The sequence below is a fragment of the Bidens hawaiensis genome, unplaced genomic scaffold, assembly GCF_021521415.1.
Source record: "Bidens hawaiensis isolate Kalapana, Puna unplaced genomic scaffold, B.hawaiensis_p1.1 tig00007072_1, whole genome shotgun sequence".
Lineage (NCBI taxonomy): Eukaryota > Viridiplantae > Streptophyta > Magnoliopsida > Asterales > Asteraceae > Bidens > Bidens hawaiensis.
Genome location: NW_027491487.1, coordinates 1,068,994 through 1,141,082, shown reverse-complemented (window position 1 = coordinate 1,141,082; position 72,089 = coordinate 1,068,994). Strand labels below are relative to the sequence as shown.

The following is a 72,089-nucleotide window of genomic DNA, read 5'->3' as shown; positions in this document are numbered from 1 at the left end:
GTAAGTTTTAAGGGGTATATATTGTAAATATAAAATGAGAATTATAATTTACAGGTTAGTTATTTTGTGTAAAGTCAAAAATGCCCTCAATAGATTTAAAAATTATGCATTAGTAGTTATATAAGTTGCAATATAAATTGGACCTCTTAAAAATTAAGAGGTTATATTATAGATTATACACGTTATTTTCTTTGAATAGTTCGGGTTTTTCTTTCAACTGGCCCAAAGCTCACGAGGCCCACAATCAAGTCCACACTTTCTTTAGGCTTGGATCGATTTTATGAAATTGATTTTACATTTATCACTATTTAGTTTCTAATTTGTTTCTTTGAATGTTAGGAAAGGCTTCATCAGTTCATGTCCATGATAATTTGTTCTCTTGTTGGTTTCTATTTGCTATGCTACTACATGAATATATTATGCATACCAATCTGACTTTAAATCGATTGATCTATTTACAGTTGTACTTGTGTAGTTTCTTTTTAATTGATCATTTAAGATACAGAATATGCAATTTCTACTTACAATTATTTTCCATTTAATTTGGTTCATTTTGATATGTGCCCTTGTAAAAGCGGTGAAGACCAGAACCATATGATCATATTTTAAAATGCATATCGCGTCACAAACATACTATGTCGAGCTTGGCTAAATAATTCTTTATATAAATTTTATTTAAAAAGCCCCCATCGCGTCACAAACGTACTACGTCGAGTTTGGCAAAACTATTATTTATATGACTTTTATTTAATATATTAAATATTTATTACACAAATTCTTATGAATAAACTTATAAAAAGTGACTAAATAATCTATATTGTTATATTATAAATGACAATTAAAAATTGTATAAAAGTAACTATATATATATTATATATAAATAAAACAAGCAACTTTTTCATACAAATAAGTCGAGTGTTACACCTCGACCAAAGGCGGCGGAACATGCCAGGATGCAACAGATTGCCCATGAACACAAAGCACTATTAAAGTGACGATATTTAAACAACTCATTAATTTCATTCAATCGCCAAAAGTAATACTTTTTGTTCATACAAAATAACACCAAATATAAGAATTTAATTGTTCATTCTTCCAGTAACCTAAACAGTCTCAAAATAAGATAGCATCTTCAAACTCCAATTAACCAATAATCAAACCTGTAACAATGCATAAAATAATATTTGTAAACACGTATGTTGGTGAACAATTTCATAGTTTTGAGTGTGTATATATATATATATGAGGCAAAATCCACAAATCGTATATGAAACTATAAATAAGAGCAAGTATTGCGGTAAATAAATCATAATTAAATGATGATCCTTTCTAATCGGTAACAACCGACATACTCGGATAATGAGGCCATATTCTACTTGTACAAGGCTGAAGTAGGTAGGGGTGCGTATGATCATACTTATTGAGGCTCAACAACAACATAAAAATAAACACTCGTGCACGTAAAGCATATGAGACATATAACACACAATAGAGCAAGTATTATAGTATCATACAACATAAAGTTTGTGGTTTGAGGATCGAGTATTACAAATCATTCTTTTTTTTGAATAAGTTATGTTACCCCTAAAGTATAAATATGAAAACGGGGAATGAAATGTACTCACATGAAATAAGTACTTGAAGAATTAGTTTGCGATAAAATGGAAATGTAAGTTCAACGAGCAAGACCTAGATTAAAAAGGGTCTTGACTTAGTAGATGGACTTAAAAGCTTTAAAGTAAAATAACATGACAAGTAAGATAAATAATTAAAGTTTGAGGGTTTAAGTGTAAATACATAAAAATTAAAGTAATGGTTTTATAAAAGTAAGTTTACTCGAAATCGGGTCTCGGTATTCTATTCATTAGTTTTACTTAACCTTTGTTAAGTATATATTTGGGTATAATTTATGCTATTGCAAGACCCTTTGTTAGATAGATACTAAGACGAGATTTTACGAGTGTTTGGATTTGTCGGTTCGAGTCTTGATAATTGGTAAAGCCCGAAGTCGAGATTCCAAAGTGATAAATGTTATGAGATAACTCAATGAACTCAAAAGAAACTTAACCAAGTGTATAGTTCTATTAGGAAGAACCTTAGCGTCAGTTAAGCGAGTATTTGGCTTTGTCGGTCCAAACTTGTTATAAGATCAAGTTGGATCCGACATACCAAGTATTTTGAGAAAACAATTTAAAATTAGTTTATAATATAGTTTTAAGTAAAATATGAGATTCGGTGGCCCAAAACACACTAGTGTGTCTTAAGCAAGTGAACTCGGTTTAGTTCGGTCTTGGTTCGGTCCTTGACTCGGAATAAGACCGAGGATGGTTACCACATACCCAATACCATATAACTTTATTAAAATAACTTAGAAATGATAATACTCAAGTCTTACATACAACATGTTAAAAATAAAGTATTTAAACAAGAGATCGGTTTTGGTTCGGTCCTTGACTCGGAATGAAACCGAGGATGGTTGCCACATACCCAATACCATAGAACTCATTAAAACGATTTGGAAACTAAAGTAATTAGAAACTAAACAACATTAGTAAGATTGCATAAATTAGAGCATAAATTAAAGTGTTTAATCAAGAACTATAATAGTCCTCCATGAAGCCTTGCCTAGCAATACACCTAAACCGACATAGCCAGAGAAGGGAAAGCCAAGGAAACAAGGGGAGTATGTTTTAACAAGCTTTAATTAACAAGAATTAGTTACAAACAAAGATTAGAAGTAGTTTGACTTTAAGAAGTCAAACTATCAAGAGTTTGAAGAAAAAATACTTAGATCTAGATTGCGGAGAGTTTGAGGTGAATGAGCAAACCAAAATAGGATGCATTGGTCTTGTTTATATAGGGAAAGGGTGAAGGTTTAGCCATATGTTGCTTTTAAGAGTTACATGCTTTTGTTATTTGACAGTTTTAGTCCCTTAAGTTCACCTAAACCGACATAGACAGAGAAGGGAAAGCCAAGGAAACAAGGGGAGTATGTTTTAACAAGCTATAATAACAAGATTTAATTAACAAGAATTAGTTACAAACAAAGATTAGAAGTAGTTTGACCTTAAGAAGTCAAACTATCAAGAGTTTGAAGAAAGAATACCTAGATCTAGATTGCGGAGAGTTTGAGGTGAATGAGCAAACCAAAATAGGATGCATTGGTCTTGTTTATATAGGGAAAGGGTGAAGGTTTAGCCATATGTTGCTTTTAAGAGTTACATGCTTTTGTTATTTGACAGTTTTAGTCCCTTAAGTTCACCTAAACCGACATAGCCAGAGAAGGGAAAGCCAAGGAAACAAGGGGAGTATGTTTTAACAAGCTATAATAACAAGAATTAGTTACAAACAAAGATTAGAAGTAGTTTGACCTTAAGAAGTCAAACTATCAAGAGTTTGAAGAAAGAATACTTAGATCTAGATTGCGGAGAGTTTGAGGTGAATGAGCAAACCAAAATAGAATGCATTGGTCTTGTTTATATAGGGAAAGGGTGAAGGTTTAGCCATGATGTTGCTTTTAAGAGTTACATGCTTTTGTTATTTGACAGTTTTAGTCCCTTAAGTTTGTTTTAACTCGTTTTTAGCAAAAAAAAAAGGGTGTTTTAACTTACCGAAAGAGATGATTTCTTGATCCGACAATTGTGTAACATAAACAAACATAAAACCTGATATTTTATTAATAACAAAAGATCCGAAAGACCAAAATGGGTCGGGTTTCCGATACAAAAACAAATACAAGTTAAACCGAAAATGGCGAATGTCACATCGAGCTTGAACGTTTAACATCGAGCATAATACAAAAACCAATTGATTCGGGCTCTCTTAAGCTACGAAACTTGATATCGAGTTATTCTTGAATTTAACAGTCGGGCTCAAGTTCTTAGGGTGCACAATGTCGTCTCACTCTCACCACCAAACCAATGGAGGGGAGATGTTCCCCGCTGGTTTCCAAGTTGTGTCACCATCCAAGTTGATTCTTTGGTGATCTTCGCGGTTCCCCAACTTACCACACCATGACTTCTTTGGCAAACCTTCCAAGTGATCCATCTTCTCCTCTCAGATACATAGGCCGGTGTTCACCACCAAATTCTATGTCACATCACTTTTCCCATCATGTTCTCACACCCCGAACCCCCACCCTTAACTTAAACTAGTTGAATTCGAGTTTGAAGAAGCTCATTCATTTAAACATTCCTGGTCAAGCTCATACACTAAATATACGAAATCATAACAATCACTTAAAATCTAATCAAGTAGTATATTTATGTTATTCTTTACAAAAAGAAGGTTGTCGTGGAGGCCAAACAATGTCCATTATGCAAAGATCAGTTGAAAGCGACTGAACATGTTTATCATCTTGTTATATAGCTTCGGTAATATGACACTTCGTTAACGGGGGGTTCAGAATCCCCTTGGTGTATGTGTTTGAGGCGAGTGATATCCTAATTTCTCATCGCATTGTTGAAGTTCATACCAAGAAACAAAAGGCAAGCCAGACAGTAATACTTACGACATGTGTCACACCCCGACTAAAGGCGGCGATGGTCGTTCTATCACGAGGCAGCGGGAGTGGGACGAGAGCTCGGCTGCGAGTATCTCCCTTTCAGTGACTGGGACAGGAGACAATTTTCTGAGTTTGCCTTGTTGGCATGCTCAGTGGTCATAGCGCCTTTGATTGAAATTCCATTTGCACCCGTCTCCTTCGGGGATCCATTAAAGGGATTGGAGTGGAATGGAAATTCCACCTATCCGCACCCTATCTCGCTGAAATTTAGATATGTCAGCCCGGAAACACATTTTCAAATACGCCTGTCAGCGCAGCTCTTTTTGGAACGGTACGAGCAGACCACTTAAGCAGATACCTAGACTCGGAACATGCGGGGCGTAACGTATTGATTGGATAGCAGCTCAAAAGACACTAATTAAAGCGATAATAAATATTTAATTTCATTAACATTTAACAAGTACCAAATTCAATAATCATAAAAAATACATCATAATTTTGTTATCATAATAAATATCCTAAGGTAAAACTAATATCTTCAATCTTAAACAATTCACTACTTGTACCTGTAGCATGTATAAAAATAGAGTTTGTCAACACGAATTCTGGTCAGAATACATAAGTATATATATATATATATATATATATATATATATATATATATTTGTTTATGAACCTAACCGGAAATTCTACAATTTGTTGTAAAATTTCAAGATCTTTATAAAACTCGTTTCCTAGCCTCATCCTTTCGTCTCTTGGAAATGATTCCATAAACCATTTTATAAAAGGTTTCCACTTTTCATGTTTATATTCACGAGATATAAACCTACATAGTCTAATTATTAGAGACCAAATGCAAAGAATCTCTAACATACGAGATGATTTCACCATTCATCCATATAAGAAAATAAAATCCATAAGACTTTATTATATAATAATACATGATTCTATAGAAAGGATAAAAATTTTAAAAGAAAAAGAGAAAATAATCCCTTCGGCATAATTTTATGTTTTCAGGAATGATTCCTCGAGGAAGAGGAAGAGACTCTCCTAATAGAGGACGATGCAGAAGTATTAGTAGTAGGCTCGGATATAGTCCTAGCTCAAATGGGTACAAGAAGGCTTATAGCTTCAGATATTGCTTCTAGCTCAAGTGTCGTTCATAATAACACAAATGATACTGAAATTCAGATTGATCCAAATGACCCATTATAATTTTATTTTTCATGTTCTTTCTCTGGTAGCATCTATTTGATGTATGACCCTTCTTCTTACATATATAACATGTTGGGGTCCATTCTTATTTTCTTTTTTACTTCCTTCTATAACGTTTTTCCCTTCTTTTAGCAAAGTATTTTTCTCTAGAAGCCTGTTTATAACTTTTATAAGTACTTTGTTCTTTATTCTCTTTTTTACATTCCATTCCAAATTGCTCACAGAATTGACCTAGTTGTCTTTTTTCCGTTATATATATATATATATATAAGATGGATCTTACGAGAAGTGATATTACAGCGAGAAGTGAATGTGTAACTCTATTAATCCCTAATTTCACTTCATTTCTTATGATGTTACCTACATGTATGTAGGTTGGTTGTATTTATGTCTTAGCTACACACGTTCAAACCTACCTACACACATATACAAAAATACGTACCTACACACTTACATACGCACCTACACAATAAAGAAAGGGAGTGAAATTAGGAATTAATGGAGTTACATCTTCACTTCTCGCACTTCTTGCTGTAAAAAAACTTCTGAAATGATCCAATACCTATATTGTAACATCTGCCCCGATCCGACCCGACCCAGGTACCCGTTTCTCTGACCCGATCTCTTTCTTTTATGATTTAATATTTATTTATACTTATATTTTACTTTTAATAATAATATATAATTTCCTTCCCGCCTCTTTCTCTCTCTTTCTTTCCGCCGTCCCGTCCCTCTCCTTCTCTCTTTCCGCCTTCTTTTCCCTCTTGTCGCCGTCCCGCCCTTACGCCTTGTTTCCCTCTTTTTCTTCTAACTCTTTGCTTGTCCTTTGTTCCTTCCCGCCTAAGGTTGTCTGCGCAGCTCCACGCGCCAGACCCCTTACAAGGAATCCTGCGTGAAGACCACCTGTTTCAGCGATACGCGAGACGAACTCTTCTCGCAGCGCGCTAAGAACGGTAGTTCTTCCCGCGACGCGCTAAGGATTTGTAGTTCTTCTCGCAGCGCGCTAAGAATCGTAGTTCATCCCTCGACGCGCGAAGAATTATAGTTCTTCCCGCGGCGCGCTAGGAATTTTAGTTCCTCCCGCGGCGCGCTAAGAAATGTGATTCTTCCCGCGGCGCGCTTAGAAATGTAGTTCTTTCCGCGACGCGTTAAGGTTAGTTCTGTCTGCCTTCGCGCTCGCGCTCTCTTGACCTTTTGTGTCAGCCTTCTCGCGCTAAACCCTTTGAGTTTTCTTCTGTTTAAATCTAGCCGTTTGCTTTTGTGTTGTCTTATCTTTTGTGCTGTTGACCTAATCTGCTTATGTCTGAAAAGTTACTTTCGGCGCAGCATGCGCACCAACCCCATTGGTTGACAGAAAAAGTGACTGACATTATCTTTGGAGATCTGCTTTTTCCATGCCTGACCAGTACCTTTATCTGAACCGCCCATGCCTTTTTACTGTTCCCTGACAGCTTTATCTTGCCTCTGCAGCTGCCATATCTTTCCATATCTTTTGCTTTTGGATTCTTATGCTTTTTGATATCTTTTGCTTGATCCTGTTAAAGATCTTTTCCCCTTTTCTAGGGATTATGTCTCCTAGGGTTTTCCTATAAATAATAATGTTATTTTCTTAACACTACACACACAAAACACTTAATCTCTCCTGTTCTCCTTGCTCTCTCTGCCGCCTTCCTCTCTGCCTCCGTCTTCCTCCCTGTTCTGTCCTGCTCTTCCGGTAATATATATATATTATATATAATAATTTACTTATTAATTATGCTAACTTATAATCAAGACTTAGAACCAATCGTTAAAACAATAATCTTTAATTATAGGTTAACTTGTGCTTGTTTAAAGTTGGTTCTTGCTTTATCTTACACCGCATCGTTTATCAAGTGAGTAATCTCGTACCTAATCCCTTTTTGCTTTTAATGTTTTGGGATGTTCATGTGTTCATACAAACTTAGAGTCTTAAACTTGTTTATGAACTTTAGTCGCGCAGTATCTCATGTGTTGAGGACGTAGACTTGGCTGTTTATTTGTATGTGTGGATCATTAACCGTCTTGTCGGTCTATTCCGCAGTTCTCATGGTACCATTAGATGAACACGGGAGAACTATCGTTTATGATTTTCTCTTTTGTTTACACATGCACAGTTTATCTTGTTTGTGAGCTCAATTGTGAGCACTGGCAGTCTTATGAATCTTAGAGTTGGTCCCGATCAGATTACACCCTTGTTGAAAACCAGACATACACATGTTGCGCGCAGATTTATTGTTATCTATGTATTAACTATTAAACTTGATTTCTCACCATCACGCAAGTGATTGACGTTTATTTTAACACATGTTCAGGTTTGCTGTAGCTGTTCTGAAGCTTGTGGACACGTAGGACGTTTTTACTTTTGGACCTAGATTAAAATGTATCAAGACAAGTTTTTACTGTTCGAATATTATGATTTATAATATATTGATTTATGATGATTTATGTTATCTTATGTCTACTTTGCGCGTGCGCGAATGAATGTATTTATTAAATATTGACACCCAATAGTGTCACGAGTAATGAAACAATATGTGGCGCCCCGATGTATAATCCGCCTTTGGTCGGGGTGTTACAGATTGGTATCAGAGCTCGTTGACTTAGGATAGGTGGTTAGACGTAACGGCCTAGAATACCTAAGAGTCCCCTCTCGCGCATGAGAGAAATCTCATGTTTGCGCGCTTATTGTTAATTACTCGTTATTTATGAATATGCTCGCGCTTGCGCAGTATATGATTTTATGTTTTATTTCGCGATATTTCGATTTTTGTTGAATTTCGATTTTTATTGATTTTTCTTACATATTCGTTTGTTGGGTTTGAAAATCCGAAAAGTCATGGTGATACATGAATAGTTGATTTTCAATTTCCATTTACGATTATGTTCTGAGGTTGGAAACTTGAAAAGTCATGGTGATACATGAATTGTCAACCTCCAATACTCATTTTCTTGGGTATTTTATATTGAAGATTGAAAAGTCATGGTGATACATGAATCGTCAATCTCCAATACTCGTTTGCTCGTATATTTTAAATTGGGAATTCGGAAAGTCATGGTGATACATGAATTGTCGATTCTTGATTCGAATTCGTTACCTTTATTAAGTCTGCATTTAGGGTCATTTATTTTACTTTAACTTTTGACAGTAACTGACTCCGTGAAACCAAGCTTTTCGAGGTTATACTTTGTGCTAAAACCAAGATATTAACTAAAATTAAAAATTTTATAGAATGCCTCCGCTATCTCGCCGATTTCAGAGAAGAGAAGCCTCGCGCATGCATAGACAGCAACGTTCCCAGGAAATGGCCGCCGCAATAGCCCAAGCTTTGAGCCAAAACAATACCAACACCTCTGGTTACAACATTAAGTCCTTTAACGCGGGTAACCCTCCAAAGTTCACAGGTCTTGAAGGAGCCACCGTGATGCTCCAGTGGCTTGAGAAAATAGAAAACACTTTCCTCCACACCCAATGCCCCTCAGACAGACGAACCCTGTATGCTTCCAGTGTCCTGGAATCTAGAGCGCTTACATGGTGGAATGGAGTAGCTCATGCGCGTGGCGCAGAAGCTGCTTCCAGCATGCTCTGGGAGGAATTCAAGGAAATTCTTACGCGAGAATTCTGCCCTCCCAACGAAGTTAAGCGTCTGGAGGAGGAATTTTGGAATCTTAAGCAGTACAGTGGTGAAGCGCGCGAGTACGCGACGCGCTTCCACGAGCTAAGCTTACTGGTCCCTCACCTTGTTACCCCTTCACGCCGAGCAATCGAGAAATTCCTTGGGGGTCTCCCCATGGAAATTCAAGATTCTGTATGGGCCAGAAACCCAGTTACCCTCTCTGACGCCATCGAGTTGGCCGCTGTGCTCAGCGACAACCATGTCAGAGCAGGAACCCTGTTCCTGCGGGGAACTGAGAAGACCAAACTCACCAAAACTGTCCATGAACCAACAGAAACCAAACCTGAACCCTCGAACCGTAACAACCTCAAGCGCAGGCGCAAGGCCTATGCGCTTACCAACCCGCCCATTGCCCAGCAACCCATTTATCAACCTCCAGTTTACGCGCCTAACCCTCTGTCAGCTTACCCAACACCTCCTGTAGTCCACAACTATGCCCTAACCAATCCCGCACTCCCTGCCCCGCCAACTAAGAAACCTTACACAGGAAACCACCCCTTTTGCCCAACCTGTAGACTCCACCACCCACCTCAAGTCCCATGTCGACTTTGTACCCGATGTGGCCGCGCTGGTCACCTTGCAGAAAACTGTAGAGTCCTTCCCGCCAATCCAATTGCGCCAACACCACCAGTCTACCCGCAGAACCCACAACCAACCTACCAAAACCCACGACCCAGATCGTGCTATAACTGCGGTGATCCCAGTCATTTCCGGAACGCGTGCCCGAGACTACAAGTGCAAATCACACAAGCGAATCCGGTGAACCAGATTTCAAACCAAGTGACGCGTGGACGAGCTTTTAATATAACCGCGCACCAAGCGCAAGCGAATAATGACGTAGTTAATGGTACATTTTTACTTAACGGAAATTATGCTTCTATACTTTTTGATACTGGCGCCGATCGAAGTTTTATCTCTCGCGCCTTCGAGCAGAAGCTTGCGCGACCGCGCAACGATTTAAAAGAGAATTTTTCAGTTGAATTGGCTAATGGTGAAACTGTTTTAATTAACTCTGTGATTAAAGATTGCACGCTTAACCTTAACGAAAACGATTTTCTGATCGACCTCATCCCTATGCCTCTTGGAAGCTTTGATGTTATCATTGGTATGGACTGGCTTACGCATAATCGCGCCGAAGTTATTTGCGCCAAGAAGATGATTCGCATACCTCGAGAAAATGGTGATCTTCATATCTACGGCGAGAAACCCTCCCGCGGTCTTAAACTTATGTCTTGCGCCGAAGCCAGAAGGCTCATGAGGAAAAGGTGTATTGCATTCTTAGCCCATGTGGTTAAATCCGATGAAGGAAAGAAGAAGCTTCGCGATATCCCTGTTGTGCGTGATTTTCCTGAAGTTTTTCCTGATGATCTTCCTGGTATCCCTCCCGCTCGTGAAGTCGAGTTCCGTATTGATCTTGTCCCTGGTGCTTCCCCCGTAGCTAAATCTCCTTATCATCTTGCACCCGCTGAGATGCAAGAATTGGCCAGCCAACTTCAAGAGTTGACTGCTAAAGGATTCATCCGCCCTAGCTCTTCGCCCTGGGGTGCTCCGGTGTTGTTCGTTAAAAAGAAAGATGGATCGTTTCGCATGTGTATTGATTACCGCGAGTTGAACAAACTCACCATTAAAAACCGGTATCCCTTACCGCGTATTGACGACCTCTTTGATCAACTCCAAGGTGCCTCTTGTTTTTCCAAGATTGATCTCCGCTCTGGCTATCACCAGTTGCGCATCCGCGATGAAGATGTTCCGAAGACTGCTTTTCGAACTCGCTATGGCCATTTTGAATTCTTGGTCATGTCCTTCGGTTTAACCAACGCACCCGCCGTTTTCATGGATCTAATGAATCGGGTGTGTAGGCCTTTCTTGGATAAATTCGTGATTGTGTTTATCGATGATGTTCTGGTGTATTCTAAGACCAAGGCCGAGCATGAGCAACATCTTCGGTTGGTGTTGCAAAAGCTTCGAACCAAGCAGCTCTATGCTAAGCTTTCCAAGTGTGAATTTTGGTCGGATGAAGTACAGTTTCTTGGTCATGTTGTAAACAAGATGGGTATTCATGTCGACCCATCCAAGATTGAAGCAATCAAGAACTGGATCACGCCATCCTCTCCTACCGAGATCCGTTCCTTTCTGGGCTTAGCTGGTTATTACCGGCGCTTCATTTCGAACTTCTCGAAGATCGCTTTGCCTTTAACAGCTCTAACGCACAAAGGTAAACAGTATATTTGGGGCTCGAAGCAAGAAGAAGCCTTTCTAACGCTCAAGCGTTTGTTGTGTGAAGCTCCTGTTCCTGCGCTACCTGAGGGTAATGATGATTTTGTCGTGTACTGCGATGCCTCCAACCAAGGTCTCGGTTGTGTTCTTATGCAACGAGGCAAGGTTATCGCTTACGCATCAAGGCAACTCAAGGTTCATGAAAAGAATTATACAACTCACGACCTCGAACTTGGTGCAGTTGTTTTTGCCTTGAAGATCTGGAGACACTACCTTTATGGTACTAAGTGTATCCTTTACACTGACCATAAAAGCCTTCAGCATATCTTTGATCAGAAGGAACTCAACATGAGGCAACGCCGATGGAACGAACTCATCAGCGATTACGATTGTGAGATCCGGTATCATCCTGGTAAGGCTAATGTGGTAGCCGATGCGCTCAGCCGAAAACCCTGCCAGCTTAACTGTATCTTGCCGCGCACGCATCTTCACTTTGCGTCGATCCAAAGCAACCTTGAATCGCGTATTCGTGACGCGCAGCGCGCATCCATCAGTAATGGTAACCTTCGCGCCGAGTTAGCGTGTGGCGCGGAAACGCACTTTGTCCCTAATCTGAGTGGAATTCTCTGCTATCTCAACCGCATCTGGATTCCCTTTGATGAGAATCTTCGCGCTTATATCCTGAGTGAAGCGCATAAATCTCGATATTCTATTCATCCTGGCGCTGATAAGATGTACAAGGATTTGCGCATTACTTATTGGTGGCCCGGTATGAAAAAGGATATTGCTGTGTTCGTAGCTAAATGCCTGACTTGTTCTAAGGTAAAAGCTGAACACCAACGCCCATCTGGTTTGCTCGAACAACCAGAAATTCCTACGTGGAAATGGGAATGTGTAGCGATGGACTTTATTACCAAGTTACCTTTGACAGCAAGCAAACATGATAGCATTTGGGTAATAGTGGATCGTTTGACTAAGTCTGCTCACTTTCTGCCCATTCGTGAAAACTACCGTGTTGAGCAACTCGCGCAGCTTTATGTCAAGGAAATTGTCTGCCGCCATGGTACTCCTTTGAGCATCATATCCGATCGCGATGGCCGTTTTATATCTCGCTTTTGGAAATCTCTCCAATCTGCGCTAGGAACTCGCTTGGACATGAGTACGGCATATCATCCTCAGACTGACGGACAGTCTGAGCGAACTATTCAAACTCTTGAGGATATGCTCCGATCTTGTGTTCTTGATTTTGGAGGTAATTGGGATTCGCACCTGCCTTTGATCGAGTTCTCTTATAATAACAGCTATCATTCCAGTATTGGTATGGCCCCATTTGAAGCACTTTACGGTCGTAAGTGCCGCTCCCCGATCTGTTGGAGCGAAGTGGGTGAAACTCAAATCACAGGACCCGAACTTGTTCAAGAGACAACCGATAAAATCGCCAAGATCCGTGATCATCTGCTGACTGCCAGAAGCCGACAGAAGAGTTACGCAGATCGTAGGCGGAAGCCTCTCGAATTTCAAGTTGGTGATCTTGTTCTCCTCAAGGTGTCGCCCTGGAAGGGTGTTGTCCGCTTTGGGAAGAAAGGTAAGCTTGCTCCTCGTTATGTTGGACCATTTAAGATTCTCGCGCGTGTGGGAAAAGTTGCCTACAGACTTGACCTGCCGCCCGCGCTCAGTAATGTGCATCCAACGTTCCATGTATCCAATCTCAAGAAGTGTTTAGCTGACGAGAACCTTCACATTCCACTTGATGAAGTTCAAGTTGATGAAACTATGCATTTCGTTGAGAAGCCTGTTGAGATTATGGATCGCGAGGTTAAGCAAACCAAGCGCAGTCGTATCCCTATTGTTAAAGTTCGCTGGGAGTCCAAGCGCGGAGCCGAGTTTACATGGGAAAGGGAAGATCAAATGAAGATCAAGTACCCGCACCCGTTCTCTGCGCAACCTACTTCGAGATAAATTTCGGGACGAAATTTCTTAAAGTAGGGGAGACTGTAACATCTGCCCCGATCCGACCCGACCCAGGTACCCGTTTCTCTGACCCGATCTCTTTCTTTTATGATTTAATATTTATTTATACTTATATTTTACTTTTAATAATAATATATAATTTCCTTCCCGCCTCTTTCTCTCTCTTTCTTTCCGCCGTCCCGTCCCTCTCCTTCTCTCTTTCCGCCTTCTTTTCCCTCTTGTCGCCGTCCCGCCCTTACGCCTTGTTTCCCTCTTTTTCTTCTAACTCTTTGCTTGTCCTTTGTTCCTTCCCGCCTAAGGTTGTCTGCGCAGCTCCACGCGCCAGACCCCTTACAAGGAATCCTGCGTGAAGACCACCTGTTTCAGCGATACGCGAGACGAACTCTTCTCGCAGCGCGCTAAGAACGGTAGTTCTTCCCGCGACGCGCTAAGGATTTGTAGTTCTTCTCGCAGCGCGCTAAGAATCGTAGTTCATCCCTCGACGCGCGAAGAATTATAGTTCTTCCCGCGGCGCGCTAGGAATTTTAGTTCCTCCCCGCGGCGCGCTAAGAAATGTGATTCTTCCCGCGGCGCGCTTAGAAATGTAGTTCTTTCCGCGACGCGTTAAGGTTAGTTATGTCTGCCTTCGTGCTCGCGCTCTCTTGACCTTTTGTGTCAGCCTTCTCGCGCTAAACCCTTTGAGTTTTCTTCTGTTTAAATCTAGCCGTTTGCTTTTGTGTTGTCTTATCTTTTGTGCTGTTGACCTAATCTGCTTATGTCTGAAAAGTTACTTTCGGCGCAGCATGCGCACCAACCCCATTGGTTGACAGAAAAAGTGACTGACATTATCTTTGGAGATCTGCTTTTTCCATGCCTGACCAGTACCTTTATCTGAACCGCCCATGCCTTTTTACTGTTCCCTGACAGCTTTATCTTGCCTCTGCAGCTGCCATATCTTTCCATATCTTTTGCTTTTGGATTCTTATGCTTTTTGATATCTTTTGCTTGATCCTGTTAAAGATCTTTTCCCCTTTTCTAGGGATTATGTCTCCTAGGGTTTTCCTATAAATAATAATGTTATTTTCTTAACACTACACACACAAAACACTTAATCTCTCCTGTTCTCCTTGCTCTCTCTGCCGCCTTCCTCTCTGCCTCCGTCTTCCTCCCTGTTCTGTCCTGCTCTTCCGGTAATATATATATATTATATATAATGATTTACTTATTAATTATGCTAACTTATAATCAAGACTTAGAACCAATCGTTAAAACAATAATCTTTAATTATAGGTTAACTTGTGCTTGTTTAAAGTTGGTTCTTGCTTTATCTTACACCGCATCGTTTATCAAGTGAGTAATCTCGTACCTAATCCCTTTTTGCTTTTAATGTTTTGGGATGTTCATGTGTTCATACAAACTTAGAGTCTTAAACTTGTTTATGAACTTTAGTCGCGCAGTATCTCATGTGTTGAGGACGTAGACTTGGCTGTTTATTTGTATGTGTGGATCATTAACCGTCTTGTCGGTCTATTCCGCAGTTCTCATGGTACCATTAGATGAACACGGGAGAACTATCGTTTATGATTTTCTCTTTTGTTTACACATGCACAGTTTATCTTGTTTGTGAGCTCAATTGTGAGCACTGGCAGTCTTATGAATCTTAGAGTTGGTCCCGATCATATTACACCCTTGTTGAAAACCAGACATACACATGTTGCGCGCAGATTTATTGTTATCTATGTATTAACTATTAAACTTGATTTCTCACCATCACGCAAGTGATTGACGTTTATTTTAACACATGTTCAGGTTTGCTGTAGCTGTTCTGAAGCTTGTGGACACGTAGGACGTTTTTACTTTTGGACCTAGATTAAAATGTATCAAGACAAGTTTTTACTGTTCGAATATTATGATTTATAATATATTGATTTATGATGATTTATGTTATCTTATGTCTACTTTGCGCGTGCGCGAATGAATGTATTTATTAAATATTGACACCCAATAGTGTCACGAGTAATGAAACAATATGTGGCGCCCCGATGTATAATCCGCCTTTGGTCGGGGTGTTACATATATAGGTAAATCAAAATTAATATGTAAATGATGAGCATTACAAATCTTATGAAAATGTAAACAACTAAATAGATGTGGACCTGTTCCTATTGATACAAAATCAATGTACCTGGGTAAATGTATGATCATACTAGATGAGAATAGATGAGGATGAGATATCAACCACCAAACATAAAATAAACATTTAAGCACATAAAACATTATCATAGAGCATGCAGTAATCACACATAAACGTATATTAAATTGTGTTTTGAATAGATGTGATACTAAAACATGAGTAATGGTGATTACGGTATACATGCTACCCCCAAAATATAAGATATGGAAAAAGGGGGTATGTAAACTCACATTGAATGGGTTGATAGATTAAGATCTTGGTTAAGCGTGTGAATGTCCTAACGTGTAAGACCTAAATAAAAATAATAAGTCTAGTTTTAGTTTGTGTTTGATGAATAATTAACTAAGTATTATAATGGTATGATGATATGATAAATTGTACTTGAAAAAGGAAAAGAAAGATAAAAACAGAATTCAAACAACTTGCTATCAAAGCATAGATAAATTATTAACAAATATGAAACAATTCCCAAAAATTATAAAAAACTCTGGTCTACTAGATCAATGTGTTAGGAACAACTTTTCATCTACAAAGTTTGGTCTGATTCGGACCCGAGAATGGCTAAAACATCCATATTTCTAAACGGGTACAACTCTGCGCACTAATTTTAATTTGACCACATGGAGTCATAAAAATGAATTAAAATGCAAATAAAATGTTACTAGAACCACAACTCAATGAATTTAGTCATAGGAATTGATCTTGCACCATCACAATTTGTTATGACAAAGTTATGGCTCAACCTTTTTTGACCAAGAATTATGTCAATTTTGAATCATTACAATTAGTAATGTCCTTTATATTTTGAAATGGTTTTTTGATGGAAATAACTTATAAGCTATTGATGGGGTGATGAATACATCATATAAAAGATATGTATCATCAAACCCTTATGGTTGTTGCATAAAAGAAAATCAAATTAAAACATAAAGTTACAAAGAATGTAAGAACTTTGTTAAGGTGTGACCATTGAAGATCATCTTCCAACCTTTAGTTCTTTGTCTCCTCCACAATACACACCATAGTGTATATATTATGTGGGATCCTTGACATGAATATATGATGGCTTTACAACCATGTAAATAAAGAAGATGAACAAGAATAACAGAAACCTTAAAGATAGTACAACTAATGTTACAGAACAACTTGATTACCTTTTTTTTTGACAAAATAGTAGCAATAAGAAAGATGAAGAAGATGGAGATGAAAGAGGGAGAGAGGAAAAGATAAATTCTTCTTTGAATTTCAAATAAGAATAATAATGGTACAAAAGAAAAGGAGGGGGTGATTGTCTCATATAAATAACAAGATTTGGAGGGGGTAACTTATGAAAGTTTGTTTTTGTAAAAAGTTGTAAAACTTGGAGAAGGGAAAGGGGTGGGGTGTGAACGGTTTTGGGGGTTTTTTGGGTTCTATTATATTGTATTTTTAAGAAATGGGAATGAACATTTGCTACAATAATTAATTAGATATAGTACTTAGACTAGTTACATGTATAAAGATCCATTTAACATTTTCTTGTGTTATAAAATGAAAGAAACACCCTTATGAGTTATAACTTATTATGTATAGGCAAAATACATATATGTAACTTACTAGGGACTCCAAATATCAATTTAGGTTATACGAGTTTTCAAACGCTTTAAATACTTAACACAATATAAGTAACGAATGTTCTATTCATCAAGACTTACGAATATGTTAGCATAGTAAGTATGATATAACTTTAGTATCAGATGAACAATAACATGATTAAAGCATAGACATACAACATTTAATTGATTATAAATGTTTAAAATCACATTGAAAACTAAATGGTCCGGGTTTCGGGTTTGAAAATTAACGAATGTTACAACATGTTAGTGTGTATGAAGGACAACAAATGAGGCCATCTTCAACAACAAAAGAGTCTCGATTACTAAACTTAAGGAGAATATCCAGAGATATAGTTTTCATTGGGTAAAATATTAGAGGGTGTAGAATGGCAAACAAGGTGTTTGTTTTCTCATTTAGTCATTTAGCGTACACTCTAATCGGATGTATTTGTACTTTGATGTGTATGTTCTTGACTAGTATCTTACTATTTAAGTACTTTGTTGGTTTCTAATAAAATTAGACCGTTAAAAAAATAATTAAAATTATGTATGTTTTTGGAAAAAAAATATAAATTCGACTCTCGTTATCAATCGGTTAATCATATGTTTTACAAGAAAGAACTAAACATAATTTTGTCGTATTAAAACCCTCAAGCATGTAAATATATATATATATATATATAGGTTTAAGTTCAAGAAAGAAATCAAATTATTGCAAGAAATGAGAGAAATGAATATGAGCCACTAGTTTTATTTTAGGTTTTAAATATTTAAAAATAATAAATAAAGATGTAAATGCAACAATAAATGCACATTCTCTCTCTCCAATTAATACAACTAATATAACCATAATAAATATCTCTAATTAATATATCTAACTAATTTAACTATATAATTAAAAAGATAAAAACACTACTTTAGTTTTATTTTTTATTTACACATTTTTCATTTTATTCAACATAAATACAATTTATTCATATAATACTATTTATTTATATTAAAAAATAATTTTCACTCAACATATTAGCATATATCAACGTATTTAAGTTCAATAAATATACAACATACACAAAGTTATATAACCTACACTTGATTTGAGCAATAAAAAGGTACAACATACAAAAAGCATATAACTTACATATGTAATTCGACATCGACAATTATATAAAATACACAAAGATACACATACTCTACACATGCGTAGGTCATATGTTTTTCATATGTAAACTATATGTTTTCTTATTCTTAGAACAAATGTAGGTTATATATTTTCGTGTAGGTTGTATATTTTTTATTATTTAATGCAACCATGTGTAAGATAGTTTTTTGTATTATTCATCACAATGTAACTACGTGTTGATGGATATTGATATGTTGAATTTGAAGAAATTGGTTTTGAAAAGAAATTAACGTATGAATAAATTGTATTTGTGTAAGATAAAATTTTCGTGTGTAGGTTATATGTTTTTTGTGTGTAGGTTATATGTTTTTGTGTAGGTTGTATGTTTTTTGTTTATATCTAATGTAAACACATGTAAAATTGTTTTTTGGTATTATTCATCATAATGTAAGTATATGCTGATGGATATTAATATATTGAGTTGAAGAAATTAGTTTTGAATAGAAAGAAATTTTAATCTATGAATAAATTATATTTGCGTAGGATAAAAATTCAAGAAACAAAAAGTAAGTTATAAAAATAAACGAGTTCTTAATATTTTCTAATTATAATAAGATTGATTTCTTTTGAGAACCGCTTTAAGTTTTAAGAACTCGAAAGAACTCAACGTAACAATTTTTTTTTTTTGAATTTTTTTTACACATGTGTAATACGTAAGTATAAGTAATGTACAAAAAATTATCGTAATATTTTACACACCGAATCGACTTTTTACACATGTGTAACTAAAGTTTAAACTTGTGTAATCAACAAAAATATTTATTCTCTCTCCTGATTTATTTTTTAATCAAATTTAATCTCAACCACATATTCTAACTCATTTAATTAAATGTGTGGTCCAAAATTGAGTTCTAAAAGTTCTTACAACTCATCAAGTTCTCAAAATATCCCTCCCATATATATATATATATATATATATATATATATTAGCTTATATGTCCGTGTGCTACACGGGTTGAGAAATTGTCAGTATATAATAAAGTGTAAAATTTATAAAAATCAATTTCACATATAACCATAAAATTCAATTAAAAATATATTGTGTTAAGAGATAGATTCAAGTTTTCATTTACTAATTTCTAAACACCTTGTTATAGAGAGTATGATGTTTGTATTTAAAGATTTTTCGCATCGAATAATCCATTTTGATCTTTGAATCGGGTGACAAAAAGGTTCAAAGATATTATCATTTACAAAATTACATCATAATTAATGTTAAGTTCCAAACAGTTCACTACGGTTTAATCCTTTGACACTGACCGAACGAAACTAAGAAAATAAAACCGACCGCAAAACCAAACCTACCGACCGTAAACCAAACCGTTCACTACGGTTATAAAGACCATATTTACCAATTATATCCCGTGTGACACATGGGATAAAAAAAATTAGTTTTTCAAACATATTAATAAATATGATTTGTGAATTCTTAAAAATCAAATTAATATATAATCAAGTGAATGAAATTAAAATGTTTGAACATATGTCGGTTCCATTATCCATTTTATATTTTGTAAACACCAGTTACAATTTACTAAGGCGTACACCAAATAAAAGTGTACGTCTCCATCCCCTTTTACAAATGTTCGTATGAGATGTTTGTTTACAAGGTTTGTAATACATATTTCTTTAGAAGATTTATACGAAAACCAATATACCATTGAAATTTTGAATTCATGTAACATTAAAAACACTAAATACAAAACATACCTAATTTTTAATCGAGGCTTTGAAAAAAACTTTTGATAGAATAGTCATAAGAATCATTTTATGTCTTCAATAAAACATAATACTTTAACTTCCTAAGTTTATATTTGATGCGAATGTACTACAAAACTATGAGGTTTGTAACATTCAATGTACCTCACAAGGTGGTAATTGAAAAAAAAGGAAAAAAATTAATATCATAAAATAATTACAAATTTACTAAATTACAAAATTCGCAATTCACAACACTCACATCCCAAGTTTAGTTTATTCAATCATTTTAGTTCTCTCTCAATCTTCTTCCAAACATAAATTTTATTATTTATCATACACTCACCACAAACATTAAGTACATCATTAGCTCGGGTGAACTTGTGGAAGCAATTCACCTGAGCATGATGCGGCACATCAATACTCAAAAACATTAATTAACACTAATGTATTGCCCACGTCAACTCCAAATGTCCATTTATCACCATCTGTTGTCGAACGTGTTTAGAGTACAGGCGCAAATCGACATCGTTTATATATGTTTGTAGCCTGACACAATCGCCCTGTATGTATTTAAATAAAAACTATTGTCACAAAGAGTATACCAAAAATAATTATTGCTACTAAATTGCATTATAATCTTAAGTTTCAATAAACACCACAAACACTTGACCATGTCAAAGTTTAGTAATATTTTAGACATCACACAGTTAGAGGAAGCATGTAGGAGTTTCTATTTGTCAATATTTTACAATAAATGTTCGTCAACAATTAAGAGAGTAAACAGTGCATAAAATTAGAGACACCCTAAATAAGATCCTTGTGTTTATTTAGGGTGCCAATGAATACAATAAAGAGTAAACGTTGCATACAATTTGGGTCAAAAACTCAAATACGTCAAATGAAAATTTCGGTTTTGGTTGGGTCCCAAAACTGAACCAAACCAAACTACCCGTGCACAATGTAATCAATAAAGGATGAAAATATAATTTACCTCATATTGTATAGTTAAGTCATATTAAATCATAGAAAATATATAAAAAAAATTCAGAAAATTACAAAGAAACCGTTTTAACTTTTAAGTCAACTCCTTTTAACCAAAACCAAGTTGAGACTATTTTGAAACAACCCATTTAGATCCAAACCAATTTAAACCTGCCTACCATGCTTACTTTTAGAACCCTATCATGAGCATAATATCAACTTTTTTCATGCATAAAAAACAGGTATGCATGAATAAATCCCAAAAGTAAACTCACAAAGGTTAACTGTTAGGCTATTATAAAAGTCAAACCTGCATATTCAGCAACCCATTGAGTCATACCAGCTGAAGTTTCATCCACTAAAGCCTCTGCATCTCCTGCACATTTAACACATAAAGTAACACAAATTATTACACTTAAGACTAAAAATTATAATCCTAAAGTAATATAACTTACATCGGATTTTAGATATGCAAATGAATAGTCATCTTCACAAAGTAGCATGCATAGTATCCGCATCAAAAATCTCTAGATCAAAATGTATTTAATCATCTGCGTGAACAACCAGTTTCTCATCCAATAATGTACCAATTTAGATTTAACCCAATTTCAGTAAGTGTATGCAGCTAATTATAGAATGACAAAAGTACCCCTTACATCAATATTACAATAAAAAATGATAGAAAAATAAATATAAATATTAGTTTACACTTCAGTTTATATGTTAACTTATTACAACCAATAGTCTAATGCAAGAAAAAACCAAACCGACTAAGAAAAAGAAGTTTAAGTAGGTAGTTATTTATTGCGGTTCACCAACATATGTAAACCACCAATCCTCTAAAATGGTCATCCTAAATCGGATATGAATGTTTTTCAAATAAACCAAGATTTCATATGGAGCACAAAATAATAAGTACATGTTGAATTGCAAAAATCGCATGCAAGATTCTTGCATAATCAGTTCCCAGCATAAGAATGATGAGGTCTGCAAGAAACATTTCCCATTAGTGTAACCCCGTTTTACTTTTCAACGCCAAGATATCAAGATGCAGCCACTGTTAGACTTTGTTCAATATTACCATACAATATTATAAGCAATTTGTTTGCGTAACTTGATAAATAATCACCAAAAAGAAGAGTTGTAGTGTGTGCATTTAACTCTACTTACAAAATGAAGACACATTGTATAGAAAATACTAATTCGGTACCGACCGGTACCGATCCCGAAAATACCGATCCCGAAATTCATAAAAACTTTTGGTACCGGTACCGGTACCGAAAATACTAATTCGGTACCGGTACGGTACCGGTTTTTCGGTATAGTACCGATTTGGTACCGAATTTTAGAAAACAAATATGGTGAATTAATAAAAATCTGGTATCGAGTTCGTTTTTGGGGGTACCGTTTTGGGACCCAACTAAACCGGTTCCCTATTAAAAATAACTTCAAACTTTGGCCCGTTTGACAATACAGGTGGTTTCTAAAATAAACAAAGATATTAACTAGCATTCAATTTTTATATAAAAATGGCAAGCAGTTGGATGTCTGATTACATAAACAGTTTACAAAGTTCTAGGGGCATTTGAGATGATTTGAATCCCAAAATTTTGTTATGTTCCTAGCAGAGTAAATTGTATTAATGGATTACTTTTGCATAAAGAAATTGCTTAAGAACTAATTAATTATTTGTTTCTCCTAAGTTTCTAGGCTTCAATAAGTGTAGTAGTAAATATGAGCATGTACAAGTGCAGATAACATGTAGCATAGATATGAAATGACGATATACTCTCAGATTGTGTACCTGTTTACAAGTGCATCACGTACAAGAACCACATAGCCTGGTTGCATCCGAAGCCAAAACACCACCCACGAATGCAGGCTGCCTCGTTAAGAGCTACCGAAACATAGGGATAACTTACAAACCCTTCATTAAAATTTACACAACAACTACACTCATCCTATAGTAACTAACTTATATATAAAACTAACATAACAAAAACTAACAGCCAAAGTCAACGTCATCTACAAGCAGAAAACAAACAGTGGCAAAAGAAATAAATAAAAACAAATATTAAATCCCAAGAGACTTAAACGAATCCACAACCACCGGTTTAACACCAAATGGAAACGTAACTTCATACAAAAAAAATATTAAATCCCAAAAAAGCATATGGATAAGTTTTAAATTGAGACTAACTGAGAACTGAGAGTGTGGTGCATTGAATTTAGATAAGTTTTAATTTGAGACTTGTATTATATAGACTTTCGGTACTAAATCGGTACTACCGAAAAAAACCGGTACCGGTACCGATTTTCCCGATCCCGAAATTTGAAAATACCTGGTACCGGTACCGAATTTAATCGGTTCGGGATTTTCGGTACCGGTATCGGTACGGTACCGGTACCCGGTACCAAATGCTCATCCCTAATAGCCATGGAAGATTATGATAATTGCGAAAACCCAGGAGGGGTTTTAGAAGGGGTGAAGAGTGTTCTAAAGATAGGACGGCTGAGTTTGGAAGTTTTCGGTGTTTTGTTGATTGATGAAATGTAAGAGTGCTCTAGAGATAGGACGGCTAATAATTTTATCATAAAAAAAAACAAAAAATATATATATAAATCACCTTCAAGGGCGGACGGGGCGGTGCGTGATGGGTGATCCATCACGCGTGATGGCCCTTTCAACACCGCCGCCGCTCCCTCTTCACGCGGAAATTGGCTTAGTTGCGTGATGGGTGTCACGCGGGATGAGGTTCCATTTCCAAGAAAAGAGCCGTTAGATGGGGGGGAATGTAGCCTTTGGGATGAAACTGAATCAGATCTGAAACTAAATCAGATCTGGCGAATTGAAGTTCCGGCGAGGTGGTCGTTGTTGTTGGTGAATTGAACGGCGGGTTTTGAAGTTTCGGCTAATTGAACGGCGAGTTTTGAAGTTCCGGCAAATTGCAGGTTGAAACCGGCGAATTGAACGGAGAATTGATCTCCGGTGCAAGTTGTTGTTGGTGATCTACGGAGAGTTGGTCTTCGGCAAAGTAGGTTGTTATTATTTGACGGCAAAGTGGGTGCGGGTTTGGGTTTGCAACAGGCTGTGGGTGACTGGGTGGGTGTGGGTTTGCAATTTCTATCACACACCACACCACCACCCCTACCAAATTCCATCAAAATGTGATGGATTTGGGGTTGGTGATGTGGCACCATTTGATTGGGTGGGGTGTGTGATGAGAATTTTCATCACATCCACCCCCCCCCCTAAATAAAGTGTTATTTTGATCCCACGACGAAGCTGGTTTTCGGGGTCGGTTTCTTCTTTAATCACATATGAGCTACTATGAGCTGATGCCCCCAAATGCATTGTTTGTCAGATTTGAGACCCGTTGTCGACACGGTCACCTATTTGATAAAAGATTTAAAATTATATACATATTAAGTTCATTTCAAAACAAAAAAATATGCATATTAACAAACAGTTAAAGAGGGGAGTGTAATTAAAGACCTTTCCCGCAACCAAAAAAGCCGAATACAGCCCGACACCAAATTGACCAATCAAACTGTTATCACTTCCAAGATCCTTGTTCTCCTATAACACGATAAAACAATAAAAAAATCATTTAAGAAACTGATGCGCATAAGTGCATAACTATATAAGAAAAAAGAGAGAATTACCTTAAGAGCATTTAAGAACTTGGAAGTGCCACTTTGAGCAATAGTTCCAAGGCAGTCTATAAGCTCTTCCCGAATCATTCCAACACCGGTGTCTCTACAAAAAAAAATAATCAAAATACTGTTTCATATGCCGCTTTCACTATGCAATGGAAGCTTTAAGAAAGTAGGAAAGTAAAGAATCTTACAAGATTGTAATGGTCCCTTTTTCCTGGTCGGGTTTAATTCGGATCTCTAGCTAACAGACATCTCCAATCAATGACGGGTCGGTTACACTTAAGAACCTTAGTTTGTCAAGGCCATCAAAAATATGGTTAATCTTTCTCTCTGCCACTATAGGTGATTAGGTTAGTTAAAAATCTTGCGACTCGTGTTTCGCTCTAATAAAGCTCACACAAAATCAGCTCATTCATAAATGAGCCAAGCATGAGGCAAGATAAACTCTCTCCTTTAACTTAAAGCCCAAAGTTAAAACACATGCACACACGCATATATACGTGTATATATATATAACAAAAACCCACCTCATGTAATATGAAATTAACCATTAACAGAGAGACAAACTAACCCAATTACACCCTAAATAATCCAAAATTATATACAAATAACAGAAACCCACCTCGGAAAACATAAAATTAACCACAAACAAAGAAAAATTAGCCCAATTACACCCTACATAATAAAAAAAATTACAAAAAATTCAAAAACCCACCTCAACTTACATGAAATTAACCTTAACAGAGACTAATTAACCCAATTACACCCAAAATAATCTAAATTCTACAGAAAATAACAGAAACCCACCTCAGATAACATGATATTAACCTTAAACAGAGACAAATTAACCCAATTTCACAAACTTGACAACCCAATTACAACTAAAATATCAAAATTCCACACTAATTTAAAAAACCGACCTCAGATAATATGAAATTAACCCAATATAATAGATTAGAAAGCCTTCAACAAAATCAACAAAAACTCACAATAACGAAAATCAGTTACCATAACCGAGCCCTAATGTATTTCATGTCCATCAACACATGTGAAAATCAGTAAAAACTCATAATAATCAAAATCAGTAACCATAACTGAGCCCAAATTTACTTCACAACCATCAACACATGTGCAAACAAACTTGTCGACAATCAAATCAAAAAAACCTAAATCAGCAAAAACTTACAATAACAGTGGCGACAGCAGCTTCCTTGCCGCGAAATACCATCCCAAATTGCAAATTAGTAACCCTAGAAACGTAAAACACCACATTAAAAGAAATGATAAGGTTCAATGAAGCAAAAAATCACACCACGAACCTTTGATTCATCACATATTAGTGCAATGCCTACCATGTATCTCCGAACTCCTCTTCATGAACATCAAATTAACATATTTCATTGATTTGCATAAAAAAATGGATGTCAAATTAATATATTTCAAATAAAGTAGAACATGACTGGAACCAAATCAAAATTTCTCCCATATATTTTCATGAAAATTGAAGAACTTACTTTGTCAATTGAAAACCTCTCTCCATGGCTGCATATACGTACTTTATTCCATCGCTCTATTCCCTTTGTGACTGTTTTAGTTTTCTCTAATTTCAGTAATCAAATTTTATAAACAAAAAATTTACATTAAAAACTCACCTCGTCGGAGTTTTCTCGGCTGTAGATTCAAAATTAACCAAAATTAAATTAAACAAAACACATTAGTAACATTAAACGATAACTACAAACTATAAAAAAAAACTTAATGACGAAAACGATTACTGTGTTTGTGTTCGTTGAAGTGGAAGCTCCACCAGCAAATTGTGGAAAATGGGGGAATTATGGATTCGAACCAAAACTAAAAACGAAAACCGGATCTGGAAGAGATGAGATATTTACCACTGTTTTAATGGCGAATCTTTAAGTGGTTTGAAATTAGGGTGTGATAACGGCCGATTTTAGATTCTAGTAGAGAAGAAGAAGGGGTACAAGATTAGGGTTTCTTGGATGTTGTGGAAGGAATTTGATGTTGCAGAAAGTGAAACCTTGAATAAAGAGAAACTTCCATGGGAAGATTTCAGATGAATTAGATGAAAGAGAAATCAGGAGGCCTGGTATATTAAAGCTGGGGCTGACACGTGTCCCAAATGAATGTGGGGTGACACGTGTCAGAACCTGTTTTCCTTTATTATATATATATATACACACACTAGACGGGTGCCCGCGCGATGCAGCGGGAAATACGGACCTTGGTAATTACATTATAGATTTATGGGTGCTCGTCGTTTTGTTTGTAACCGTGAAACCATTTTTTGGTATAGGTAGATTCATAGTTCATTTATTAAACTCATTTTAATATCGAAGTTCAAACGAAAAGGAACCTAACCATTATTAATGGTTTGATTTTGTTGGGTAATTTTCAACGGTTTAGTTTCAATTTTCGGTGATCAAAAACCGTTGCTAATGGCTTGGCTTATGGTTTAATTTAAGTCCATTAAAATCGAATGGCAAACGGCTATATGTAAATTTTATTCTTTTTTAACTAAAAAGAAACTATGACAATATCATGCTCATATTAAAGATAATTAAATGCTCGTTTTTATGGTGCAATTTTTAAGAAATAATATTAACGTATGAGAAAATTATAACTGTTTAAAAATCGTGGAGGTATTTGGGTTAAAAATGAAATTATGAAAAATAGATAGTTAAAAGATAAAGGTATAATTGTTTCTTAAATTTACAAAATTATATTAAAGTTAAAGGGACAATCGTGTAACTATTTTGGAGAAAAATGAAACACACGTCAAATTTAATGTTAGAATGACCGGTTTGCTTTCATTTTAGGTTGTACCGTGTGCTTGAAAATTTGTAAATCACTTAAAATTTGTTGTCTTAATTTGCCCATAACTCTCATATTTTATATATATATATATATATATATATATATATATATAAACCTATTTTAAGAATTTTTCTGTTTAGAACAATGATTCTTTACCTTTTGCATGGGTCAAAGACTCAAAACTTGATGAACAAACATTCCAACTTGTTAAAAAAAGTGCATAGCTTTATTTAATCAACCTAATGTACACCAAGTAATTATATATTAAATATATTTTGTCTTCGAGGAGACGTTCCAACAGGTAAATTGTATTTCTTACGATCAAAAGGTTAAGAATTTAAATATTTATGTGCAAACTACGATTTATTTATCTTAGAAAAACCAAAGCTGCTTCAGTAAAATACATTTAAAGTAGTATATCTGTATCCTAGATGACTTTGAAAACTTTAATACATTAAACGGATAAATTCCTAAAATATTCAGTTTGAAAAGAGAATTTCTCAAAATAACTCTCTTTTTGAATAATTCCCAAAATAACCCGTCCCTACTTCATCTTCACGCTTAAATTCGGAAGTCAAAGCTGACGTTTTAATCTCTTTGTTGACTTCGAAATTTAAGTGTAAAAATATAGTCGAGACAGGTTATATTGGAAATTATTAAAAAGAGATGGCATTTTGAGAACTTGTCTCTTTAAATTGGTTATTTTAAAATTTTTCACTTAAAAACAAAGTGAGTTATTACATAAAAAATAATGTTACCACGATTATTCTGTGAAACAAAATCATTGATCGTAAAGCCAACGATTTGTGACAAATGTTCTTTTTTAATTAATAAAGACAGAATTACAAATTTTGTCCTTTAAAATAAGACGAATTACGGTTCGTGTCCTTTTTTTAGTTTCCTTGCAGGCGGTGTACTTTAAACTTTTTTTTCCTACAAGTTTTGTCCTTTACGCTAACTGGGTTAGAAAAAGTCAGTTAAATGCCCTCACGTGAGGCACATGTGAGGGCATTTTTGTCTTTTCGTCTACCCTGCAACTTCTTCTTCCTCTTTCTTCTTCATTTTTGTTCTTGCATATATTGTTCTGTGTAGATCTTGCTGCATTGATACCACATGCCACACCCCATCGCCGGCCCCCTTTTTCTCACTTCACGGCTCCACCACTGTCGCCCCTTCCAATTCCGGGCACACATCCGAGGATTTCGCATACAAGCTTCGCACATGGGATGCGAAATCCCCAGTTTCGCATGGGATGCGAAATACCCAGTTTTGCATGGGGTTTTGCTTGGGAGTTTCGCTTCCCGATGATTCGCGTGCCGGGATTCGCGCGAAATGGGTTTCCAAATATGGCTCGATAGGTTCATGTGGGGTTTGGATCTGGGTTCTTAATGGTTCGGTCTTGCGGGTTAACTAGCCAGCCGACGGGTTCGGATACGAGATTCACTAGCCCATTTATGGTTCACATGGTTTAGATCTTGTTTAGTGGATCGCACCTCGGGTTTCGTGACTGACCACTGTTCACCCGGAAACGGGTTTCCAACTCGCCGGAATTTCCAACTAGCCTTAAGATTGTCATCCATTCCATCTGTCCGACCTGCTTTCTCTCTCCCTCCATGTGCGATGTGATGTGTCCCTCTTTGTTCTCCACCGTAGGCAGTCATTGCCAACTGTTGCCGGGTTTGATTTTGGAACCCTAGTTGGCGGTGGTGTGGCACGGGGGATGGACTTCTAGGCGACGGTGGGTGTTGAAGGTATGTTTTTATCCATTCCTTTCTACCAGTGCCACTTTAAAGGGGAACAAGATTTCCCGATGACGGTGGCGGCGATTTTGTGCGTCGGTGGGACTGGTAGTCCGGTAGGCTTGGCCCCAACTGTGTTGGGTTTGATTTTGAAACCCTAGGTGGCGGTTGTGGTGGTCTGATAGGATGTTGTGGCAGTTTCAAAATCGACAATTTCAAGAAGCTAGAGGTATGAATTCTAGAACCCTAATTTTGATCTAAAACGGAATTGAGATCTGCAAAAATGAAGAAGAAAAGAGGAAGAAGAAGTTGCAGGGTAGACGAAAAGACAAAAATGCCCTCACATGCGTCTCACGTGAGGGCATTTAACTGACTTTTTCTAACCCAGTTAGCGTAAAGGACAAAACTTGTAGGAAAAAAAAAGTTTAAAGTACACCGCCTGCAAGAAAACTAAGAAAAAAACACGAACCATAATTCGTCTTATTTTATTGGACAAAATTTGTAATTCTGTCGTTAATAAAATAATAACAACAACATTATTATTCTGTCTATGAAACAAAATCAAAGGCTTACGTCAGCACCTGGTCTGTGTCATTTGCAGCGGTGTATTGCGTGTGGGCTTCTTTTGGTGCCACGCCGCATGACACCGGCCACCGCCACCATTCAATCATTTCCAGTATCTTCTTGTCATTACTCACTTACTTACTTCATACCCCACCTACCTACCATCAAATACATCAAGACCCAACCTAGCTGCTGTTAATCATTGATGGCGCCATTAACATATACTGAAAAAAGCTCTGCTTATTTCTCTGCTCTCACTCAAGCCATCGACAAAAAACTTAAACGGGTAGCTTTCTAATCGTTACATTTTGTATTGTTTAATTGATTGATGGGTTGTTAATTTTGAATTTTTGATTAATTCAGGCACTTGTTTCGCCAACTCAGAGACGTGACTTGTTACAACAATTGTTTGCAGATATTGCTTTAGAAGTTGACGATCGAGCTAGAGGTAAATATATTTATTTTCAGTTTTTTGTCAGTGGATGTTTGATTTTAACTTTAAATTCTCACCGGTACTAGTATTGAACAATTGATTACTGACTGCATTGAATTGAATGATGTCACACAAAATACTCCATAATTATGGTCTTAATTTGGTAACTATAACGGTATCACAATAAAGAAATGATTTTTAATCCAACACGAGCATCTTGTTCTTTTGGGTCTTCGGATGTTCTTATTTTCTTGCGATTGAATTAAAACAGAAGTAATACTTGGTGTGGAAGATGCATCAATGGTGCAACATAAGGTTCGATTATGTTTCTATGATGTGCTTGCTGATCATTTTGCCTCTAAACCTAACGAGCGAGGACAATCAATACTTGATCTCATTGTTCAACTATGGACCCAGCCGTTTGCTTCCCATATTTTCGCATTATTGTTCCATAAATGGGTATGTCTCGTTATTACATTAATGCTATGGCAATACTCAAAATAGTATTCTTGATTCATTAAATGCCAAATGTTTTATAATATCTGTCTTGTAGTTGTTTGAAGTCCAACTTGATGGTTCTGATCTCCTCCTTCGTTACTCTTCGGCTCTTGTCCAAGGCGCTACAAATGTTTTCTGGTACGCTCTTTGTAACAAATATCAATTTTAATGGTTTTTTTGTAATAGTTATGGTAAGCATGTATGTTTACTGGTAGGTTTGATATCCAGACGAACACAGTCCACTTCCAGAGTCTTTTTATGGTGAGTTATGTTTGTATATATTAGCGAGACAAAGTAAAGATCTCTAAACTGTTCTCCCCTTTTATTGGTTCTAGTATCTTCTAGACGATGTTGCATTGGTGCCCAAGAAGTTGAACAAAATTCCTTTACAGGTTAAATTCTGATTCTGTACATAGAGCTGTTAAACGGGTCATGTTTGTGGGTTGTCAGGATTGATGCTTCACACTTACATGGCCCCTTTAATCTGAAAAGGAAAATTATTTAATTTTTTATTTTTGCATATTAGAACTCAAAATTTACATATCATTTTATGTTTTTGAAGGAACTAAGTTTAAACTATGCCAACTTATTTTTTAAACTTTTGAATTTTGGCATCAAATGTACCAGTTTGATACTTTCAAGTCATTACATAAAACATTTTCTTTTTAATTTGAGAAGTAAACAAATTGGTTAAACGGGCCAACCTGTGAACCCATTGGATTGACATGAACACGGCCCGTTTAGTTAAAACAAGTTTGCGGTTTGACAAAACTGTCTCGTACCCGTGAATTTCATGTTAGGTGCATCTCATGTTAGAATTTCACACCCCTGTGCGTGATATATCATGCACTAAAAGTCAGCTACATTGAAAAAAGCGAACATTTGATTTTTTGTTTCATTCAGGCCCAACGAGATTTGTTTCTTCTCCTGTCAAGATTCATATTCCTTTACAATCAAGGTATGGCAATACGTCTAAAAAATATTCATTTTTGCTTCTCTGATACACATCAAAACGTGTCTGGTTTTTGCTTATTGCAGATGAAAAGCTTGAAAGCTTCTTCCAGAACTTTCCAGAGTTTCCGAATGCTTTCCTGATAGGCGGTCCAGCAGATACTTTTGTTATTGAACTAACTGATCAGGTGAGACCTTACATTCTGTCTAATATAGTAATATGATAATATATTGTCTCAGCATTATATCAATATGACACATTGGCTGGACAGCTTCAAAAACTGAAAGTGGAACCTGTGCTTTTGCATTATCTATCCCGCATCAAAGTTCTACGGGGTATTTATTTATTACTTACTCTTCATTCATGGCGAATATGTTTTTTATGAGTTCCACAAATTTTAAAATTGTGGTGGTCTAGTTCAGGTCTGGAGCTGAGGATGACAACTAGTACCAGACTTAAAACTTGCTTGTACAGCTTCACTTCTCCTGGTGGGCCCATGTATCCAACACGAGCGGTTCGTCATGCGGCTTGGGATGCTCTTGACTTTCTTTTCCCGGTCAGTTGCAGTTTATCCTGTCACACTGGTTTGCAGGGTATTGATGTTGATGTATGTAATTATAATATTAATGTTTTTGAATTATGTTTCAGGTTGGGCAATATCCTCGACACATAATTAGCCTCTTTTTCAGGTTGTTGTATCCGTGGTACTGGCCGTCATCTTGTTGGAACTTTGTGTGGTCATGCATACAAGAAATTTTGAACTCGATCAAAACTCAAATATTACCTAGCCGTGACCACCACAGGTATTAAATGTGGGTGGTTTAGGGGTGGGTATATACAAAGAAAACTCTTGGTGATGGTTAAATGTTAAGTTTGTTGTAGTTTGGTTAATCCTACTTGAGTACTTGATATGCTTGCATCTTTCTTTAAAGTTGATACTTGTTTGCAAACCGCCTCAGAACGGTTGGTTATTACTAGTTCATGAAAAGTATGGACAGTTGAATTTGACCTGAATTTACTTGGCCAAGCATAAGCGTAGTTGTATGGGTTTTGTGCGTGCATATGATCTTTGAAATAGATTAATCTTCATCGTGTTCAGTAGAAACTTTAATTTGCTTATTATTTGAATTTTAACCAATTTTACTACCAGTAAATAAAAGGATTCCTACTCAAAAACATTCGTAGGAGGATTTTTTGAATAGTCTTATTTGTATAAGATAAGAATTTCTACTCAAATATTCATAGAACCATTTTGTGAGTAGTCTTATTTGTATAATCAACCAATAAATCGATTTAACAAACCTTAATCACTCGCATTTCAACCAACCAATCATTAAAAACAGAGGAGATCTCTTTGTTATGACTGACTTGAGAGAGAGAGAGAGAGAGAGAGAGAGAAACACAAAGAAAGAGAAGCTATTCATTCTCATAGATCATGGTGTTCCAAGTACACAGAACGAATGGTTAGTTAATTATTATAAAGACCCATACTCTATACAACAATAACATTATGGGTACCTTATTAATTACAACAAATCTACTATGGCCAACAATCGGTGTAAAACATCGCTACCTATGAGATTGGATATCGATGGTTTGAGTTGAACTCGTTTCTCTTTGTTTTCTTCCTTCTAACACTCTTTTAACTACATTAAACTAACTACACATGGGTGCTACGTTACAAAACGAGAGTTCGCAAGGGTTTTTGAGAAAAAAGGCAAAAGCATGCCTCATTAGCCGGAATCTAGTTTTGGCCACTAGGTCATCATCTCATCAAAGTAGTGGTGGTAAATTGGTGAAGAGAGGAGCCGGGCAGGCATAAAGGTAGCATTGTCATCATAAAACATTTAACCAGTTACATCAGGCTCTACCGATACCGAATGTTGGTGTGGCCTAAAATTGAGTTGATCTGACGTACGTTCAACACATTTCATTTTATTTTGTTTCCCTAAAACCTTCACCAGCTAAAAACATCATAAAATATCACCGGTTCATCTCGTACACTGTTATCTTAAAACAATAGGACACTTGAACAGCTCTACACACTATGAAATAAGAACTTGGCCAATTAACCATTAACCAGCTTCATTTTTGCGAAGTAAACATATTTCATTTTGAAATTTTCTTTAATATCAAGACATAGATTGGCATAATTAAGTTCATGACCTGGCTATCTTAACCAGTAGCCTGAACATACATGATACAGCAACAAAATTATTTATTTCTAGTCACAGATTCTGTAACCTATAATTTATTATTGATAGGATGGCATCTATATAAAACCCCAAATATCTTGAACTGACTGGAGACATTGGGAGCCATCAATTTCCTCTATTAGCAGGTCATAGGTGACCACAAACTTGTTTCCTTTACGGTCACAGCAAAACATGTTTGACAACCAGACCAAGTATGAATCAGTTGGCTGGGTCGATCCATAATCCGGCCACCGGTTCAACTGATTTTAGACCACCCCTAAACCTCACCTTACTTGAATTCTATATGGAGTTATGGACAATTAACCTTTTAGTAAAATACAATCTTTACTTAATGCATCATGTTATGTGTAGTATCTGCATGCTTGTATTACCTTAATGGAATCGCACATCTAACGGAAACATCATAGGCGTGCAGATTGAAGCTACGCCCTCTGTTCCAAGGCTACCTGTTTTTCACATTCGTCAACAGGTTACTTAAAGCAAAAATAAAAGAAAAAAAATCACTTTAATATCATAAGATTGTCAATATAAGTAAAAAGCTACCTCAGACTGATGCTGATACATGATAGGGATAGTAAAAGCCAATATCTTTCATCATCTTCCACACAGTTGGTGAAGATAAAAATAATAGTCTCCTTTTGATGCCTAAAAGAGAAGCTAAAGAAGGTACACGAACCAAATCGGAGAATAAATGCGATGATCCATCAACTAAAGCCACGCTGTTGAAATTTTATAAAACAAAAACATAATGCAATAAAAACTAAAGCTCTAGATCCTCCCCTGAGTGCTTTTGTCCTTAGCCTAGAGGGTTGAAAGTTCATAAAATACAAACAATACTCGTTGCAACTCGAAACACACATAAGTTTAAGAAAGTTCAACAAGCATGCGAGGCAATTCAACTAGTCTGCATTGATTCCAAATGATACTTTTCCAGGTCAGCATCAAGATCATCTGCAGATATCTTCTCTCCACGTCCTCCTCTTCCACTTCCACTTCCACGTCCACGCCCTCCCCTAACAAATCCCCGCCCACCGCCACCACCACCACGTGGCCTTCCAAATCCACCAACCCTACCTTGTCCACTGTTTCATACATCCAAACGCAGCGTTAATAACACGTTAGTATACAACCAGAACTAAAACATAATGATTAAACACTAAATGTGAAGACATACCCTCTAGGATAACCATTCATGCTTCCAATAGCGTTGTTTGCCAATGGAGGACCACTAACAGGAGCCACTAGGTTTATTCCCACAATCTCTACTTTCATCGGTTTCCCATCAAGCTGGACATTGTTGTACCTCTTGACAGCTGCTAGCGCATCTTGTCGTCTTGCAAAAACGATCTCAGCCGTTCCCTACACCAGATAAGAAAATCGATTTAAAGCTTAGGAATTTAGCAAGATCTTTTACAACTCAAATACTAAAACTTTAATAACTACCTTTGATCTCCCACTTCTATCGTAGTTTATAGAATACTTCTTCAGATCACCAACTTCTGAAAAAAGCTCCTGCACAGATTCAATCAAGTTCACTCATATAAGAATAACAAAAATCTCTATAACTTTAAAGACATAAAAACTTTCCATATTGTAGGCTCTGGATTCAAAGTAGGGATGAGATTTTGTTTTAAAAAACACTAGTACCATACCGATACCGAACTTGTACTGATACATACGGTACGGTATTCGGTACTACTAAATTTTCGTTATTTTGGTATTTGGAACCAACTGTCAAAGTGAAGTTTCTCTGAGGATAAGACACTGGTACCCAGTATTAGGTACAGATATCGGTACCTTTCGTTCTTGATATGGTATAGATACTGATACGGTTAATACAACATTTTGGTCTTGGTACTATGGTTTGTGTTTACGAATGAATTTGATACGATTCTTTGGTACAGTCTTCGGTACCAAATTTTGTTCAAATTTTGTATCAGTATTCTCGGTACTTCTACGGCCTAGGGTACATATCTCATCCCTACTTCAAAGTACATAAATTTAAACTTACTTTCTCTTAGATCCATCCACCAATCAACAAACAACAATCGAATCAGTTTATCTAAGTAAACAGAGTAAAAAATTGACCTTAATATCCTCATTAGAGACTCCGTAATCAAGGTTCGATACATAAAGCCTGGTCCCGGTTTCAATCCCAGATGCCCGGCCGCCCGGTCCACCACCGATATTCTGATCCGCAACCGCAAACAAATCATGATTCCAATGAGCAGCAGCATCCGGTGCCTAAATCAGACGCAGAAAACCTTTTATAAACAATCACCACCAACAGCAACAGCTACAGCTACAAGCCAGCAATTGGAACTAAACAAGCATCAAATCAAATGAATCCGATCTAAACTATTGAACCTTAGGCCCGCCGTAAGGAGTAGATCTGTAAGCACCACGGTTATTGAAGCGGCGTGAAGGTGCTGGTCCAGGTCCAGACGCTCGGCCACGGCCACGGCCGCGACCACCGCCGCCGCCGTCGGACTTCTTGTTGTTCTTGATTAGGTCATCTAGCGACATGTCTAAAGCAGCACCCGCCATAACTTCGAATGAGATGATGAAATTAGGGTTTGAAAATTTTCAGTATTCGGGTTGAGGGATGCGGAATGGTTGAGACGGGTGGGTATTTGCCCTATTTATCGACACACAGGGTAGTTCAATGTTACGTCACATAACTCAACCTTTAACTGTTTATATATGGTACAAACCTTTTAATTGATTTTCAATTGTGTTGCTAATCCTATTAAGCCTTGTTTTTGAGTTTTTTAACTAAGAAAAGAAAAGGAAAATAGAGAGAATTATAAGAAAGGAAAGGGATGGAATTTTTTTTAATTAGGTGTGTTCTTGAGTTGGAAAAAAATTAGAGGAAATGACAGGATAACTATATTAAAAAATAGTTATCCTTAGTAATCATCTCATTTTTGAGAGGATAACTTATTGGGAAAATACATTAATTTAATCTCTCCTAACTCCTTCTACTCTTTTCCTTTCCATCCTAAAAAAAACTCAATAACACCCATTTTTTAACTATCCTTAGTTTTCCTTTCATTTCCCTCATTTAAAAAAACTCAAGAACAGGGCGTAACAGTCATATAGGCTTTAACTCGCGTGATGCAGCTGTAAGTTTATCTAAATTAGATCAGTGCCGGCGTATGACACTGGAAATAAGCCAAAAAGTTAAATTTGTTAACACTCAATTACAACAATTTAGCATAACAAAAACCGCACACTGTGGTGACAAACCAACGTTAGTTTGAGCTGACGCAAAAAGTTAAACTCGTTAACGCTCGATTACAAACCAGCGGATGACACTGGAAATAAGCCAAAAGGTTAATAAGCTGACACAAACTTGGACATAATCAACGGACAAAAAAACCGTTGCAAACAAAAAAAATTTGTGCATTGTGCTAAACTGATGCGAATTTGACGGGAGTCAACGGTATTGGCGGTAAATCATTAAAAAAAAGTGTGTCGCGGTGACAAACATAAGCAAATTCAGTCGGTATCGGGTGAGTCTACATCAAAATAAAGCAAAACATTATTCGTTCACACTCAAATACAACAAATTAATGTAATTAAGACCAAAAAAAAGTGTGATGAACACAAAAAATACCTCATGTTATGGTCGCAAACTAACACGAATTCGACCAGAATTGAATGCTTCGACATTAATCGTAAAAGTCAAATAGTTTCAAATAAAAATACTAATTTTATAAAAATAAAAATTAAAAATGAATCAACTACGTGGGTGTTTGAGTGATCTTTTAGATTTTGCTTATTTGATTTTTGAAAAGCAAAAAGTATTTGACAAAACCACTATAAAAACTTCAAAATATAGTTTTTCAAAATTGATTTTACTTTTCAAAAATTAAATAATCAAGTTTAAAAGTCTCACCCAAACACCCCCTAACTAATCACGTGTCGCTACACGGACCAATAGGTGTGTTGCAACACGAACGTACGAATTATGTATGATGAGACTAAAAAATTATTAAATAGTTCCAATTTCCGTTATTAGAAGCGCTACTTACCTGTGAGTTGTTTTCCTAACACTGTGTTCCCGAGTTTCATTTAAGGAGAGAAAAGAAAAGGAGGAGAATTAAAAGAGAAAAGAAATAGAGGGGGAGGAAAATGTGTCACTTTATTTCCTGTTCCTGAGTTTAATGAAAATGGAAGGAAAGGGAAAGAAAATGTAGGAGTTAATAGTCAATTAATGATACAAACACATTTTCTCTCCTAATCTCTCCAATTTGGAAAGATGATTATACACAAGGTTTTGAAACCCGGCCCGGCCGGTCGGACCGGTCCGACCGGGGCCCGGCATCAATACCGGTCCGGGTCATGGTGTAAAACCCGTTTTCTAATGGGCCGGCCGGTCTTCACGGTTGCCAGTCAGACCGGACCCGGTGACCCGACGGTCAGACCGGCAGTTTTACCTTTTGTAATTTTTTGATGATAATAATACCAGTCCAGCCGCTCAGCTCCACAAATTAAACCCTACCTTTTTGCCTATTTCCACTCAACCATCCATTACAGCAGCTCCTCCTAAGACTACTCCCATCAGGAGTGTTTCGTTCGGTCAGTTGGGCGTTTGTAATAGTCGAATCTGGTGAGATCTTATTTGCAGTTGTGTTACGCAGTTGTGTTACCGGTGGTGGAGTCTTGGAGGAGGAGGCGCCTTCCATGAGATGGAGGCGGAGAAGTGGTGGTACGGTGGGTGTTTGTATCTGTGTTTGTTGGGTTTTGTGTTTAAAAGGTTGAAAAAAGTGATTCTAAATGAGACAGAGAAGTGGTGGTGCGGTGGTAGCGTTAAATTATTCTAGAACTAAAGATTATTATTTTGTTGGTGATTTTTTTAGTATAACAAACATTTATAATAAATTTTTATTTAATATTGGTTGGGTTGTGAATGAGAGTGAAAAAATTATGTTTAGTTGGTTGTATATGTAGAAGAGAGATATTAGTTTTTTAATAAAAATGTAGGTTGGGTTGGGTTGTGAATGTGAATAGTCTAAAAGACGACCTCACTATCGGCGCTCGTTTCTTCGATCTCGTTTGGCTTCTTCGATCTCGTCTCGTCCCAAATCGATTATCATATCACATAAGGTAAGTAATCTTTTATCTTGTTTGGTTGTTAAATCAATTGAATTGGATGATGAGGAGGAAGAGGACGATGACAATGGCGATTTTTCGTGCGCTATAGACACATTGGATGAAGCTTTCAGTTATGTTTTATTTTGGACTTAAGTGTTGGTTTAAGATATTTATGTTTTAAGACTAAAATTGTAATGTATGTTTTGGAAGACTTATGTTTTATATATTACTAATTATATATATATATATATATTATTTATGACGTCATCCGGGTTAACACCGGTCCGCCCTTCCGGGTCGGTCCGACCTTTGACCCGGTGAGGCGTCCGGGTCGGGTCTGAAAACATTGATTATACACTTAAATTTTCTAGTATTTTCTCTCCCTGCCCCTCCCCTCCCACCCTTAAAAAATATCTGGAACATGATTCTTTCACCTTTTCTTCTCCTTGTCTTCCCCTCCCCTCTTTAAATAAGACTCGGGAACACAGCGTAAGTGTTTTCAATTATTCCATGTTATTGTATATTGGGTAAAGTCAATTAAAAAAAGATGTCCCATACTTGCATATAAGTGTTTCTGTGGTGATAAAGGGAAGTGGTCGGGTGATAGACATCATAACCATCAAATAGTGATCAGCACCAGATTGCAAGGTTTTATGCCATAAATAAAGATTTTAATTAGGTTATGGTAGCATCTCATGATATAAGTGAGTTTGTTACCCATGGGCTACGGGTTATACACACGGTTTGTATGCGGGTTAGTTACATGAGGGATACAAGTTATATATCCGAGGAGTATGTGAGTTAGCTACCCAAGGTTCATAAGTTATATTCTTGGGAGCATACGAGTTAATGAAAAGGTTGATACAACGAACGTACAAGATAATCAAGATTAAGAATGTATGGTGTGTTTCTAGGAAAATGCTACATAACTTATGAAGGTTTCTTATTAAAATGTAGGGGAAGGGGGGATTGTTTTCTTAGATTTTAATCAAAATTTAGTGAACAACTTTGTTAAACTATGGGTATGTTTGGCAAAACTAGCTGGTAGCTGTAGCTGGAAGCTGCTAGCTGGTAGATGAAAGCTGGTGGCTAGAAGCTGTAGCTGGTAGCTGTTAGCTGTAGCTTTTTATAAATATTTAGGTGTTTGGTAAAGTAGCTGGAGCTTTTAATAAAACTAGCTCAGTGCTCGCGCGGTGCATTGTTCTAATCCGAAACATATTCTTACTTGACCCCTTTCGACTCAAAACCGTACCAACATGAACCAGACTAAATTAGCCCTTTTTGCATCGACTCGTTCCGACCCTAATTTGGTTTTACACATGACCCGGGCTTGCCTGACTCGACTTGTTGCCGATCCTAACCAATAATCAAACTATCCACTATCACAACACAAACCAACTCAACCATTTATTAAAAAACTAATTTCTCTCTCTTCCACCTATACAACCCAACCCAATCCAATATTTTATTCACTATCACAACCCAACCTAAACCAATATTTTATTAAATAAAAATGCTTCATTTTTTAAAAACTTTATATCAAAATGTTCAGTATTTTTTTATAAATAAAACCGTGCTGTTACATTTTTTTAAAAACGGTTAAAAGTTGTAATTTTCATGAAAAAACCAAGTTAGATATAAAAGTTTGGTTGCAAACTAGGGTTGCTGGAACAACCAAGGTTGCAACCGGTTGTGGACAAAAAAAATTTTCAATTTTTTAATTAAAATGTTTTTTTGTCATTTTGTGTCACCTTGCAACCGATTGTGATAAATGGTCACCATAGTGGGTAGTCTCACATAATATGTTAATTTTAAAGTTAAAGATTATAACAATATGATACTCAAATTAAAGAGAATAAAATGCTCGTTTTTATGATGCAATTTTTAAAAATAAATATTAACGTGTGAAAAAGTTATGGTCTTTCAAAAAGTCATGGGGGGTAGTTGGTTGTGAATATGGGTTAGATATGTAATTATTATATGAATTAACAAAATGTGATGAAAGTTCAAGTACCAAAATTGTAAAATTTGAAATATTAAAAGCTTGTATCTTTTTCTAAACACTATTAGTTGGAGATTTTAGCTTCAAGCTTTTTCTCTTAACCTAAAAGCTTCAAGTTACTCTAACCAAACAAGACTTTTCAATAAATTTGAGTTTTTTCTTAAAAGCTTGTAGCTCTTTGCCAAACATACCCTATGTTCACATGTTATAAAAATAAATCTATACTATATATAAAGAGAATCACATTGGCAAAATTAAGAACAAACCCACAAAGCATATGGTACCACCTTAAAGAAGGGCAAAATAGTCTTTATAACTCTAGGTATCACGGTTTTTTTATTTTATTTAAATAGTTACAACTTTTACCCTTTAATTTTGGTTAACTTTTGCTAATTTGAATAATAGTTACACTTCTTCTCCTTATTCTAAACAAAGTACCCCGACGACTTTTAAACGACCATAATTTTTTCACACGTTAATATTTTTCAAACAACCATTACACCATAAAAAATAGCATTTTATTCTCTTTAATTTGAGTATGATATTGTTATAGTTTATTAGTTTTAAACCTGACATATTACATGATTACCAGTTTGTACCAGCAATGAGTCGGGGGGGTTCGGCTGATGGCTTATTTGGCTCGGGTCGGGATGAGTTCAAATCAAAACGGGCTTCAGGTTAAAACTAAGTCGGAACGAGTTTCACGTCAAAACAGATTGTGTTAAAAACGGTTTATTGAAATTACGTTATATTTCATCTTTGGTTCTTGATTTTTGTCACCGGTAACATACGTTCAGGCGTCGGTTACACGGATGATATTGTACATACATATCGGGTTGCTCGCATTTAGGCATTGTGTGATGCGCTTACCGACACCAGTTACGCGTCTGATGTCACGTTAAACGCATACCATCGTCGGGTTACAAATGTACCGAGGTTACGAGCATACTAACATTGGTCGCGTACACCGCTGCATCGTGTAACATTCGTTACTTTTCAAATCCGAAACCCGACCCGTTTATTTTTTCTTTCTTTTGCCTCATTTATTATTCGAACGTTCGCTACTAAATAAATTCTCACATTCGTTTAAGTATATATATATATATTGTTTATTTATTTATTGATAATAACTATGAATTATATACAATAATAGCCCCCTAACTAATTTAAACCCACTTTTGCATCCATGTCCATAGAATAAGGACCTAATTGCAAAAATTATTCAATCCCCCCCCCCTCCTCTCTTCCCTTCCCCGTCGACCCACCACCGTCACCCTTTATGTAACAACGTGAAAATTTCGAGTTCAAAGTATCAACTTTCCAAAGTATAGAGACTAAAATTGCCAAATTCCAAAGTTGAGGGTCTAATTTGTAAAATCTAATTCCCTGACCCATCGCAGTACGCGACAGGTCAGAAGAGACTCCCATCGCGGTACGTGATGGGGAGTCTGACACAGTGTGACACGTGTGCCACGTGGCACACGGTGGCACTATGTGCTGCCACGTGTCACCACGTGGCAACGCCTGCTGCCACGTGTTGCCACGTGGAGTGGTGACTGTTACGTGTCGACACGTGGCATACCTACCCTCTGCGTCATCAACCCTACGTCGCGGTACGCGACGGGGTGCCCAAAGGACCCATCGCGGTACGCGATGAGATCCAAAATATTGCCTATAAATAGCGGCCATGGGCAGCTCATTTCTGCACGCCAACATTGCTCTCACATCTCACTACTCTCTTTCTAGCCTTACCTCGATCAGCGTGTCATAATCCATCGTTAAGCGTGTCCCGAACCTTCGTTTGTGTACCAACGTTTCCTTGGAGTTCGTGCCACCCGCCACCCACATTCGAGCAAAGGTGTTGTTATAATGGCGAAAGATCTCGTAAAGCGTGTCAACGAGTATTAAAGATTTGGCGTTCCTCGATTCGTGTGTCGAGAAGATTGAAGCGGCGTTGGAGTGCTGCTCAAGTCCCTTGGGTTTCTATACGCCATTAAGGTTAGGCGTAATGATAAATTCAATATAATTTAATATTATATTCAAGTCTTAAGTCTTAAGTCGAGGTTATACTCGATACCTCGATAAAAGAAAAGAAAGATAACATAACAAAGATATGAATAAAAGAATGAATATTTAATGTTGTGATAACATATATATGTGTGTAAGTATATATGTAAATATTCTTTGTTATGAAATTATTATTTAATGAATAAGAGTATTCTTAAATAATAAAATAAAAGATTACGTTTCTTGGAGAAGAAGAAACGTCGGGTTTTAATTATAAACTAAAGGTTTATAAACTTACTTTTAAACTAAAGGTTTTCAAGTAAACAAGAATTGAACTAAAGGTTCAATCGAGGATTGAGATATAAGACTAAAGGTCTTAAGCCGGATCGTGTATCCCGACTAACAAATATTTATACTCGTACTATAGGTGCGATATAAAGAAAGGGAAAGACCCTTGGACGGTGAGTGAAGCCGATCCTAAAGAGACAAGGTGAATACACCCCCAAACTTTTACTTATTTAAAATGAGTCAAACTTGTTATTTGAAATTTATTACAAGGAACTATGTGTTCCTAAAACCATTATGAATAAGGGTATAAACCTAGCCCTCATGTTGTGGTATACGTATGTCTGGATCCTTACATAGGTGGTACTATGCGATGTATGGGCATGATCGCACCACCCTTGGTCGTAGGATGCTCTCCTGCAGGGAGTATGGCCGTTGTGTATATTTACGGGTACTTAACTAAGTCGAATGCTGCGGTGTTTGCTGAGGTGACCTAGCGTAGAGGCTCATATTTATTGTCGCTTTAATTAGTGTCTTTTGAGCTACTGTCTAATCAATACGTTACGCCACGGCATGTTCCGCCGCCTTTGGTCGAGGTGTGACGCATCGCATGGGCACCTGGCTAGTACAATAAATAAAGAGTTTTAGGGTTTGAGATGACACAACCAAATTTGTAGATGGTTCAAGTGAATTTTAACTAATTCACTCTACGTCCTCTCCCTGATCAACCGATCGAGAGTTTTCTTCATCGATCGTCTCCTTAAACGGCGAGGATCACCGATGCAATCGTCTCACTCTTTAAAGAAAGTGATCACCTTCCTCGTCAAAAACACCAAGTACTTAGCTTTACAATTATTTTTAATCTCATTTTGTTAAGATAGTGAGTCTTTTCTAAATCTCTAAATTATTATATATCAAGACAGAGTTTCTAACCCAATACAAAATAAAATTATGTCAAAATAGTGTGTTCTCATCTAAAATAATCAACAAAATGATGAATCCTCGTTTGTTAGAACTAGAGGTGTTCAAAAGTATCTGAATCCTTAGTATCTGAAATTGAGATTCGGATAGCATTTTTTGGATTTTTCATATAGTTCGTATATTTGAACTATCTTAAATTTTAAATTTAATATTTTTTAATTTTAATATATAAACTAATATTTGATCTCATATAACATTAACCCTAGTTTCCTCATAATTAACAACCGCTATTCAATCACTCTACCTACTCAATACTCACATCTCTCTTAACTCTGCTCCATACCTCCTCTGTTCAGTGGCCTCCAACCACCTCCGTCTTCCGGCCACCATCTCGTCACTCGTCAGTCACCGCTCACCACCACTCCAGCCCAACCATCATCGCTCGTCACTCGAGCCCTCTGTTCTCCGTCCACCACATGTCAACCACCACCACTCGAATCCAACCCTCGTCACTTGGCATGGATCTATGGAATGATGATTTGGAAGATTGCTTTTTAAATCTCATGATGTTTGTTCAATAACCTTGTTTATTTTGAAAGAATGGTTGTTTCTTTTAACAATGGGTTTTATTATTGGATTGTTTGTTTGTGTTTTGAACAGTTTTTATTTTAGATTGTTGGATTGGAAAATTTGGATTCATGAGATCTTGTAAGTTTTATTTTAAAATAGCTTTTATTTTATTTATTTATTTTAGATTTTTGGATATCCGATTCACTATCCGATCGGACATCCAAAATTTTGGATTTAAATTCAGATAGTGAAATCCACTACCATTTTGAACACCCCTCGTGAGAACACTATAACAAAGAAGTGTTGACACCTCAAAATACAAGTAGCATGGTAGGTTGTAAGCTTAATAAATCTCTTATTTTTGCTTTACACACCCCGACTTAGGGCCTAGGTGTGATCGATAGTTGATACATGTTTTGTAAATATATCGGAGTTGCGGGTTATTTAGCGGAAGTCTTTGTTTAAAATAAAATATTATTTTATTTTGAAACTTCTCGGATAATAAATACCCGAGTGTTTAATTTAAAATCATATTTAAATTTTGTTTACAATATTTTAATAATTTAAAACGGAGTCATCTCTACCTTGCGATCATATAACTCCATAAGTAACTTTAATTCCTTGTTACATGTGCTAACATGTTTCCCTTAAATGTGAGGTATAAATACGTCAGCGATATGCTGGTGTATTGTTGATTCTAAAAACATTTAATAAATATTTAACTGACTGACAATATAGTTTTCATGAACAATCTCAGCAGAAACGTCTCTTATTTACGAGATTTGTGCCATACACACAAAATTACGGTTCTCCGGGAACTTATGCCAATTGGAGATCTTTTATTATGCTTTCTAATATGCGGCCACGTAGCCTTGATTGATAGACTAGACAAATGATGTCTGGATCCAGACACATTTGTACTCGGTCTGAGTCGCATTTATTTTCCATCTTGTAAATTTGTGATCATGTAATCCCTTGAATCTTTGTATGTTAGAGACGACGTAATCTCTAATAAACATTTGACTAACTATATAAGATAAACAACTCGTTTATCTTAATGACTGTTTGCAAAAGGTTTAACATATTCACATGTGATTGTCTGTTCTGAATTATGTAGTGATCTCGTTTGAAAACCTTTGTGTATAATAAAATAAGTTTATACAAATATCCGGATCGTATCTTGATCCGGCTACAGACATTTAGTCTGGTTTTTAATAGCTTTAACCCTTGATTGATTATATGTTTGAATTAAATATTTAGATCTGGAATCTTTCGGTTTATTTGCCAATTATGTACTCAGTTTCTTCTTCATAAATAACAATATATAATAGGTTTCTTCTTCAAGAAAAAACACTAATCGACCATAATTCTTGTATGTAAAATCTTATGTTTCTTAGTCATGAAGATACACTATTTTGATCATACTCTTTCAATATAAAACTTTTACATTTCTTGATTGTGAAGGAGCATTTTAACTAAACCATATGTATGTAACAACTTGTGTTTCTTAATTTTGAAGAAACAATATTTTAACTATATTCTCATGTATATAAAATTCTATATTTCTTAATTATAAAAAACATTATTTTATCTATAACCTTTGTATAATTTTATATGTTCTAATCATAAAGAAAAATATTATTTTAACTATTACATTTTTTTAATTCCATGTTTCTTGAGGCTTGACACACACTACGATGCTCTGCACGCAAAACGATGCAAAATATGTGTGTGTGTGAAGTTGTTTTGGTGTCAGATGACATGTGAACCTTTATGTTTATAGTAACTTTTGTGCTCCTTCATGTCGCGCAAAGGATTACTGATCAAGTTATGAGATATACACTCTACTCTAAGTTTATATGAGGTTAAACTGTGACAAGACTTATGGCGTTCAGTTTTGCTTACCAAAGTTTCAAATTTCTGTAGCCTATTGAAGTTAATTAGAAGTTGGTATGTGAAAATGCTAATTGATACAAATTACAATCCATACTAAACAAACTTTCATATTGTGACGAGACTAACGGCGTTTGTTTTACATATTCAACTATCTAGATCAATTTAGTACTCTTGCATCGTCATTTGAAAGTTATTCACATACTAACAAGGATTGGATACTTCTTAGATTAATCATTATCAGTAGAAGTATAAATGAAACAAATTATATACTCACAATTTGCAATCGAATTATTTAAAAAAAAATCACTTAAGAAAAATGCAATGCATTGATACAAAGGCGGTGAATTTAAATTCAATCAAATTAACACTGAAAAAAAACCCCGCCTAATCTCCAAATCCCAAAACACCTAAAACTTCAAATCACAACCATCGATTACCTTTCCTCTTATAAAAACCACATCCAACACTTAAAACCACCGCCACGTCACCGATCCGCATACTCACCACCCCAACCAATAACAATCCACCCTCATCTCCTATATAATAACAACTCCCAAATAACTCCAATTCATCAATTCAATTCATCCCCAATTCCCAAACCCTAAAATCCCTAATCCCAATGGCTCCCAAGGCAGAGAAGAAACCCGCCGAGAAGAAACCGGTAGAGGAGAAGAAAACACCCGCCGCCGAGAAAGCTCCGGCGGAGAAGAAGCCAAAGGCCGGGAAGAAGCTACCCAAGGACGCCTCAGCTGCAGCCGATAAGAAGAAGAAGAGGCAAAAGAAGTCGGTTGAAACCTACAAGATCTACATCTTCAAGGTCTTGAAGCAGGTGCATCCGGATATCGGTATCTCCAGCAAAGCCATGGGGATTATGAACAGTTTCATTAACGATATCTTTGAGAAGCTTGCTCAGGAGAGTTCGAGGCTTGCCAGGTACAACAAGAAGCCTACCATCACCTCTCGGGAGATTCAGACTGCTGTCAGGTTGGTGCTTCCTGGGGAGTTGGCTAAGCATGCCGTGTCTGAGGGTACTAAGGCCGTGACCAAGTTTACGAGTTCTTAGATTGTTTGGTTGGCGGAAGTTATTAGTTTTAAGTCTTCATGTCTCGTGAGGATTTATGATTAGCTATGTTTTATGTTTTTTTTTTCTTCTGGTTTAATGTTTTTAGGGTTTGTAATTGTTGATGGTTTCAAACTATGGTTGTTGAAGCTTATATGATATTATATCTTTAGCTAATTGTCTTTACTTATATCTCAGTCTTGCTTATGTGAAATCTCTGGTGTGTGATAATTATGTATTAAGTTTCAGCTACAAATTTTCTTTCTGGTTTAGTTAAATTGATTAGATTCACAAAGTTCCAGCTACCCATATTGGTTGTGGACATAATATCTAATTGTGTTTTAATGATACTAATTTGATTTGTAGTATGCTTTATAATTGGTATTTGATGCTACAGCTTTTAATTTGACCTTACCTTAGAGTGAGTGTTTACTTTTAAATTTTATTTTTTAGTATGATTTGTAATCCTTGTCTGATATTACAGATTTTGATGTGTACTTGCCATAGAACTTTTGGGTTCCCCTTTTGGTTTCTCAGTAAGGTTGGTTACACTATGCCTTAGTCGGATATCTGATTCAGGTTGGTTTATTAAGTACTACCCGAAGGAAGGAGAATGAGGGCTATTTAGAGGCAATGTGATTGGATAGTTGTGGCACTTGTGTAGTTTTGTGCATGCTGAACACCACCCCAACCAATATGGGTAACTTGGGTAGCGAGAGTTGTGTCCTGAGTGCCTTTTATGGTTCCTGGTGTTTCATTTCTGTACTATGTCAAACATGTCTAAAAGACTAAAACCTTGCAGTCTACTAATGACTTTTACATGGTCAAATTTTCTAACATACCAGTTGAATAAGATATATCATAATATAACATTTGAAATTCTTGTCGTGGACTAAAAACCAAAATATTGAGCTTCGTTAAGAAACATGTATCGAAGTGCAAAATTTAAGTTTTGATCTACATCAAACAATTGGAACGTGAGGGGCTTAACTTGGGGCAAAGCGTGAACGTTTTAAGAATCATATTGTGGCCATCTTAAAATATCGTTTCTTCTTTGTTGACTACCCGTAACCAAAATTTAAATTCCCTACACATAACGGTCAATCAATGGAAAAGAGAAAGACCGAGTGAAAAATCCTTCACAAATCCAGCCTCAAATTGCATATCATTCTTCAAAATCCGTTTTAGTGATTAAAACTTCTAATCCTTCATCTTGGATGGATTTTAAGTTTCAACTATCTAAAGTCTTATTATGGTGCGAATTTGATCATAAACGAATTCATGGATTTCAGTGGATAAGATAATATCTAATAGGTTAGAAGCAGGTCGTACAATGATTTAAGCCTTACTAGAATCCATATAAATCCTATATGGTAATTTAAAATCGTCAAATAGTGAATTTGGGTTTTCGGTGGGTTTTGAACCAAACATGCTATTTCTATAAATAAGGGCTAAAGTTGACACATACAATATGATGTAAAAAGTAAGTGTCACACCCTGTCATGGGGGCCGAGGAGTTTTATGGACAAATTGATACCATATGTAAGCAGTGAAATATTATTGATAATGATAAGTTACAATATTTGTACTAAATATTTATGACAAGGTGCAACTACACAACTATCTATTCTCTTCTCTGACACTGCTGCAATCCGTGTTGGGTTCTGCTAATCTCATTGGCATCTAATCTTCTTTGCTCTTGCTCGACTTACGCCTCTGTCATTAGTCATGCTCATTACAATGCTAATCCAAATTGCTAATCCCCATGGTACCTGAATGCATGCTAAAAAGTGTCAACTAAAAAGTTGGTGAGTTCGTGAGTTTAGCTCACATACACATAAAAGATTTAATTCATAAAAGCACGCGAGTTTGTGTGTATGTAAGTATAAGGCATGGTGCACAACAATCAAGTCCACAATCAAACCTGCAACTAGCATAAGTATCCCCAACTCACTACTAGAAGTTAAACCGTCCCGGATTATCACCCTGCTAAAAGCAATAATCAAACACGTAGGTTATATGCCGCAACGATCCGCATATCTCAGTGTGGTTTACCCAACATAGGGTCACTGTGCGTGAGGGTCTTCTAAATAGTACTTCCCATACAAGCTTCCGACCCATTCCCTCGGGCTAATGATTGTGTAAAAGTTGGGACAAAATTTAGCAGTAAAATACCTCTTGATAAATATCACATCATAAGTAAAACCGACATGTATCCAGCCCAAAAAGTTTAAGTAAAAAGGGCAGCACGAAACTCACCTCAGTCCGTATGCAATATGTATATGAAAGATAATCAATGAGCTTACACCATGCTAGAAATCCCCAAGTACGCCTAGTATATATATTAATCAACAATAAGTTATCGAAGAACAATGTAAAATTCACTATGGGTATTGTGTACTAGTTAATTCTATGTGTTTTCCAACGCATTTGGTTCTTGATAAGTAAAGTTTCCTTTTATGGGAAGTTTGTACTTAAATAACTTAATAAGATTAATGTTTTGTGTTTAGGTATATAATTCATCTTCCGGGAGTTTTAGTTACCTTGGTTCATGTGTCGGGTTTCGATAAAGTTTCTATTTTTGGAAAGTTTGATTAGGTTTCGGGTTACCATATGACCATAAAGATTTAGTATTTTATTCATACCAGGATTAGAATGATTCTTGTTTAATACAACCATATCTTGACTTGAGTTTACAAAGGTTGACAATGTCGGGTTATCACCAGTGTTGTCGGGTTTTAATGATATGTCTCGAAAGAATAGTTTTTATAAACGAACACTTATATAGTCAAACTTATTATTTTCCAGAATTATATATATATATATATATATATATATATATATTACAAAATTAATTTATTTCCAGGTCTATATTTCAGCAAGTTTGGTTTTGTACACTGTTAGTCCTCGTTCTTCGTTTAACGTTCCTTTCGGCAAAAATCGGGGTAAGGATTTGGTTAGTTTTTGGAAGAATAAGCAATCACTCAAATGATGATTTTATTAACTTATACTTACTGTTAGAAATCAAAAACTTCATAATTTTATATTTTTCATAACGCTTGTTCGGCTTATGTCAGTTTTACCGTAACTTGCGTTTAAACGCGATTTCTTTACAAAAAGGGCGTTATAGATATTGAAAATGGTTTATAAGATTATAATAAATTATTTAAATATAACTCCAGTTAAAATATCCATTTAATATTTTGAAGTCTTTTAGTCTTTAAAAGCCGCCGTTTCGGTTTTAAACGAAACAACACTTTTAAACTTGTAAGCGGGCCACTTTTCTAAATCCAGTTATCCTTTAATATTTTATAACTAATATTCAGTCATTTTAGCTTATAAGGTTCTGTTCCAAACCATACTTTTATATTTTCAGTTTTTGAGAATTAATTTGTTTCCAAAACTGCCCTTCCGTTACGTTTTTAACAAAAACTCACTTTTTGTCATAAAAAAAATTAGAACCAGCCATAATAAATAAAAAAAGGTTGTTTTGGCATTTCATGGGTTTTGGAATATTGTTCATAGCTGCAGTTTCGCTAACAGCCCCAATTTTGGCCCGTTAAATACATAATTCGGTTCTAAATGATTATTCATGTAAAACAGTTCCGGGTCAGGTTATAACTCATCATAATATTATGTTTAGGGATGTAAAAAAAGATGTTATGATATCAGTTAGGTTGCAAGGGTTATTTCTTAGTTAAGCGAGTTACAAAAGTGTCGGTTCGAAGACTTTTGACACACGATTTAAAGGTATCTTTTTCGGGTTGCTTTACACCAAGTTTAAGGACTTAAAATAATATGTTGAACTTAAAACTTTCTGTTTTAAATTCAATATTTTCAGTTTCGTAGTTTCAGTTTTATATTTTCCATAATTTACGGTTCAACTCGTTATTATTTAGTTCCAAGAATACCCTTTTTAAACAAAAACCCACTTTTGGTCATAATACATGTTAAGACCTGTTATAATACATAAAAAGAAGTTGCTTTATTATTTCATGGTTTTTAAAGGCATATTCCCGATTGAGTTTATACTAACAGGTCCGATTTTGGCCCGTTTAGGTCCTAGCTCGGTTTTTAAAGCAACGTTTCATGAAAAACTGTTTCGGGTCAGATTATTATTCTTCAAAATGTCATATTTAGGTCTGAAAATATGTGTTACAATATCATTTTGGTTGCCGGGTAAGTTTCTTAGTTAACGAGTTATAAATTATCGGTTAACGGTTTTTAATACACGGTTTGGTATTAGTTTCTGAGGCTGGTATTTTAGGGATTTTAAGGACTAAACTAAGGTGTTTTAACTTCTGGAACTTATGCTAACAGTACAGAAGTTAATACGATTTCTTATTTCTATAATTTTCAAACTAGTTCGTTCTTAAACGAGTACCGAATGGCCATTAATTTGGCCATGATTTTTGGACTGTATATCAGGTGATTTTTAGAAGCTTCAGTCCAACAATAATTTATGTGTATTCTGGTTACTTTAACAAAGTGGTATTGTTTTGTTCATGACCCGTTGGTTGATTAAATACATATTCAGAGGGTTTAGTTTACCATATTTTTAACATGTTCATTATTAATATTTGTGAGGGTTTTTCACTGGTATTTTGCTGGTTCATTCACGACCTTAATACACGGGTATTAACACGGGTTTAAAGCTTAGAACCACACGAAACATAAAAAATACGGGCTGCCATACCTCTTAACTCTTTAGGGTTTCACGTGTATGATTGAACTCCAGTTCTCGAACTGAATTTTGCGAAAAAATAGAGAGCATTGGGGTCGGATTTCTTGGTGTTCTTGGACAGGATTTCCTTTGTGGTTTGCTGGTTCGGTTCTTCCAGAAAGAGAGAGCAGAGAGTTGTATATTGTTTCAATGTGAAGAACACAATATTGATATAAAAAGGAATTAAGAGAGATGGAGAAGAGTTTTCTTGTAACAGTGAATTTGCATGAAGATTGATTGGGATGGAGGCTGACATTGGAGGTAACTGGGGCAGATATGGTCGAAAATTTTGATAGGGAAGCAGGAATTTTATATGATTTGGAGATCTTATAATATCTCATGTAGTATTTATTATTTTGTTATTTTATACACTTACTAATTATTTTATATAATTTGGATATGAACCAGTTTTTACATAAATCCACAGGGTTTATATGTTGCAGGTAAATACAATACATGCCACAATTCTCGTTTATCGATTTTTGTTTCGTTTGGTTTGTTGACCGGACGGTAATATAAGAAATTGCTTGATGTTTGGATTATATATTTTGGATACCCGGGAAAATTAACTAGTTATGGAATAACCCGTATAATTTGTGTAGTTATCGAGATCGATTCCTTCTGGCTAAATGACTCTCGGTTTCGTTTGATTAATCTGGGTCGAGCCCATGTTATAAAACATGATATTATCATGGGGCTTACCCCTATCTCTATTGGTTTCAACATAATTCTTGGGTCGAGCCAATTAGTTATTATCTCCTCGGTTTGGGCCAACCCTATTAATGTACAGTTCGCTTCGACTATTCGACCAACTTCACACTTGGCCTCTAACGATAAGTCTTCTTAAAAAAAATTTCTAGCCCTATTTTTAGGGTTGTTACATGATATACATCTATTTATACATCTCGGATCCCTTGTAAAGTTTTGTTTATTTAATGTTTCGAGTTCGTTTTAGTTCATGTTTAGTTCATCTTTTATTATTTAAGGTTTTTGAGTCAAGTTTATTATATGTTTACGTGTTTTATATCTTTTGGTGTCTTGCATGTTAAACTTAATTCTTTCTATCATTTCATGCGACGTTTAAGTTCGTTTTGCTTGTTGATGATTACGTGATTGCTTCACTAATGTTTTGTTATGTTTTCATATATATGGTGGCTTGGAGAAGAAAGAGAAGCAAGTTATAGAAGATTCTTTTCGTTACTTGGAGTTCAAGAATGAATATTATCAAGATTTAACAAGAATAATCAATAAATAATAAAAAAATCCGGATCTCCTAAAAAAGCAAGCCGCGCCGCGCTAAGGGAAAAGGCCTATCCCGTCGCGGGGCGCCTAGGCCTTCTGGTCAGCCAAAAATTGCAAGCCCAAGCCCGATTTTCGTTATATAAACATCTTTTTGCAAACCCAGCCGAATAAGACACTATTGGAGCCGATTTTCCAAGGGTTTGTGAAGGTTTTGAGGCTGAGAATCAAGGAGGATCATCAAGCTTTCATCCGGGTGTTCGAGGATCAATTACAAAGGGTTTTATCGCTCTAATTTTTGTTCCTTGTTCATTATTTATCATGTGTTTCCTCTTTGTTTTTAATACTTGTTTAGGATTGTTTTCAATAATGATTATAGGCTAGACTTCATGTCTACCTAGGTTTGATGAACATGTTTGAGACTTGATTCTTGCTTTGGACTAATGTTTTGATTATGGTTTCGTTATTTTAATAGTAAAAGACTTGATTTTGCTTTCATGATGCATATGAATGTTTATTATCTTGATTGATTGTTAAGTATAGCTTCACATAGATCTTATATCTCTTGATTGTGTTCTTTAGATTTAGGGTTTATGTGTAATCATTACTTGGTGTTTTGATTATTGTGATTGAATGGGCCCATTAGATCATAGAAGCTAGTTGACAGTTTGTTAGGGTTTTGAATGTTCTGCTAAATTCCAATAGCTGTAAGGTGAGGAATTGTTCATGTGTCTTGGTCAATCGCATGCTAGGATAGATAGTGACAATATTCTTGCTTAGTGTGTTGATCCTTGTTCATGATGTCATGCTAGATTATCAAGTTATCTAGGGTTTAGTGTTTCGTAAGATTGCTTGCTTTAGGTACTATTTATTAACCCTATTTGATAACTTTGCGGAAATCAATTTAACTGATTGCTTAATAATCTAATATTCATGCTTTGGGGATTTCGTTTGATTCAGTCAAGGGTCCTTTAGGGTTTGTTAGATGAATACGTTTAGAAATCAGTTTCCATATCATATTATTTGTCCATTGCTTGATGATTGTTGATACATGGGATTCTTACCTAGGTAGATTCCTTCTCTGATTGGTTTCGATCTTGTGTTCAATTGCTTATTTCTTGTTTACTTGTTTATTTGCTTTCTTAGTTTAAATCTTAGTTTAAAAACCCCCTTTAAACATTAATAATAAATAGTCGTGTCGTAAGTCGAGTCTAATTAGTTAATTAACGTAATTTATAGAGTCCCGTGGGTTCGATATTCCGGACTTACTTAGCTTTAGTACAATTGACCGGTTCACTTGCCGGTGTTTTGTGTAGTTGAGTCAAAAGTCTAGTTTTTATTACTTGTTTAGTTTAGTTAATATTTAATTGACTGTTTCCATCACATCATTACAGTAAGGTAAAATCCATTGGTGTTGAGTATGCTAAAAATGAAGAAATAGGCATGTGGGTTCTTTGTCAAAATAACAATATTTTTACCTAGATGGTGAATTTGCATAAAAAGATAAGAAACCAACTAACTAACTTGATTGTTGAAATGTGTTTTGAATCATTAGAATTGATCTAAACTGGAAAAATGATGTTTTATGATAAAAATGGACTTAAAAGGCCAATGGTTGGTTTAAATGATCATGTGTGCGATCTTAGTTGGTGAAACTCACATGAATGTTGTATTATTTGCATAAGTATGTTTGTATGATGTTAGCTTAATAAACTGGTGTAACATGCCTTGTTTTGAACTAGGTGGTATGTTATTACTTTACAAGATACGTCGTTGGTGTAAATTAGTGTTGGTGAACAAGGTGGATATTAATCCGTGGGTGTTCTTTAAGAAAACGTATGCTCCTTGAAACCTCAATCTTCAATTGAAATCAATGCAGTTCAAGGAGGTGGAAAATTATGAAATCTATATTGAGATCATAAATTCTAATAAGGTGTACAATAACAATGAGTAAAAAGGTTTTAACAAAGGTGTGGAGTATAAATCTGAGTTTTTTCCGCTTCAACTTATTCAGCCATAACCTCATTTTATCAATCGTACATGTATGGTCGTAAATTTTGGTGGTTTGGATGTTAACCAACATTACACTTTATGTAATGATTCGGTGCATTGTTAGTACTGTAACCAACATATCACTTGAAGCATATATGATGTTTGACCTTAAACCATATAAAAAGTATTACAGTTTAAATGATTAATAATATTCTAGAGCAATACTTGCAAGTTACAAGTGTCCTAAATGTGTATTATTTGCACCTCCATAAGGCAATAGTGTTATGGTTTACGTTTCAGATTCATTTATACTTTCTTTAGTTAATTTACGGGATTCTAACAAGTTCATTGCTAAGATGGGGATATGACATTTGGACAAAATAACATTTAAAAAATTAAAAGATTTTCTCATTTTTTATGCTTTACATTGATTGTTTTAGTTGTAAAACATGTAAATCTTTTTATTATGACTTCTAATCCTTCGTGTGATACTTGATATTTACCATTGATCTCACTGTAAAAGAGGGTGTGGTATATGTTCATATTATTGTTCTTTGTGCTTTCATTCTGCACACCTCAAACCGACTTAAAAATCTTAGCTTAAAATCAATCAATAGAAACTAATGCTTCTAGTCTGTCTTAGTGATTGCAACTTCTAATCCTTGATCTTGGTAAGATTTCAAGTTTTAACTATCCAAAATTTCCATTTCATAAGATTATGGTGGGTATTTAATTCAAGCAGATTCGTAGATTTTAATGGATAATATAATATCTTATATGTTAAAATCACCTTATATGAAAATTTAAATCCACTAGAATTCATCAAAATTCTTTGATAAGTTAAAAATCACCAAATAACAAACTTGGGATTTTGGTGAGTTTGAACCAAGCATACTATTTCTATAAATGAGGGTTCAAATTGACATATATAGGTATACACATATCAAAATGATATAATGCATAGAATAAGTTGAATCCATTGGTGTTAATTGTGCTAACTACATCAACATATTAGTATACGTTGTAGGTGGAATCAACCAAATTTTGACGTAAATGATGGGAATCACCAAAAGTGATTATGGAAATGTTTTAAATCATTTGTACCGATTAAAACTTGAATTAGTGTTTTAGGGGGAATGGACACTCATGAGTAATGCCCATGTATCGTCCAATCCTGCACTGCCACCTCATTTCCTACCATCAAGTACCCACAAACCACAAAATCACTGGATTACTTACCCATAAGTACGCCAAAACTTTTTGTTTGTTTCTTTGTTCTCTAAGTACAATAAATGCAAAAAATGAATTTATTTTATGCGGCAAACATTTGTTATGGAATGAAGTCATGTACCCTACCCACATAGAGTGATGGCGATATTACCATATGGTTTGGAAGCCATACACACTACCCATATTAGGGCCCCGTACTTTCTTATGTAAAAAATATACAAAAAGTGCAAAATGTGTATGTTGGTTAGTTTAATTGACAGAGATTGGTTTAAATAATCACGCACCTATCCTTCAAGGGCAAATGTAGCTTGTTGGGAGGGGTAGCACCCCCTACCCCTCAACTTTTCCGACGAAAGTGCACTCTTTTTATATATTATATTATATTTTTAAGCTTTCTATATTACGTTACCCTTTAAATTATATTACGCTACTACTTCAAAAGTTTTAAAAACCCAAAACTTCATATTTCAAAGTGTTATTAAAAGCCCAACATGATTAAAAGCCTACTGTTTAATTATAACTTAAAAGCCCAACTTAAATAACCTGGCGAATGCACGTGTGAACGTGTTACCAAGCGCCAATATGAACGAAACAGGCGGTCGGGTGCCCATACACATCAAATGGGTAACCGGGTGTGGTACATATCAAACGGGTAATCCGGAGCAAGCACGCCCGTAACACGAAACCAGGTCCGAAACACAGGAAACGTGTAACCTGGCACTTGTACGAGCAAAACGCATTAACGGGAGCTGTTGCACGTCAAACGGGTATCCCAAGCCGGCACACGCGTGACGCGAAACAGGCCCAGGACTCGCAAAATACCTAACTAGCCGCCGATAAAAAAAAAACAAAATTTCTTAATGTACGGTTAAAAAAATTTACGCTACCCTTGAAATTGTGTTCTAGATCCGCCATTGCAGTGCCTTTTTTTTAACTGCGAATTAAGAGCATTTGCACCACCTATCTAATCGGTAATTTTAGCAAGTGTATTCATCAAACGGGTTTAAATGAATAAATATAGTTTGGTTAAGGGTAAAATATGGTATGTTTTTCCAACTAATGAAATAATTTGAACTGTGTACATTTGTTGACTTCTTAGGAAGTCAAAGTCATTTGAAGCAAGGATTGCGATCAAGGAGTTGTAGACATTGAGACGAGTTCATACGACTCCCCCAATATGAAGCTTAATTGGTGAAACTTACATGAACATGGTAACATTCACATAGGTAAGTTTGTAATTGTATAGTGTTAAGAAATGTATTTGGTGTTGTTGAGACCTCAAATGAATTATGTTAGGATTGAACGTGTGTGCGTGTGAAGTCTTGTCTACTCATTTCAGGTGACGATGATCGTATGCCGGTGAATGGTTGCTTTTTGTTATATTGATTGAACATGCCCTATTACAATAAGAATGTTTACATATATAGAGTCCCGGAGTGATGTGTGTAATATGATGCTCTCACAACTAAGCTTTAAATTTATTAAACAAGACTCCTAAAGAAACCATACAAAACCGGCAAGTGTACCGATCACTAATAGTATAGCACTATGGAAGTCCGAGTGTCGAACACAAGGACACTTGAAAACGTTAATGATACTTAACCCTAACTAAGATTCACCTAAGAATATTTAAATGATTTTTAATAATTAACTACTTAACCTAACTTACTTTAACTAAATTAATTAGCTAGACTTAACTTAATTAAATGAAACTCTTGATGAAACTTGGAAACTTTACTGCAATCGGAGAAAACGTCTACCTATGTAAGAATCATATTGAAGGTATAATAAGATAATGGATTGAGGATTCTCACGACACCGGTTCCTAAGGATGACACAACTAAGGTTCACTCAAGGAAGCTAGATCACCTCTCGGTCCCACCAACAAACTCTAATTTACACTTAGTTGATTTTAAGAACAAACCGGGAAAACAAATTATTAACGTGTTCTAATGCCGACTCACCTCTCGGTCTCACCGACACACTAGCCTAATGGAAACGAATACTACGCAACCAAGGATAGAGGAACAATTCAACTTAACATATTGACCGCGATTGCCGATATTGTTGTCCACTTAAACCCAGCCACCAGCCAATCAAGCCCTCCTTTTGCATTAAACGTTTCTAAGTACAAAAATTAAGGCTACACCTACCCCATCTCAGACAAAGAGAGCTAGAAAAACTAGATTCGAAGCAAACTGGTTCGACAAATCACCATAAGCCAAGGACTCGTTGATAGTACTAATTAGATGCACTCGGTGAAATTTTGATGGATGAATGGTCATGTGGAGGTCGTACGAGCTATTCCTAAATATTATTGGACTTTGTCCAATAAATTCCTAATTTTTATTTATTGACTAAGAACCTTCGAGCCCCAATAGTGTATCCTCAGAGTCACCATCCCCAAGGTAACACGTAAACTCTAAGTCCCATCTAGTATGTGCATCTTTGGCCTCTTTTACTAACTTTGAGAATGCTTCTTTGGCATTTTACAATACATAACTTTCTTCACAAGCATTTTGCTTTTCTTGAACAACTTTTGAGAATACACAAACATAACTTTCAATACATACTTTTCTTTTTCTTTCTTTCTTTTTTTTTTCCTTTTTTTTCTCTTTTTTTTCAATCTTATATATCACCCTAAAATATATAACTATTTCTAAGCTCGTAGAAAGATGGACAAGTGGTGTGTGCTAGTTTGAGTGCATCTAAGTATAACCATCTCAAAGTTTTCAGATTATGGTAATCCTCCCTAAGCATAGAAATTCGGTTTCACCGTTTTTCAAATTATTATATATATAAAATCTGCTAAAGAGGACTATCAAAGCTAGTTGGGCCTACCGACACATCCCAAATCAGATATGCAAACCATCCCTTCTTTTATTATTATATTATATATTTTTCAAAAGTTTCGAGAGTTCGTTAACACAACGGTAATAATATCATTTCCTGCTTAACGTAGAACAAAAACAATTTTTAAGGGACATTTTTCTTTGAAACTTTTTTTTTAAATATTAACTCCCAAGATTTTCAATATTCTTTTATTTTTCTTAAAAATGAAAACGTTTGTTCCCCATCCCCACACTTAAATTTCACATTGTCCTCAATGTGAGACAAGGAAAAGACAAAACTAAACATAAAGAAAAATAAAGTGGAACAGACTCCCCTGGTATATGTGATCATGCAAGTGTGCGGTGATTCATGTTCCCCGCCCTCCTATTCGAACGCAAACTTAAAACTCCAGTGCTCTCTATCAAGCTATCACTAACGAACGAAAGCGGCAATCCTTATGCAAATTGCATCCCCACACTTGTTTAAAACTCTAGCTCATCAACCGTCATCAACCAACCAAGGAATAACCTACAAGTAAGAGAAGAAACACCTGGCAAAACTCGAAAATAAAAATAAAAATGAAAATAAAATAATAAGGAAACATATTACCGGGTTGCCTCCCAGGAAGCGCTACGTTTATTGAATAGTCTTCAGCCGGACTCGCTCCCGAAACCTCAATCAGGAGGCTTCTCCTTTATCCTCTTCCCATCGATGCTCCTCAATACTCTCCTCTTACAATTGGTCGGGAAGAAACCAATTGCACAACTCTCATTGACCCGACCATATGAATTAAAATCGGCCCACCAACTATTGAATTCCCCCAAAAATGGTTCAATGAAGTGAAACGGGGAAGTCAATCTCTTCATCACACTACGATTTCTTCGCCCACAAATCCTCCTTCTAGTTCTTTTAGCCAAACTTTTAAACCTTAACACGTCCCGAATGGATATTGAGTACGGTTCGTGTTTTGGTTTTTCACAATCGAGGTGAAGTGTCGGAAGGACCAAATCACTAACTACTTCATGGATCTCCATACAAAGCTCCTTCTCGATCCCCACACTTGGCTCGTTATATATTAAATCTTCAAGCAGCTTTAGATCACCAAGTGGGTCAAACTTGCCTTCATCCGTAGTGGCAAAGTCCATCAACTCTTCACCAAACTCATCCTTAAATTCTTCCTCCCAAGAGGGAACATACTCCTCTACTCTATGCTCCTCCATTCCGGTATCTTCAATCTCACTCAGGGTTTCAAACAAAGGTGGATTCAAAGGTGGAATGTATTCCAAATCATTTCTAATGGCAAACAATACATCGTCCATTATTGATTCCAATTCTGGGGTTGGCTCTAATATATTTCCCGATAAGTCTTTATACCCTAAAAAGTTCCCCATTTGATCATATGCAAATTGGTATGGAGGAGGCTTTGCCACAAGTGATTCCCATGGAGCTTTCTATGCCTCGATTTCTATCCTCCTTCGCTCATAAGCATCATGTACCCAGTGATCTCCGCCACACACTTTGCACCATGGCGTTCCAACCTGTCGTCCGAACATATTTCCTGTAAAGAACACTCAAAAGAAAAGGATCACGAGCACCAGATAAAAATAGAATAAAATACTAAAAATAAAATTAAACTAAAACTAAACTAATTAAAATAACTAATCAAATCTAAATATACGAAAATAAAATAGGTAAATCCCAACTCTGGTCGTTCTCAATACGCCTCAAACCGTGTCCCCGGCAACGGCGCCAAAAACTTGATGTGTGTAATATGATGCTCTCACAACTAAGCTTTAAATTTATTAAACAAGACTCCTAAAGAAACCACACAAAACCGGCAAGTGTACCGATCACTAATAGTATAGCACTATGGAAGTCCGAGTATCGAACACAAGGACACTTGAAAACGTTAATGATACTTAACCCTAACCAAGATTCACCTAAGAATATTTAAATGATTTTTAATAATTAACTACTTAACCTAACTTACTTTAACTAAATTAATTAGCTAGACTTAACTTAATTAAATGAAACTCTTGACGAAACTTGGAAACTTTACTGCAATCGGAGAAAACGTCTACCTATGTAAGAATCATATTGAAGGTATAATAAGATAATGGATTGAGGATTCTCACGACACCGGTTCCTAAGGATGACACAACTAAGGTTCACTCAAGGAAGCTAGATCACCTCTCGATCCCACCAACAAACTCTAATTTACACTTAGTTGATTTTAAGAACAAACCGGGAAAACAAATTATTAACGTGTTCTAATGTCGACTCACCTCTCGGTCTCACCGACACACTAGCCTAATGGAAACGAATACTACGCAACCAAGGATAGAGGAACAATTCAACTTAACTTAAACTAGACCAACTAATCGCTCAAACACCCAAACCCGACAAGAACAAAACCCGCTCTCGCGCGATCTTAATTCTAACAAGTAAAAGTAATGAGACGAGTTTTCTTCTTATCACCTCTCAGTCTCTAAGAAGGTGTTTCACAACTGATTTTATCTAATTAATTTACCCACTTATCCCTACGGTTGATCACCCCGCAAACAATCTCTAGACACAAAGTAAGGAGTTCTAACAAGCAACAATCAATCAAAACTTATTCAATTAATCAAAGCAAGAGGTATATGAGTATAACTAATAAATTCAAAGCCACTAAACACAACCTAATTCAATGTTAAACCAAACTTTTCATTAACAATTCAAGCCATGATGATCAACAATCCATAAAACTCATTAAAACCTAACAATATTCATCTAACCTAGGTAGAACTAACACGTTTAGCCAATCATAATCAATGAACAATAGATGAAATAGATATAAATGATAAATATGTTCATATAAATCTGATTACAAAAGGTTTGAATGCTTAAAAACCAAAAACGAACTCACAAACGTTAAAATAGTTAAAACCGACAACCGAAGGATAAATGATGTAACCGTAAGCTTGTCCTCCTTGGTTTCTCCTCAAGAGCAGGTATGGTGGCTGGAAAATATGAATAATTTCGTCCATAGGGTTTTAGGGTTTATATATATGTTTAAACACCTCCTTCCTAATATAAAATAGGTTAAAACAAGCCCACTAGGCCCACTAGAAGACAAAATAGACGTGGTAGCTGATTCTTGAACATTATTGGCAGCCTTGGGACATGTTGGAATCTACCACATGCTTCTTGAATGGTATGACTAGGTCGCGTAGCTCAAACATGACATTTTCTGACGTTTTTCGACTTTCAGCTCGTTTATCTTTGTTTTTGCGTACCGGCTTCATCCGAGCTCCGTTTTAACTGATTATTTTTCCATTTGACTCGTTTTCTCGCTCTCTTCAACATGGGACCTATCATATACACAAACATTTAATTTCATGCAAGAAAAAGTTATATTCGTTAACAGTTTACGCACAAAACGACACAAAATCGGAATAAAACTCTATGTGTTTTGCAACACATCACGGAGGAATCTTTCCTGGAACCGTTACCCTAGGGTCTAGCCTATTATCTAGTGGTTATTTCCCTCCCTTTCTGACTTCCACATGAGGCTTGCTTTTGTCCGCTGGGTATGTCCTTTGCTCCAGGAATACGTAAGCTCCAGCTCTGTCGGGTGTCAGACCAACAGCGACTGGTCCCTCGTTGACCTCAGTCTTTGTCTTGGTGTGCATTGGGTATCCCTGGGCCTCACTTCTTGGGCTTGCTTGTCTTACTAATGCTTCATGGGCCTTACCAGGCTAAATCGGAGGTACATGAATATGCATGCCCCTCAAACACATACATTACATTTCATTATATAGGGTCCAGGAGGACCCTTTTTGTCCCTTGGACCTTTGATCCATTCTTTATCCTTTGGTTTCTTCTCTTCCCCCTGGGGCTGTAGCTGGCAATGTTTCAAAAACCGGTTTGAACCGGTCGGTTCAACCCATTGAACCGGATTTCGGGGACAAGCCTGGTATATTATATCCGGTTTAGTTGAACGGTTTTGGGAGACATCAAACCGGCCGGTTTTCATAGAAAACCGGTTCATACCGGTTTAAGGCTCAACATAATTTTTTTTGTGAGGCCCATATTGTTTTACATTTACAATTATGTTAAAGTAACATTAACCTAGCGTGAGCTTCCATCACCCATTCAGCCTTTCACAATTAAGTTAAATAATAACCTACCAGGCTGCTCACCCTTTCACTCATCCATGACCATTTGAACTGCTACAGTGCTACCAAGGAAGGTTCTTATTTTCTAAAGCATATTGTGTTATTGTGTAAGTCCCGAATCTGGATCACTACAACTATGATATCAACCAACCAAGTATTAGTGCGGAATCCTAATACCCGATGACTCAAGAACACGAACAGAAGAACAATATAGATATGATGAACACGATAATATGGTTTCAATGCATACGATTATATTAATAAACCGTCAGATACATAAACCACTTAGCCAAACAATGCTCTCTAGAGATTATGGTGGCTCTCAAAGTGTTTAACCTAACCACTGAACTAGCAACCTTTACCCTATACATTAGAGAACTATATATAGGGAAGCTAACAACCAAGCCCAAGTAAAGCCCAAAGCCCACCGAAATCCTTTATATGGATTCTGGTTTACATATAACACATACAACCAAAATCAATTAACTAGAACTAAGTACAAACCACCAAATATGGACCCAACAATCTCCCCCTTGGTTTGTAGCTTCGTTCTTGTTTATTTTACTTCAAACTAGCCTAACCGAAGTCCATAGAGATTTCGGTATTGCACCAATGTAATTCTTCAACTCGTCTTCGTTTGCATCACTTTAGTCTTGATCATGTCGTGGCCTTTTGATATGCGTCAGTCTAACCAATTTATGACCCAACAATCTTGCCCTTAGACTGATGCTATCAAGATCTTCAGAATCTTTACTAGAATATAATCAGCAACTTCAGCATCTGCATCCAATACTCTACCATCTCCCCTTGAACATGATCAGCAAAAATTAAAAGAGTGTGTGCGCGTTTAATAATAAAAATTATCTATGTCTTTCAAACTTCACTCTCGCTTAAAATTATCTCGGCTGCTCAAGTTTGAAGAACATATACTTATATATGTTTGGTCCGGTGATCTACTTGTAGATTCATAGGATAGCCATTTATCTAAAGAATGAAAGCATCTGGGGCGATTGTGATGTGTTTTTGTGTTTTGAATTCTTTCACTTAAAATTATGTCGGTGATTCCAAGTTGGAGGGACACGTATTCTCATATGTGTTTTGGTCCTGTTAACCACTAGTGGTCATACGGGATAACCATTCACCTGAAAACTAAAGAGTGACCGGGGTGACTGAGTTCTTAACATGTGTGTCTTCTGTAATTTTATGGGAAGTGATATATTTATTCAGTTTACAGCTTTTTAGAAGCTTCAAAACATTTTCAAATGAAAATTGATCCAACCTTTGGAAAGTGATAGATAAATTGTTTCTGTGTGCCTAACGGGTGAAGTTATTAAGCTTAAAAGGCTCTAGAACAGTCATTGATATTGTATGGTAGCTTTGCATGATGCGTAAAAGTTGAGGTGATATAAACTAAATTTGCTAAACTTAATGTGGAGAGTCATTTTGAAGACAGGTGCATGTCTCCAGATACATCTCTCCGAATGATAGGCAGAAAAGCAATTACCCAGTCATACACGAGCCCGTTAGTGTCTTTATCACCAAAAATATTGTGCTATTATGTATTATGTTTATTATTATAAAAAAAGGAGGAAAGATGAAAAAAAAGGAAAAGATGAAAAAAAAGATGAAAAAAACTTATTATGAGTATGTATATAATTTGTGATGTTAAAAACTTGGTATTTCAAAAGCTTAAAGGGTAAAACTAGAACTACAGAGATGGGGGCACACAAATAAGTCCTGTCATGTCTCGAATGAAAGGCTTGTCAGTTTTCTGGCACTAAGTCCAACGTTCAACCATAAAGCTTAAATTTGCTTTTATATAAAAATCTTTTGATCAAGCACTAGGGGGTTGGAGTCAAATTGGGGTGATCTGGGGAAAGCCGAATACGCTTTGAGAATAGATAGGAGGCACCACAGGTCCATGAGTGATGTCCATCTAAGCTTTATGCCGAACTGAACCTTAATCATATCACCGATGCAATGAAAATCATGCTAAGTATGTTATACATGCTATCAACATGTCTCTTTATGTCATAATAATGCTGAACATGAATCTTTGTGACAGCCTCTTAAACGATATGATTCCATGTTCGGATCTTTTCATAAAAGGCGGCGTTTTTATCAAAACTGAAATTTGATCCCTAATTTTGCCAAGTTACAAGAAGACTGGGTGATTAAATTTGTTTTATTTATTGTTTTTGGTCTTAATTTATTTCATTTATTTTATTTTTACTTCTTGATTACTCTTGTCGAAACAAATGTGTTAAGAAATCGTTTTAAAATTTATCTTCTGCTAGTGGAATATGATTTCGGTTATTGTGTTATAGTTGGTTTAGCTGGTATGATCTCACTTCAAGTCTTTTCAAGAAAATCATAAAAATTACAAAAATTTAAAAATTACAAAAATATGTCTGTCTTATTTTGTTTTATTTAAATTGTTTTCAAAAATATTTTGGTTGATCTTTCTATCAAAGTTGACTGTTCCTTCAAGACTGATTTCTTGCAACAGCTATGATACCAATTGTAAGTCCCGAATCTGGATCACTACAACTATGATATCAACCAACCAAGTATTAGTGCGGAATCCTAATACCCGATGACTCAAGAACACGAACAGAAGAACAATATAGATATGATGAACACGATAATATGGTTTCAATGCATACGATTATATTAATAAACTGTCAGATACATAAACCACTTAGCCAAACAATGCTCTCTAGAGATTATGGTGGCTCTCAAAGTGTTTAACCTAACCACTGAACTAGCAACCTTTACCCTATACATTAGAGAACTATATATAGGGAAGCTAACAACCAAGCCCAAGTAAAGCCCAAAGCCCACCGAATTCCTTTATATGGATTTTGGTTTACATATAACACATACAACCAAAATCAATTAACTAGAACTAAGTACAAACCACCAAATATGGACCCAATATATTGATTGATATAGTATCCAAATTCCAAAGTATATAGGTAACTAAAACTTCTTTTTATTGTAGGAAATGCAAGTGCTTATACTCTTGTTAACGAGGATGACAATGAGAGTGAATTTCATCTTCTAAGCGATCGTGAACTCGATGCATTCAACACTCCAATGGCATGAATCTATTGTGCGCCTTTATTTATAAAAAACTTTGTTTAAATTCGATGCTTTTGTATTGTTTTTTGAGTACGAATTAATTTTTGGATGGTATTTTATATGGAATCATATATTTTTATTTTCATTTTTTAGTTAAAGTTGCATTTATATAAAATTATAGAGTAAACTAGACAACCCGGTTGAACCTCCTGGTAAAATCCGGTTCAACAGGTTGTACCATTTTTTAGTATAATCTGATACGCTTAAAATACCGGTTTTTAAAAAATTGGTAGCTGGCCTCTTGAAGCATGCGTGCCTTGGGACCTCCCCCAAGTCAGGTGCACAGTAACTTCTGACCCCTTTGACTTGGTCTTTTATCTTATTATACCCTTTGTCCTTGGGCCTCTTTTCTTGGGCTAGGTATCATGTTCTTCACTTAATGGGTTGTGACCCAACTCAGAGAGCCCAATTCCCAGGTAGGCTCTTCAAGTCTCCCCTCCATTGTGCTCGTTATTTATGCCGTGTATAATGGACTCAAAACAAGTCTCTATTCGACCTCTTGTGTGATCCACCTTAAACTCCAATCGACTAAATGGTTGTGAGTATTTATTCTTTCATGTGAGATGAGTGAGTACAAATGGAAGATCCCCACTTTTTATATAGCAATGGGGGGCGTCTTTGATATAAAAATAATATACATAGAACTATTAGATGTTGGTTATTGACCTATGAGCTTTCTCCTGGCCAATTTTCTCTTTGACATAGGCTTCATCCATTCCAACAACATGGCATGTCACATGTGTTATTCTAACCCTTTCTTTTGGGTTGTTTCAACAAAATACCCTTTACGCTTGGTAGTTTTGATGTCGTTGTCGGCATGGACTGGCTATCCGAGAATAGAGCTGAGATTATATGTCACGACAAGATAGTCCATATCACCACCTCTTCCGGCGAAATCATCTCGATACAGGGCGAGAAGAGCGGCATGACTACAATCGTCATCACCTTCATGAAGGCGCAGAAATATTTGCGAAAGGGCCATCCTGCGATTTTAGCTCATATTGTTGAGAAACCCGCGAAGGAGAAGCGAATCGAAGACATACCGATTGTGCGAGATTTTCCGGAAGTCTTCCCGGAGGATTTTCCTAGACTCCCACCTATTCGACAAGTCGAATTCCAAATCGAATTGCCCCCCGGTGCAGCACCCATAGCCCGAGCCCCGTATCGGCTCGCACCGGCAGAGCTTCAGGAGTTGTCCACTCAATTGCAAGACTTGTTGTATAAAGGCTTTATCCGACCTAGCTCATCACCATGGGGAGCTCCTGTCTTATTTGTTCGAAAGAAGGACAGGACTTTCCGCATGTGCATCGACTACCGAGAGCTGAACAAGGTGACGATCAAGAACCGTTATCCCCTCCCCCGAATTGACGATCTGTTCGACCAGCTTCAAGGATCGAGTTACTACTCGAAGATCGATCTGAGATTTGGTTACCATCAATTAAGAGTGCTCGAAGAAGACATTTCAAAGACGGCATTCAGAACTCGGTACGGTCACTACGAGTTTTTGGTTATGCCTTTTGGCTCAACCAACGCACCAGTCGTATTTATGGATCTCATGAACAGAGTATGCAAGGCGTACCTAGACAAGTTTGTGATTGTTTTCATTGATGATATCCTCGTCTACTCCAAGAACAAGACCGACCATGAAGAACACCTGAGGTTAATCCTGGAATTGCTAAAGAAGGAACAACTGTACGCTAAACTCTCGAAATGCGAATTTTGGCTTCGCGAGGTTCACTTCTTAGGACATGTGATCAATGAGAATGGTATCCATGTCGATCCCGGCAAGGTAGAGGCCATCAAAAACTGGGAAGCACCTAAGACTCCGACTGAGGTGCGACAATTCCTAGGACTGGCTGGCTACTACCGACGTTTCATCGAGGGATTTTCAAAGATTGATCAACCTCTCACCGCATTGACACACAAGGGTACTAAGTATAATTGGGGTGACGCGCAAGAATCTGCCTTCCAACTGTTGAAAACCAAACTCTGTAGCGCACCTATCCTAGCCCTCCCCGAGGGAACGGAAAACTTTGAAGTGCACTGTGATGCATCGATACAGGGTCTCGGTTGCGTGTTAATGCAACTCGAGAAGGTTATAGCCTATGTCTCTCGACAACTACGGATCCATGAGAAGAATTATACGACCCATGACTTGGAACTCGGAGCCGTGGTGTTTGCTCTTAAGATATGGAGGCATTACTTGTACGGTACCAAGTTTACCATTTATACCGACCACAAGAGCCTCCAACATATCTATGATCAAAAGGAGTTGAACATGCGACAGCGTCGTTGGGTTGAGCTACTTAAGGATTATGACTGTGCCATCAAATACCACCCGGGCAAGGCCAACGTAGTGGCCGATGCTCTCAGCAGAAAAGAAGCCGATAAACCTAGACGAGTGCGAGCATTACAACTCACGGTTCAAGCCAACTTACCTGATCAGTTTCGTGATGCTCAACTCGAAGCGTTGAAAGACGATAACCTCCCATCAGAACTCATGCGGGGCATGGACAAGCAGCTTGAAACCAAATCGGACGGGGTCCGATATTTCGAAAACCGGATCTGGGTCCCTCGATAAGGAGAGTTGAGAACTCTAGTGATGGACGAAGCACACAAGTCCCGATATTCCATTCACCCTGGCTCAGATAAAATGTACCATGACCTAAAGGCACTTTATTGGTGGCCAAACATGAAAGCCGACATTGCCACCTACGTAAGCAAATGCTTGACTTGTGCAAGAGTCAAAGTGGAATATCAAAAACCATCTGGTCTGCAGCAGCAACCAGAACTTCCAACGTGGAAATGGGAACACATTTCCATGGATTTCATCACGGGATTACCCAAAACACCGACGGGATGCGATACCATATGGGTGATCGTTGATCGGTTGACTAAGTCTGCGCATTTCTTAGCGATCAAGGAATCAGACAAAATGGAAAGACTGACTCGCATCTATATGAAAGAAGTAGTATCTAGACACGGAGTGCCTGTCTCAATCATATCTGATCGAGATTCCCGTTTCACTTCGCACTTTTGGAAGTCGCTATAGAGCGCACTAGGCACCCGCCTTGATAAGAGCCTGTGAACGCACCATTCAGACCTTGGAAGACATGTTGCGTGCATGCGTGTTGGATTTCGGAAAAAGTTGGGAACCTCACTTGCCTTTGGTAGAGTTTTCGTATAATAACAGCTACCACGCAAGCATTAAAGCAGCGCCGTTTGAAGCGTTGTACGGATGAAAGTGTCGATCACCTCTCTGCTGGGCAGAGGTGGGTGATAGCCAAATCACTGGTCCAGAATTAGTACTTGAAACCTCTGAAAAGATTGTCCAAATCCGAAACCGCATGGCAGCAGCACGAGATCACCAAAAGAGTTACGCCGACAAGCGCCGAAAACCTCTGGAACTCCAAGTGAACGACCAAGTTTTACTCAAAGTCTCACCTTGGAAAGGTGTAGTCCGCTTTGGAAAGCGAAACAAACTCAACCCATGATACGTTGGCCCATACCGGATAACAGAATGCGTTGGTCCGGTAGCATACCGATTGGATTTACCAACAGAACTCAGTGGCGTACATAATGTTTTCCGTGTATCCAACTTGAAGAAATGCCTTTCTGACGAAACCCAAGCAGTTCCTTTGGGCGAGTTGCAATTTGATGAACAGTTACGATTCATCGAAGAACCAGTCGAAGTTTTGGATTGGGAAACCAAAACACTCAAACACAGCAAAATTCCAATCGTTAAAGTTCGTTGGAACTCGATACGTGGACCAGAGTTCACGTGGGAACGCGAGGATCAAATGATGAAGAAGTATCCTCACCTTTTTGAAGGGCAAACCAAGCACCGAAAACCGCGAAAGCAGACAAACCGCCAGAAATCACCAGAGGTATGAATTAATTTTCGGGACGAAATTTTTTTCTACTAGGGGATGATATGACAAACTAAAAATTTTTGCCTTTTTCAGACACCCATCGCGACTTGACTCAAATTTTCGGGACGAAAATTCTTTCAACATGGGAATGATGTGACACTCGTCAATTTCAGGTCAACTCCGTTAATCCGAACTCCGTTAATTCAAACTTAAGATCACACGAACCATAACGCATATCTCATTACATTTAAACTAGGGTTTAGATGACGCATGACAATCACTACACAAGTAGTCTTTCGGAATTTCACCGAAACACACACGAGTCGACTCAAACCATTGGTGAACAAACGATGATATTATAAACAAGTACTTGATATAATTATGTGTTACGTTTATATGTATAAATGTGTGTTGTATGCATGTCATTATATTATGGAGGTGATTTATGTTTTATGCTAGAATTATACAAAATAGAAGTTGAGGGTGCTAGTTGTAACTTGTCATTTATTTAATTAATATATAAACAACCTTAACCATAAACCCTAACCCTCTTCTCCCTCTCCCTCTACCACCTGCGACGGCAGCCCCCCTCCCCCTTGGATCGACCGAAACACACAACACACATACACATACAATCATTCTCACAACTTGTTGAAGGCTTAAAGTGTTAACTAGGTAATGTAAACACTATATGTAGCCTATTCTATTGATTTTTGGCATCAATGAACACATTAATCATAAACCCTAAATGCTAAATATGTTGATTGTTGATTAGTTAGGCTTGTATGCATGATTTATAGTTCATAGGTTATTTGTATGTTGAGTTTTGATGAAAACTGATGCTGGACAGATTATTAAATTCGTGTTTAAATGACTGTAACTCGATGTTAATTACATGTTTTGATGTGATTGTTGATTCTATAATAT

The 72,089-nt window shown here is 36.5% G+C and overlaps 4 protein-coding genes across 5 annotated transcripts; 2 read left to right on the top strand and 2 right to left on the bottom strand.

The window, feature by feature from the left end:
* Nucleotides 1-24,538: 24,538 nt before the first annotated feature.
* LOC143634517 (heat shock protein 90-5, chloroplastic-like) lies at nt 24,539-25,200 on the bottom strand. Its single transcript, XM_077102571.1, has 4 exons — nt 25,084-25,200; nt 24,899-24,992; nt 24,729-24,812; nt 24,539-24,625 (listed from the first exon to the last, which is right to left on the bottom strand). The coding sequence occupies exons 2-4, from the start codon at nt 24,974-24,976 to the stop codon at nt 24,548-24,550; spliced, it is 240 nt and encodes a 79-aa protein (XP_076958686.1). The 5' UTR covers nt 24,977-24,992; nt 25,084-25,200; the 3' UTR covers nt 24,539-24,547.
* A 5,031-nt stretch (nt 25,201-30,231) lies between these two features.
* On the top strand, nt 30,232-32,787 carry LOC143634516 (uncharacterized). Of its 2 annotated transcripts, none has more exons than XM_077102570.1 (11): nt 30,232-30,316; nt 30,394-30,478; nt 30,738-30,922; nt 31,017-31,099; nt 31,177-31,222; nt 31,297-31,353; nt 31,865-31,919; nt 32,000-32,100; nt 32,185-32,248; nt 32,336-32,469; nt 32,562-32,787. In XM_077102570.1, exons 1-11 carry the CDS (start codon nt 30,236-30,238, stop codon nt 32,721-32,723), a joined length of 1,053 nt encoding a protein of 350 aa, XP_076958685.1. In that variant the 5' UTR covers nt 30,232-30,235; the 3' UTR covers nt 32,724-32,787. The 2 variants fall into 2 exon arrangements, with proteins under 2 accessions (XP_076958685.1, XP_076958684.1); XM_077102569.1 differs by having other exon boundaries at nt 30,735-30,922.
* A 2,026-nt stretch (nt 32,788-34,813) lies between these two features.
* On the bottom strand, nt 34,814-36,680 carry LOC143634515 (THO complex subunit 4A-like). The gene is made up of 5 exons (XM_077102568.1): nt 36,497-36,680; nt 36,218-36,373; nt 35,573-35,641; nt 35,304-35,488; nt 34,814-35,211 (listed from the first exon to the last, which is right to left on the bottom strand). The coding sequence occupies exons 1-5, from the start codon at nt 36,674-36,676 to the stop codon at nt 35,025-35,027; spliced, it is 777 nt and encodes a 258-aa protein (XP_076958683.1). The 5' UTR covers nt 36,677-36,680; the 3' UTR covers nt 34,814-35,024.
* Nucleotides 36,681-47,482: 10,802 nt separating this feature from the next.
* Nucleotides 47,483-47,977, top strand: LOC143634523 (histone H2B-like). The gene has a single exon (XM_077102577.1). It carries the CDS (start codon nt 47,530-47,532, stop codon nt 47,971-47,973), a length of 444 nt encoding a protein of 147 aa, XP_076958692.1. The 5' UTR covers nt 47,483-47,529; the 3' UTR covers nt 47,974-47,977.
* The last annotated feature ends 24,112 nt before the right edge of the window (nt 47,978-72,089 follow it).

Coding starts and splice junctions, on each gene's coding strand:
- LOC143634515 (XM_077102568.1), bottom strand. CDS start 36,676: ATGGCGGGTGCTGCTTTAGACATGTCGCTAGATGACCTAATCAAGAAC. Junction 36,374..36,496: donor CTCCTTACGGCGGGCCTAAG/GTTCAATAGTTT, acceptor CGTCTGATTTAG/GCACCGGATGCTGCTGCTCA. Junction 35,212..35,303: donor ATGAATGGTTATCCTAGAGG/GTATGTCTTCAC, acceptor TGTATGAAACAG/TGGACAAGGTAGGGTTGGTG.
- LOC143634516 (XM_077102569.1), top strand. CDS start 30,236: ATGGCGCCATTAACATATACTGAAAAAAGCTCTGCTTATTTCTCTGCT. Junction 31,100..31,176: donor GGCGCTACAAATGTTTTCTG/GTACGCTCTTTG, acceptor GTTTACTGGTAG/GTTTGATATCCAGACGAACA. Junction 32,101..32,184: donor TTATTGAACTAACTGATCAG/GTGAGACCTTAC, acceptor TTGGCTGGACAG/CTTCAAAAACTGAAAGTGGA.
- LOC143634517 (XM_077102571.1), bottom strand. CDS start 24,976: ATGATTCGGGAAGAGCTTATAGACTGCCTTGGAACTATTGCTCAAAGT. Junction 24,813..24,898: donor AGTTCTTAAATGCTCTTAAG/GTAATTCTCTCT, acceptor ATCGTGTTATAG/GAGAACAAGGATCTTGGAAG. Junction 24,626..24,728: donor CTTTTTTGGTTGCGGGAAAG/GTCTTTAATTAC, acceptor TTTATCAAATAG/GTGACCGTGTCGACAACGGG.
- LOC143634523 (XM_077102577.1), top strand. CDS start 47,530: ATGGCTCCCAAGGCAGAGAAGAAACCCGCCGAGAAGAAACCGGTAGAG.